Genomic DNA, 72,089 nt, shown 5'->3' with positions numbered 1-72,089 from the left:
AGGGCAGGCCCAAAGTTTATTCAACGTGTTTTTCTCCCTCATGATTCACAAAGTGTTTGGCCCATGTCATTGTGACAGCTTACTAGTTGACTGATGGAAGATACGACGTTTGCTCAAAATAGGACTTTTAAGAATCTGATCCTTGATTTTAAACTCTGCACCTTTTCTTTTACATTTCCAGCTTAACTAGCCTTCATTTAGCTAACTAGCAGGCAGCTCCTTAAGCCAGAATGGCGTCTCCAAATAATTAGTTGGATTATCCACGAACACCCCTTATTTGAATTCTGTTTGGATATTTACCTTATTTTAGTTTAGTTTTCCATCTTGGCACTTCAGTACCCTTGTCTGTATTTTGCTAAAATGATGTTGCTGACGTAGGTAGAAAACACTGGAAATTTATGTGTCCTGCAATTTCTTACATTTTGTTGCTGGAACACTTTGAAATCCTTCAATTTGGTACAGAAACTGTCAACATAGAGGACAAACTGGTGATTTATAGATAGAAATGTGAGTCTAAATTTCTGTGCTGCCAAGCTTCTCATTTTAAAAGCACAGTGAATTACAGGAGAAGTAAATCCACAAAACTGGAATGCTTCTCTTCATTTCTGAAAGTATGAGTGATAAGCAATGATCCTTTTCAATGAATGATTTTTGTTTATCTCATTGATCATTTGCACTGATAAATGTCTCATCCAAGTTCCTAGTCATGTCTTTAAAAAAAAAAAAAAAGAAATAATTACAGTAATCTTTTTTGGGTAGTGAATACTCAATATCTGATCCTTTCTTTTGCCTTTTATGGCAGCCTCTAAAATTATATGTCAATTGGTATTGCAGTTATGGTTTTGGAAACTAGTAGCTCAAAGAAAATAAGAACTTGATTCAAATTGAAATTATTTCAAAAGCTACATTATATAATAAGGCTAGTGATATAAATACCAAATGTAGAAAGGAGAATCATGCCTATGTTCTTTGTGAAACAATAAAAAAAAATTAACTTAGGGTAATGAACAAAAGATCTATAGTTAAAAAGCAGCCATGACAAGATAACATCCCACCCACTCAGCAACAGACTAAAGCCAGTTTTCCACTCAGAAGGTAATTACATGGACCTCCAGAAAAGTAGAAACAGAAATGGCTGCCTCTTTCTCGATAGTGTTGTTACCCCTGGCTCTCTTGGTCCTCATTCAAAATAAATAAATAAGTAAACAAAAGCAAAACAAAGAACGCAGAAGTAGCATAAATTTCTCCATTAAGGCCCAGGCCCATTCTTCCCTCTTCTGCAGTATCTGTCTTGACTTCTGTGACTTATGCTGTCACTTTCTCAACCCCTGCTTCACACTTTAGCAGTAACACCCAGCTCAGCAGTTAACTATGAGATTCCTGTGTTTCTTCTACCCAAATGGTCACTTTGCTAATATTAACAGCTACCACCAAGCGTCCGAACTATATCAGCCTCTAGCCTGAGTCTTTTACATGTGTCAACTCCTTTTATCCCCACACAGTTCTGTTTGTGTCCCCATTTCAGAGACGGAAGTCAGGCTCAGAGAGGCTGGGGCACTTGTTCATACTCCCCACTAGCAAGAAGTAGGGCTAGGACTTGGGTACAGAGTGTATGACCTTAATCCGAATGCTGTACTCTCTCACAAACACCACCACCTAGAATTTCTCTCTTCCCTGAAACCTAAGTTGGTGCTTCCTGGTAGCAGGGAATGACCATATCTGGGTCCCAAGTGTCTAGGGCCTGATAACGAGGAAGTGATTCATTGGATTTAATCAGAGATACTTAACAAATGTGTTCCTCTGACTTAACTTTGGAAGGAAAAACAGTCCATTGGAAACTATGCTGTCATTCTTTGGGACCCTTCGGTTGATCCAAGAAGAGCTTCCTCTGGCCAAAGGGGGGGGGGTGGGGGTAGTGAGTAAGAAGGGCAAAGGACTCTAGAAGGCGGAGATGCCTAACTACAGACCAGTCAGGATGTGTGCTTTGTTGCCGACTGCCTGGGACCAAACGTCATAATATGGGACCTGAAACTTACAATATGTGACGCTTACGACTTAAAATGAGGGATACCGCCTGTTACTAAGAATGAGCAAACAAGTTATTGGCCTGTCAAAGTAGTCAGTCCGCAGCCCGAAAAGGAGTACCCTCATGAAATTCAGTATAAGGGGTAGGTCAGGGATAAAAATACAGTTTCATGTTGATCATAATCTGCACAGCCAAACACCCTAGCTACTCTTCCTTAAACAAACGTTTGTGGCTTTCTTTTATTGTGCTTACCCCTATTAACTTCCTCTGGAATTAATGCTTTATGGAACATGTTTTGAAAAATGCTGTTAAATTTGTAAATGAGAGAGGTTATGAGGATTAGATGAAATAGTATGCCAAGAATGAAAATCAAATTTATTGGGTGCCTGCTGAGAAGACTCTGTGTAACGTGATTTACATGAGTTGTTCGGATGTAACCCCCCCCCCAAAAGCCTATAAAATAGATATTATCCCCATGTTACAGATAAGGAAACTGAGGGGGACATTTCACTCTCAAAGAGGACTGTGTGCTCCCCACTGCATATCATTTAATTTGTACTTTTCAATTACTGTTAAACTTTGGCATTATCACCCCTGTGTTTACAGTTCATGAAATTAAGCCTTCAAGAGGTTAAATATCTTATTCAATATCACAGATCAACCAAAGAGCCAGGATTCAAACCAAGTTCTGTCTAATGCTGACATCTGTGTTCTTAGCCAAATGATTTAAATCCTTAAAATTAATTTAACATGAAGAACGTAAATCATTCAGTGAACATTCCTAGTGTAACAAAAGGTGTGATCATGACCAAAGGCTATATAGAAAGGAATGAAAATTAGCTCTGCGGTGATATCCAACTGCCTACTTGACATCTCTATTTATATCTAAGCAACGTGTCCAAAGCTGGATTTTTTTTTTAAGTGTATTTATTTTGAGAGAGAGAGAGAGAGAGAGAGGGCCAGCAGGGGAGGGGCAGAGAGAGGAGGGAGAGAGAGAAAGGGAATCCCAAGCAGGCTCAGTGCTGTCAGTATCGAGCCCGACGGGGGCTCAATCTCACAAACCGTGAGATCCTAACCCGAGCCGAAATGAACAGTCCGACGCTTAACTAACTAAGCCACCAGGTGCCCCGCCAGTGCTGGATTCTTGAAATTTCCCTTCAAATCTGCTCCATTCACAGCTCCCTTCATCCTGGTTGATGGCAAATCCATTCTCCTCCTTTCCCCGGGGGGTGGGAGTGGGGGGAGCACTGGGATCACACCCGTTCTGTTAACAGGGAGAATTTAATATAAGTATTTGCTAACTGGATATAAAGTTGTTAACTGAGTCATTGAAAAGGCAAAAAAGAGGTATGATGGAGGTAGAAAGAGCAGGATGCAGCTGCCATGACTGGGGAATAGAGGAAAGAGGTTGAAAATGTTACCACATAGTAACTCAGACCTTTAAGGATGGGTGGTGACCAGCAGGTGCTGGTGTTCCTGAGATTGAGTTGGGCTAGTCCCGTGGGTACTGGAAGCCGCCGGTGGCTACCAAGGGAGGGACTATGCTGCTATGGGAACAGGAAGCAAACCGGAAGCAGGAAGTCCCTTCTTTCCCCTCCACTCTAGCAGCCTATGGGCAGAATCTAACAGAGCAACTAGGCCAAGCAGATAGTTGGTTTGCAGAGTCTCAACCCCAGCATCACGAGGCCAAGGTGAGAGGGCTGAGTTTGGAACTGGGAGGCAGTAGCTTCATTACTGGCACACCTATTTAACAAGTTAACCAGATCATGCCTTTCTGTACTGGAAATCCTGGCAGGGCTCACCATTTTCCTAAAGTGACCCACAAGGCCCGATGTGAAATGGATCCCAGATCTCTGAACTCACCTCCAGCAACTGTGCTCTGGCCTTCTTGCCTTTCTTCTGACACCCTTGTAATGTCATCATCTGATGGCTTTGATTAAGCTACTCCCTCTACCTCTCTGGAATGTTCCTCCCTGAGATACCTCTATGACTAACTCCCCCACCTTCTTCCAGAATTTGATCATACCTTTTCAAAAAGACTTACCCTGACAAGCCTATTGAATACAGGACTCTGCCCCCACCCCCCACCCTGCACTCCCGATTCTATAACCCCGCTCTGTGTTTTCTTTTTTTCAACAACACTCCTCACTTTCTATCATACTGTGTAAGTTATGTGTATATTATGTTTATTGTTATAGCCTCCTACGTTTTTTTAAACGTTTATTTATTTATTTTGAGAGAGAGAGAAAGAATGCGCGTGTACAGGAGGGGCAGAGAAAGAAAATCCCATGCAGACTCCATGCTGATATCGCAGAACCTCTCTTGGGGCTCGATCCCATGAACCGTGAGATCATGACCTGAGCCAAAATCATGAGTCAGGTGCTCAACGGACTGAGCCACCCCAGGCACCCGTAGCCCATTTCTTGACTGCTATCACATAAACTCCATAAGAGCAAGGACCTTTGTTTCTTTGCTCAGACAGCTCAGTTATCTAGAGCAATGCCTAGCACGTAGTGGGCACACATTAAATATCTATTAATGTGAGAAGATTTCACTTTAGTCAGTCTGTAGAGGTATTCATGGTAACGGGTAACTTTGAACGCTCCAAAAGTAATTCACATGGAATATCCAGTAGACTCGCGGGGACATGTGCGGTTGGTTTACTTTAAAAATATCAAGAATCGTGTTTTTCCTACCCTACTATGCAGATCAGTTTGCTTTCCCTAGGTTAAGTCTTGCAGAAGAAGGACGAAGTCCTGAAATAGAGCAGTTTAATAAGGGAAGGTAACCTAGAAGAAAAATTCTGTCCTGGGTAATCATGGAGTGGTTGCTTCTCAGGCAAGTAATTGAGTTGATCGCTCAGCAGAATGTAGGAACATAAAATAACAATGGCACCATCGAGATATTAAAACCAAGTTAATATTTTTACTTATATATCCCTAATTGCTTTCCCTAAGTCAAAAGGGACTGTTTTAAAGGGACTGTGTTTTTGGCCTGAAAATAGTAGCATTTTAAATAATAAAGTGGTAGGTATGTAGCTGTTTGCTTTTCACTATTTCATTAACCTGAACCAATATGCTTTATGTACTTTTTCTAAGTGCACACTGCATTTCACAATAGAGGAATGAAAAAAATGTCTTTAAAATCCTGTACAGCAAGACTCGCATGAATATAGAGCGACAGAAAACAAACTGAGGGACACCCATAACACTATTGTACTTTGAGACAACCTGATGAATTTCCTTTAAGATTTCAAGCCCCCTCCCCCTTCCACCTCTGTGAGTTCCCGGTGTGAGGTTTTGCTCGGCCCCAGGGAGGGTGGGCCAGGGAATGCTGGGAAGCCCCAGGCAGGAGGTACAAGGCTGTGTGGTAGGAAGGCAGCGGGGAGACAAAGGCTCTGCAGTGTTCTCTCTCAGACAGGACAGGATCAAACTCCCTCTGAGTGATTAGCCTCTGGGGTACCCAACAATAACAGACTCATGCCGGTTCTTAAAACAAAGTAACAGCTTTCACTAAGCCAATAACTTCTGGCCTGTGTGAGCCCTGGGAAACAGCTCTCCTCCCTCTCAGAGGCCTCTGAAAGCCAGGTTGCCCACAACCAAAAGGAATGTGCAAAAGTCTTCCTCGAGCCTGCAGAATAAGCAATAGATGATTCCACAAGGCAGATGGGACGCCCCTGGACAACCCTGGATATGTATGCATTTGAAAGCAATTCCAAAGGAGGAGATCTGCAGAGAGGAGAGCTGATAACTTGTTGACTGAGCAGTGACAAAGCACGGACAGGAAGGGAGAGGCCCTGTTCAGCCTGAAGGCAAAATAAACTGACGATGATGGCCTGGAAGACAGGACAGAGAGAAGTCAGAATGGGCACACTGGGAGCTGTCTCAGCAGGCCTGCGCGGAGGACCTCGTCACAAATTTACATGAGATAAAGACCCTCCATTTCTCTATGTAACAGGAGAAATGAATGAGAGCCATAAAAGTGCTGCACATAATCCCTCTGTGTCACTCACTCTAACATAGCATGTAAGTATCACACAAGGATGTCAGCCTTGGGGGAAAAGAAATCCAAGGAGCATTCTCTTCCCCCACTTGGGAACTCCGTGGTTTTCTGAAGCATTTTGCTTCACCAACTAAAGTTAATAATTTCCTCTGTATCTCCCTAGAATCTTGGAACCCCTCACACCATCTTTCCTTCCCCCATATCTTTTAAGATATGTTAGGAAGAGGTCACATGGAATGACCCCAGGAGGTAAAATTATAAAGATAAGCTGGCTTTTATTGTCCTCTCTAACCTCCTCCTTTCTTCTGTGCTCTGTCCTCCCGACTAAGGCAGTCACACGCAAACACACACACACACACCCCTCTTCTTTTTTGCTCCATTTGGCCTTCTTGCTTCCAAGGAAAAGTTACCTCCTTGAAATAAGGAAGGAAGGAAAGGTTTATCTCAGCACATTTTTTTTTTCTTTTTTGGAAATTTTAAAGACATTAGAGATAAGTGTATATCTGTTCCATTTCAAGTTGGAAAAACATGTTTGGAAGAAAATCTGCTGAGACAATGAGTAAGCCGGTAGCTTCCTCCTTTCCAACAGGCTCCAACCATACCTTCCTAATGGTAAATATATATTGTAAACTTGATAGCTTTCAGGGAAGAATTTTTTCCCAACAGAAATGTTCCTTGGCAGCAGAGAGAGTGGTCCTGGGAGCCATTGCATCTGTGATTTTGGTTCCAAAACTGCTTCAGGCTCTACCTCAAGAGCTAATGGGCTGTAAACCATTAGCATACCCATTATCCTCAAAATGCATAAAGTCCCCACTGCATAAAGTCCATTTGGGATGCTTTTGTTTTTGAAATATCTCCTACCCTGAATGCGATCTTCTCAATTCTTGATTTAAAGCTATACCCCTTTCTTCAAATTTCAATTCAAAATGTATCTTTTTATGAAATTTGATCACTGCACCTGCTTAGTTAACAGTTTTGGGAGGGAAAACTGGTCACCTATAATGTTCTCTGGGAATTACACACCGCTATCGCCCGTTGAAGGGATAGTTCAAGTTTGTATCACATGATTCTTCTTTGGAGAACATGGAAAACAGCAGTCAGTGGAAAACACTGCCCCAACACCCATTGGTTCACTGGCTGGCAAAAATCAGTCAGGATGACTCTCACTGTCTCTTGAATCAGAACTAAAAGGCACAGAAACAGAGACTTCAGTGAAGTATGTCCCTAAATTTTAATTCTATTCTTTTCGTTTCCCAGTAAAGTTTGGTGGAGTTTTATTTAGTTTCTGTGATGTGAATAATGAAACAATGGCTACGTTTTAACCTTTCCAAATATAAAGTTTATATTAAAATGTGACGGCTGAGCTGCTCACCTCCTCCTCTCCAGAACTGCAGGTTCAGATGCGCATGACCCATTGGAAGTAGACATGTTTCCCCAGGTGAGATTTGGGCTAAAAGTTGGCAAATGGGAAACAAACCGGGGGCTATGGTATTGGACCATGTCTAAGCAATGGACGCCAGGCCAGTGAAAGATGAGGCCAATAATATCAAGATAATTAGAGCTGAAATAAAGCACACAGACCCTGAAAGATGGAGCAATGACATTTGTGACCCTTGGGAGACCCAGAACTGATCCCGTTTCTTACATTCGCCTAGCCCCAGTTCACAAGACAACCAATTATGCTTTAATCCCTATATTTGCAAGCTTGCCTTATAGGCATTTTTTGTGTGGGGTACAGAACCAAAAGCTTTCTGTTTCTTAAAGTCAAACTGGGTTTAATTTAAGATGCCAGTAAGATGCCTGGGTGGCCCAGTCGGTTAAGCAGCCGACTTCAGCTCAGGTCATGATCTCACGGTCAGTGAGTTCAAACCCCGCGTCGGGCTCTGTGCTGACAGCTGTGTTTCAGATTCTGTATCTCCCTCTCTCTGACCCTCCCCCGTTCATTCTCTGTCTCTCTCTGTCTCAAAAATAAATAAACATTAAAAAAAATTTTAAAAAAAAGATGCCAATAAGAGGTGATCTGGCCTTCAAATTATTGCAGCAACAAAGTTGAAATCCACTGCCTTTTGAATGAAGTCATTTTGGGTTTTTGCTGACCTTCATTATCCATGCATATTGCCCCAAAATACTATACTTTCAAGTATTAGATTTTAAAATGATATGACATATTTAATGAATGATAGCTTTGTTGTATGGTATTGTTTTTTTTTTTCTTCTTCTTTCTGATGCCCTACAAACATTTAGTGTACTTCAGGCAGATAATGTGCTAATAGATGTGTGTGAACTTGAACTGTGCACTCATTGTATGTATGATAGCATTCTTGAATGAGAGAAAAAAGGTTATGATCTAATTTTTCAACATTTAATAAACGGAGGCAAATGATACTTTCACTGATTTGCCACTCTAACACTAAACTGTGGAATAATGAAAACTTAGTCATTCATTATAATTTTTTTAAATACTCCAGAAAAAAACCTAGAGAAATGTTTGGGGATCTTTCAGAAAATGAAATATATAATCAGTGGAAAGGCCAAAATTTAAACTCAGCTATCCTTACAATAAATCTAATAACATTTTCAACAGGACACAAACAATCTTTATTTTAAACCAGGGCAAACTTGGTCCAGAGATGTTGTCTTGCCTGCTTTATAATACGGTATCTTTAATAGCCACTTACAAAGAATTCTTCTAACAGATATCCAATATGCAATGCCAAGAGGCCAAGGGTTGATCTACAGATATCAAAGCAATGTCGCTGTCGAAGTTTCACTGGGCTCCTGGCCTGGGGAGAGAGGTCACCAAGCCAGTCATCAAGATTTAGAACAAACAGGGAACAATTCACCTTTCCCCTTAACTGTTGTCCTTCTTCCTTTTCTTTGAGGTCTTCTCTGAGGATAATATGCTTTGTGTATAATTCTAGCTGACTAGAAGGAGGCAGTTTCTTTCTTTATACATTTTTGTGTGTCTGTCTTACTTCTGGCATCAAACATCCTACACCCTGGCCATAGACACACTTGTTTTTTCGATTCTGCATTTTCTTCTAAATGTTTCAATATCCATAGCATGTAATAACTGTTTCCCTTTATATCTACTAAAATATACAAATTAATAAGTATTTTCCAAATAAATATTTAAGTTCGGTAAACAAAGGTTTTGAAATTGGGCTGTCTGAGGACGACTTTATCAGGACAGTAGGGTTAAACCAAGATGCAAGATAATGTGCCTATATTCAAACCTTGACCCTACCATTTATTTGACTTGACATTGGGCAGGTTATCAACTTTAAGCCTTGGTTTCCCTGTCTGTGAAATGGGGATCAAAATAATACCTGCATCACAAGATTATTATGAAGGGTGAATAAATATATACCTGTCAATAATATAGAATAGTGTTTGGCAAAAAGTAGGAGTACATGAAATGTTTAGCAATTATTATGCTACTAGAATTTAATGGAAAAGCTGCTAACACTGAAACAAACAAAAGGGATATCACTTTGTTCAGTTCTCTTTCTTTAACTCTTGCCCCAATAATTTGGTTTGACTTTTGGATGAACTAAGTGAATATAGCTTCCTGCTACTGAGAAGCAAACTGACTAGAATTCCTCCCTATGCCAAGGACATGTTTTTGTTGCTCTGCACTACGTGTAGCCTTACTAGACAAAATAGGTTCTGCTATCTAATTATTAGCAGAAAGAATAACTTAAAATTAAGTATACTAAAACCCAAATTATCAGCTTTAAAGATATTCTCTGCCACTTAATTGGCTTTTTTTTTGTAAACAAATTTTTTTTATTTATTTTTTAGAGAGAGAGAGAGACAGAGACAGAGCGTGAGCAGGGGAGAGGTAGAGAGAGGGAGACACAGAATCCACAGCAGGCTCCCGGCTCCGAGCTGTCAGCACGGAGCCCGATGCGGGGCTCCAACTCACGAACCATGAGATCATGACCTGAGCTGAAGTCGGACGTCTAACCGACTGAGCCACTCAGGCACCCTAATTGGCTTTTATCCAAAAATTTTATATGAGGTCAAATCATTCAATTACCCAAAGGTATGGTTTTTCAATTAGTTAATCATGGAGGCCCCACACATATCTAAATTGATTCAAGTTTGACACGTGCATATGTGTCACAGATTTTTGTCCCCATTAGTGGTAGCTGGTAATTATTCCCATTTTGGATTTTTTGCATCTAAAATGTATTGTGCTAAAATGATATGGCTTATAACTCATCTCAATTGCTACTTTTCATTAAAATGTTGGGACTTCCTATAGATATTTCTTTGCTGTGGAGTGATAATAATCCACTTTGGCCTGTTTTGGGGGTAGGCTCATTATTTTCCTTATCCGTGTCCCTCCCCAGTCGACCGTCACATCATATGTTTCTCCTCTCAATTGTCACCATAGAATGTTCTTGCCAGAGATTACAGCCCTGTATTTTCTACAGGTCCGTTTGAGAGAAATAATATTACTCTAAAGGTTCTAAATGTTATTCTTAGATCTAGCTAGATTATCAGAACAATATACCAGAACTGCTTTTCCACTGTAATGCCAGCAGACCTCTCTGAGGAAGGGAGGTTTTGAATTACACTCTTTGGAAGCAATAACACTCTTTGTGTATCAGTGAAGATCTTGTCTATTATATCCATTATATCCAGGAAAAGACAAAGAGGGAAAAAAAAAGCACTTCTGATTGTAATGTAATTATGTCCCCTCGGTCCCCTGTGAGGTCACCAATTTATTGTAGACATGTTAATCATTTAGGGTCAGTCAAAACTCAGGGTTTGGGGCTCCAGGTAAGGACACCAGTAAAAATCTTTCCCTGTAAAAATTATGTTGTTGTTGTTGTTGTTGTTGTTGTTTCCTGTCAATCCCAATTTAATTTATCTAAAACATTTCCTAAAGCTCAGCTGTCTTCCAAGTACCATCTAATGGTTTTCTCTGTTTGGTTTCTTTGGCTTATCACAAGTACTGATAACTTCTTGTGTACATTAACTAATAGGCCTCTTTCAAAGTAGGCTGACATTTAGCTTAGTGTTAAATGGTTTTTAATGAGCTCTCCACCATCCCCCTCCATCCTGCTTTTCTGCAAACAAAGTCCATTTTCTCTATAATATGGAGGACTAATGGTACGGTGCATTCCAACGAATGTGAACCAAGTCTGGATCTTAACTGGGTAACTTCAAACCAAATTACTGTCTTGAAGACAAAACATTCTCATGGTTGACTACATTACTTTTACTCTGTAGCCAGACATTTAGCAACCCATAGACGTAGCCTCTGGTCAAAGTATTTAGTCCAAACGCTGCAAAGAGTGTGACCACTATTTGAGAAATGTCATCTTCGGGACGATTCCATCGCAAAGTCTGTTTACTTGGAGTGTTAAGTAAATTTTATTAAAGATTTGCAAATGGTGATGATATTTATCATCCTAAATTTTCTCAACGAATGCCCCAATTCTCTTATTCACACTTTCAGCTTCCCCTCAGGGAAAATATCTCTGTACCTGAATAAGTGAGGTAAGAGAGTAGCAGTCATTGGGTCAAGTTGGAGAGTTTGAACTCTAGGCAATCATGAATTATTCATGTTTTGTTATGTCTTGGTGTGTGTGTGTGTGTGTGTGTGTGTGTGTGTGTGTACATGTCTTTCTTCAAAATTTGGCTGGATGTGTATTGTTCCTGTTTCGGCTCTTTATGTTAAACCAAAGCACCTAATACTTGGTGGCCCTTTGCTCCCCTTGGTCTCTTGGTTTCTCAGCCAACACAGGCCTACAGCAAGACCATAAAAACCAAAGATGCTGGGGCACCTGGGTGGCTCAGTCAGGTGAGCAGACATCTGACTCTTGATTTCAGCTCAGGTCATGATCCAGGGTTGTGGGATCGAGCCCCGGGTCAGGCTCTGCCTTGAGAGTGGAGCCTGCTTAAGATTCTCTCTCTCGCTCACTCTCTTCCTCGCTCTTTCCCTCCCTCTGCCCCTCTCAACGCTCATGCTCACACAAGATCTCTCCCTCTCTCTCTGAAAAACAAAACTAAACGAAACAAACAAACAAACCAACAAACCGAAGATGCCATCTCTTCTCTATGTTCCATGGTGTCTCCTTCTCTACTGCCACTTTTTTCTGGATTTCCAAAAAATGTCCTAGTTTACTGCACGCCTGTTTCGAGGGAGGGGCACAATGTGAATAAAAATAATGTACCATATATAGTATCTTTGGAGAAAATCGCATAAATATTTTATAGGCCATACAGTAAATAATGTATATGTTTAGAAAGGCAAAGTAAATATTTTATAGACTGCAGAGTAACTGTTAAGGTCGAAATGAAATCACTGTGTTTGGAGAAATACAGTATGCCCTAAATTGTACCACACAATTATACTGTAGCTTAGTGCTGTATACTTCATAAATCACTGCATTCTCTGCATTACCTGGGGGTTCAAGGGTCCCAGCGGCCCCAGTGGGCTCCTCCCTTCTTTCCCTACTGCTTTGAAAGACCCCACTCCCACCTCACCACTCAAGGCCCTGCTTTGAACTATGGCAGTGATCAATATGTGCTCCTTGCTAAATTGAACCAGGGCATGCCAATGAACTCACCCACATCCCCTAATTTTCACGGGGAGGGTGGTGAGAAAACTGATCAGGAACGGACGGAGCAAACACCGAATGAATTCCAGATGTAACCTGAGCCTCTGCATATTTTTTCAGGTGGCCCAGGACACATCGTCTTGGTTTCCTGAAACACATTCCTTGTGGGTCTTGATTGGCCAGTCCAGGGTTCAGTTATGCATCAATGCCCTCAAGACGCTTAAATATTATAATATTTACCAGATTGTGTGCAAAGGACACAGGTGTGTTCTGAAAGATGGATAATATAAATATCAAAATATTCAGAGGAAGGGCAAGACAGTGTCAGGCAGCTCTTCTTCCAGCTAATTGAGGCAAAACGGAAGTCAAGAATAATGTGGTAATCTAAGTACGTATAATAACAATGTTTCTATAATCAGTTACCTGAAGAGCGGAAGCGGAGGCTGTCCCTGTTTTGTTTTTTAAACGGCTGCAGTAGTAATAAGGCCTTTGAGGGAGAAGCACTCCAAATACCTAACAGGAACGAAAACAAATAAACAAAAAAGAAACCTGTAGGCTTAAGCATTGTATTTAGAGCTCTTTGATTCGTCAGTCAAACAATAAGTAAAGGAAACCTACGATGACAGAACATTGAAGCCAGAACACGAGGAGGGGAAGGAGACGTGCAATAGAAACCACAGCACATTAACACTGTTCAACAATATTGAAGGGATTTCACGGAAGTGGGGAGGAGCTAAAAGCACAAGATGGCAAAATGTAACGATGGTAATTCAGGCAGAGAGTGACCTGGGAGCTTGCTTTAGTGGTAGATGCCTGAGCCTTTCTGTCCAGAATTCTAATTGATGAGGTTTATGGAGCCAGGGAATGAGCGTTTGGGGCGAGCTTTACAGGTGATCTAGATGCAGGTAGATTTTGAGGCACACTGTGAGACGCCTTTGATGAGGATAGCAAAGGGTGAGCGCAAGGAGTGACAGATGGAGGGGGACAAAGGGTGTGTGAATCAGAGCGGGACCAGCTAAACATTCCGCCCCACCCTGCATGTCCTCTATTGCAAATACGTGGCGCCAAAACTCGCCATCATTGTCTGTAATGAACATCATGCATCTTTAAGAAGGTTAAATTTAGTTCAGTATTAGCAAGAGCAAAAGAGCGAGGTGGAAACAATTAACTTCCATAAAACGATCCCCTAACACACGGTACTTCCTCCTCTGAGTCGCATCTTCCTTTAGAAGCAAGTTGTTTGCCTCTTAATACTCTATTCTTACCAACACATGACGGGCTTATTGTCAAGTAGGCTTCTCTTTGACTCTGAATAGAAGAGCACTTTGAGAACAAAGCAAAGACACTTGCTCTCTTTAGTGGCATGGGGCTTGCAAGAAGATACATCCACACCATGAGAAAAGGGGAAAACAAAATACTGAAGAAGTATGGAGTAAGGATGCTCTGGTTACCAATTGCTGTATAATAGACCGCCAACACCTTAGTGACTTAAAACCAGAACCATTTAGTTATATTTCATGATTGTATGGGTCAGGAATTTGGGTTGGGCTCAGGTAGATGATTCTTCTTGGTCCACCTGTGATCAGTGGTAGTTACTCGGTGGTATTCAGCTGGACGATGGGCTGCTCTAATGAGTCCAAAATGGCGTTAGTCTCAAATCCGGTTCTTTAGAGGAAAGAATTGGAAGGTTGGACTTGAGTTTCAATTGGAGCATCTAACCATAGCCCCTCCAGTGTGGCAACAGGATATTTGAACTTCCTTGTAGCACTCGGGGCTTCCAGAGAGTACTTCAGGAAACAGAAAGAAGAAACTGCCTGTTTCGTAAGGCATGGGACCGGAAACCAGCACAGTATCCCTTCTATCCTACTCTGTTGATCAAGGCACTCACAAGCCTGCCAGATTCAAGTGGAGAGGACAGACCCCACTTGTCTACGAGAGGAGTGTCAAGGAATTTGCACCCAGACATCTTAAATCTACCACAGAGAATGTTGAAGAAATGCATGCGAATATTTCTTTCTTTGCTAGCACATCAAGGGTGGCTGCACATGTGATCATTACTTCCTTTTCCCCCCGCTCCCCACTGTGAAGAAGTCTTCAAAGGATAGTGAAACTAACAGAATTAGGATGCATGTGATTCACTCTCTGGCCTTGCTGACACTGTATGGTGTTTTCTAAAGTAAAGATAGGAAGTTTGGCTCTGTAGAGTGACCAATTGGTATACTTTATTTTGTAGTATATCATAAGCATTATGTTGCTAATAGCAACTAAAAGTGTTTTTTCAAGTAATTTACTTATTTTTATTTTTTATTTTCACAATTATTATTATTTTTTTTTTACTTTAGAAAGAGCATGTACGAGTAGGGGAGAGAAACAGAGGGAGGGAGAGAGAATCTTAAGGAGATACTATGCTCGGTGTGGAGCCCAAAGCAGGGTTCAATCCCTGAACCCTGGGATCATGATCTCAGTCAAAACCACAAGTCAGACGCTCAACTGGCTGAGCCACCCAGGTGCCCCATAATTTGCTTATTTTTAAAACCAGAGTTGGGTTTAATGGCACTCTCACTCACATGTGGAGTTACATGTAGTTCCTAGAAGTCTCTTCAAGTATGGGATAAGCCTATGGGAATGTTCCAAGCAGTAGAAATCACCAGGCATTACGGGTGGTAAGGAAAGAATTCCTTGAAGATGTAACTTTGTACCCGAGACCCAACAGATGAGTGGAGGTTAACTGTGCTGTGTTAAGAGTATTTCAGGCAGAGGGAATAGGTGTAAAGGTCTTGAGACTGAAACAGGATTATCTTAAACAGCCTGAAGGAAGATCAAAACCAAGGAGAGCTAAGGGTACTGGGATGGCTCAGTCAGTGGAGCATGTGACTCGATTTCAGGGTTGTGATTTCAAGCCCCATGTTGGGTATGGAGCCTACTTAAATTTTTTTTTTTTTTTTTTTTTTTTTTTTTTTTTTTTTTTTTTTTTAAAAAGGACCAAGGAGAACTAATCAAGTTAGGCAGTGACTTGGAGCCACTTGGAATCACTGGGGTAGGGACTGAATACCCAAACCCAAAATATAACAAAAACACAAGACATTGAGTTTGGTAATTAATAAAGACAATCCTCTCCAATGAAGTCTTATCAGATTTGCAAACAGTTGGCAGAACTGGCTGGGTTTAGTCTAATTTTCCTTCATGTCTCCTGTGTACCTTTCAGTGACCTTCGTGAACACTGAGAAACAGCTAACACCCAGGAAGTAGATCAAGGGAAAACAAGATCTTGAGACCATTAACAAAAAGATAAGCCGGTTTTCAGTTCCTTTTGATTTCTAATTAATTTCATCGTGGAGTTGTAAAATTTTTTCTTCAGGAATATTTCATTTTATTACATTTCTCCTTATTTCAGAGAAGATGGAACTGGGTACGCCAGAAAAGTTAAGTGACTGCATCCCATGGCCAGTGAAGAAGCAGGGGCTAGAAGAGACTCATCGTTGCCTGATACTTCTAGACTATTTCGCCCCACAACAGATCGCTAGATGAGAGAATGAACTTTTCCTGAAATACACTTTTCAATTTTAGACAGATGCAAAAAGAAATCAACTTCTGTCGCAAAGCATTACAGATTGCGTTCTTCAGGAAGCAGATTCTGACACACAAATTAGCATTTATTAAGGAGTGCATTTAGGGTCGATGCCTGAATGGGGAATGGGACAGAAGCAGATCCGCAGAGATAGAAGTTGTCAGGCAGTCGCAAGACCTTAGCCAACCTTGCAAGGTGCTATACGACAGGAATGGTCCTTCAGAGTTGTCCTGTGTTGGGTCCAGAGAGCAGGACTTTATATCCCCGCATCAACCTATTGTTGTGTTTCAGCGGCACCACAAAAGAAGCAAGTGGCTTTCTTCAGAAGATACAATTCCCAAACATGGCTGTCAGCTGAGTGTTGGCAACCGAATCTGCCCTGCGACTGGGGTATAAATCCTTTCCCTAGGGGGGCAGGTATATCTGAGTAGCACATCACATGGTGCAGGGCTGAAGTACCACCACTCACCACCTCCACTGCGACTCCCTCCACCAAGTCAACGTTGATTGGGTCCTTCCTTGACTATTGTAATAGTCCTCTGGGTCATCTCTCTGTTTCAAACTTTGTTCTGCTACAGCACATTGGCTCTATCATAGACAGAGTCCATGCTACTCCATTGCTAGAAAATCTTTAATGAAGTTGCTTCTCATATATAGTGAAATTCAAATCCTTTGCTATCGCCAATTAGGTCCTACCTGATTTGGCCCCTCATCCGTAATTATTTTCTTTCATGTATTTATTTTTTTAATACCTTTTTATTTTGAGAGAGAGAGAGAGACAGAGAGAGAACAAGTGTGCACTTATGGGGGGGGGGAGGGGCAGAGCCCGATGCAGGACTCGATCCCACTAATCCTGGGATCATGACCTGAGCTGACCATTAAGAGTTGGATGCTTACCCGAATGAGCCACCCCGGCACCCCTTAATTTATTTTCTCTTTTAAAAACACAATTTACAGATTTAGAAATCTAATGAAGACAGAAAATGTTTCTTCACGGCAGAAACTCTCTTACATACTTTTGCAGTGGCCTCTCACCCACCCCCCAGGCCTATGGCAGAGGTAACCATTGTGTTCCTATTTTAAAAGTCTTGCAACAATTTCAACAACAATAAACAGACTTGATTAAGGATGTCTAATTTTTCTAGTAACAAACTGGATGATTTCCCTCTCCCAGAAGGCAAGGAGGGAAGGCAAATCATCAATATTCAGAACTACTTTCCCAATGAACACATATTAAACCTCTGTCACCCCTCAAGCCAGTATTTCGCATAAGGTGACATAATAATCATAATTAGCATTTTGCAACGGTTACAAAAGATTCAGGTTTCATTTCCTGGTGTGAGCATGTATGCTTACATTTGTGCATAATGCGCATCTTCTGGTTTGAGTTTGCTTTGCTCATAGGAACGTAAATGTGAAAGAATTGAATGTGTTCCTTTAATGAGAATCATGCTGCCGCAAATAAACAAAATGGATGCCACTGCCCTTGATTTTGAGCAATAAGAATAACTTTGGAGAGAATTACGCTCATGCCGGCGCAAAAATAATGGTTTTAAATAGGTGCAGATGTTTAAGGGGTTTGTTGTTGTGGTTCCCGTTGGTGATTCCCCAGCATGCACTAAAATGTATTATTTCATACAACTCATTTTGGCATAGGTATTTCCCTCTAGCTTTTGACTTTTTTTTTTTTTTTTTTTTTTTTTTTTTTTTTTTTTTTATGGGATAGGTTACAACTTAAAACCAAGTAAGAGATTTCAAATGCTTCAATCTTATTCTCTGGATGCTTTTCCACATGCCAAATCTTCTTAAAATAACTTTGATTGCAACCAAGGGTATGCATTAAGGCAAGCTTACTGGCGCTCAGCCAAAGATTCCCCAAGTAGCTTGGACCCGTTGGGAAGAAGAAGCTAGAAGGGGAAGATGATAGGACAGCTAGTGGTGGTGTTGAATTCTTGGTGCCCCAGCACCGTATTTGGAAAGTCACTGACCTTGCAGTAAGATAGAATAGGGGATGTTTTTGTGTCGCCATCTACAAATTGGAAGACGGCAGGCGATTCTTCCTGGCAGATGGTATCGGAACTTACTCCGTACTCCATTCGTTCCAATGACTGTTCAATTTGATGGCCCTTTCATGGGGAATTCTGGGACATTAAAAAGCATCTTATTACTGATAGGCAAAGTGGTTCCAAATCCATAGAGGAAACAAATCACGTTTACCTATTTCAAATGTAAACTCATGTGAGAAATTAAATTTGTTGTGTTTGAATATTCAAACAGTTCCCACCAATACACAGTTCAAACTGGCACTTGATAAAAACATGTTTGCAATGATCAAAGCCGCTAATGAACTCCTGAAACCGTCACTCAGGGAAGAATTACATACTCGGTTTCTTCTTAGGAGCATAATGGGACTTGGCATGTTATTCAGTATTGTCCAATGACATCGTCCTGAAAACACAAAAGCCTAATGTAATGAATATGCTAATATTTAAATGTAGTTACCATACAAGTTGAGTGCACAGCCATTAACCCAGCGACACTGAGGTCTCGTGTCAAATTTGTATTCAACTGGAGAATGTTCAGATAGAGTTTGGGCATGAATATCTGGAGGACAATACAAAAACCAAAGCCTACAGATTAAAAATGATGGAGTTTTACATTGTTTTTACTTTCATTTCACGAGGTTCCTGAAGTAGTATTTAAATGTTAAGCATTCTTAGAAAGTTTTAGAGTTCTCATACAAAATATATAAGAAAAATTATACAATATTATTTGGATATATTTCATGCCATATAGAGTATCATGTAACTTTTGCTACAGACCCGTCCCAAAGCTTAGTGGCTTGGCCATTTTACCAGTCACCGTACTACTGTGGGTAGTCTTTTTCTGGTGGGTGGGTCTTTTTCTGGTTCAGGCCAGACTCCTAATCTCTTCTGGGTTCACTCATGTATCTGCGGTCATTTGTCGGTTTGTCTGGGGCTGGCTGGTGTCAGATGACCTCACTCACAAGTCTGATAGTTGTGTTGCAATGTGTCAGCTGGGACGATGAAGTATCTTGGCTGTCTGATTCTGTTCATAGGATAAGCTGGGCCAGGCCTATTCATATGATGACACTGGCTGGGGTTTCAAAAGCCAGTATGAAAATAGACTTTAAGTCCCATTGGCTGAAATATTTGTGGGTAAGCCCAAAGAAATTGTGGGTGGGACCATACAAAATTAGGGATATAAGAACAAGTGAAAAGATTGAGGACCATTATTTTATTAATCTGCCGCATATAAAAAAGTGTGAATTCAATGTTGGTAAAATATTGGGGAACCTAGAATTGAAAAACCGAAGCACTAAGTCCAGGAGCTGATGCCTTGGAACGATGGAGCTGCCTCTAAGGGTGAGGTTTCTTTGAATAACGCCATAATGTTTTCTCATATCATCCTATATGGTTAGAGGTTCCATCCTTCCCTATTCCAAGCTATTCCTTTCCCTGGAAAGAAAGAGCTCCTCTAGAATAACACTGTTGGCATCTCTGCAGACCCTCACTTACTGCTTCTCATGGGAGGAGGAGCAAACTGTCTCTGGTGTGGTCAAAAGGAATATACTGAGTAGCTCTTTTGTCTTACTCCTGGAGATGAAACTGGTTGAAGATAGCACATGCTCTTTGCCATGATGTAAAAGCAGAGTCCTGTCCAGTGTGACTGGTAGGTGCGTCTGTTTACTTTTGTAACTTAATATCCAGTATCACCTGCATCCCATATTTATATGCACTTAGATGATACTGTCAACTCCCATTTGCCTTAGCCTTTTGTCTTCTGTCTAACCTGGATCAGAGCTCGGGGCCGTTTCGAATCCAAACACTGGCTGAGGGACGGACATATGAAACTAACCCCGTCCACCTCAGAAAAGTAAGTAACGTATGGAACACAACTTGAAACCTTACTACCTTTCAGTTTCTTGGGTACAAGGTCTGATGTACCTACCACATTAGAACAATCCAGAGCACTTGTGAAAAGTTCTTATTTCTGGGCCCACTCCAGACCTACTGAATTTCTGACAGTAAAGGTCAAGGAATTGATCATCTTCGACAAACACAAGATGGTTATTTATTTTGTTTTATGTTTGCTTATTTATTTTGAGAGAGAGAGCATGTGAGCAAGGGAGGGCCAGAGAGAGAGAATCCCAAGCTCTAACAGCACAGGGCCCTATGTGGGGCTCTATCTCACAATCATGAGATCGTGAGCTGAGCCCAAATCAAGAGTCAGATGCTTAACCAACACAGCCATCCAGGTGCCTGGGTAATTTATTTTAAATTGCTTTTTTTTTTTTTTAATGTTTATTTATTTTTGAGACAGAGAGAGACAGAGCATGAACGGGGGAGGGTCAGAGAGAGGGAGACACAGAATCCGAAACAGGCTCCAGGCTCCGAGCTGTCAGCACAGAGCCCGACGCGGGGCTCGAACTCATGGACCGCGAGATCATGACCTGAGCCGAAGTCGGCCGCTTAACCGACTGAGCCACCCAGGCGCCCCATATTTTAAATTGCTTTTAAATTATATAAGAATAAAAACATAGTATTTTCGAAGTACCACCCCCCTCTTCTCTCCAGTTATCCACATATCACATTTTCTACCTTGTCTTGGTAGAAGACATGTTTCTACCTTGGTTGGCTAACCAAGGTAACCACAATTTTTGCTTTAATATGAATCCTTGCCGACCATTTTTCTTTTATACTACATACCATATGTGTATGACCTAGATAGTATTTGCCAGATCTTTCACTATAGAGTTACATCATCCCCTCCTTTCTATATTCTATTCTTTTGAAGCAAGGCAGGAAGGTCTAAACCACTTGGAGACTGGGCAAGGGAGAGTGGTAACCTCCACCTCTTGGGGGAGGGGGACTATTTACATAAAGTGTTTGCAATTCTTCTGCGAGGAAGATCTGTCTCTTGTCTCCTGTTTATTTATTTATTCAATTACTTATATCAGCACAGACTCCTTTGTATTTCCTTTACACTTTGGGTTATACTCCAGTAATATGTTATTTTATTATTTATACCATATTATTTAATTAAGTTTATTTTATTGCTCAAGCTGTTCTAGCTTGGCCACTGGAAACTCTTTATGTTGGTTCCTTTGTCCCTTTTGACATGCCATCATTATTTGTTTTCTGAGCACTTCCTTATTTTGAGACACCACAAGATGCCCCAGACTCATTTTGTGTTTTCCCTCTTTTGCTTTTGTATTTGACAAATTTCTTTATATATTTCAGACGATTTTTCTCTATGTATTTGAGATGTCTGTTGTGCAAACATTCACAAGTGTTTCTTCCAGTCTCACGTTAGCCACACACTTTTGATATCGATATAATTATGCATATTTTTCTTGAAGGTTTTGTGTGTGTGTGTGTGTGTGTGTGTTTTGTTCAAGAAGATATGCTTTACTCTTTCAAAGAAGTATGCTCGTATTTTCTTCTAGTAGATTTACAGCCATGTTTTCACTTTTACATTTTTAAACCATTCAGAATTTATCCCTGCATGTGATACGCGAAAAAGATACAGCTTTATTTTTTTTCCATGTAGATAATCATCCTACATCACTCCGCATTGTTTGGGATTATTTCTATCATTCACTACAGTCCCAAAGTTGAATCTGTTTGGGGGTTCCCCTTTTTCGTCCATTGATCTATCCATCTGTTCCTTCACCAATACCACACAGTTTCCTTTACTATAGCTTTAAAATACATCTTAATTTGTCTGGGCATGAACTTTCCTATGTAGACCAGTTTTGAGAAACCCAGTAATCTAATGCGGAGATTCTCAATCCCAGCACTAGTGACATTCTGGATCAGATAATTCTCTGTTGTGGGGGCTGTCGTAAGGTGGCTAGCAACATTCCTGGGTTCTAACCACTAGATGACCATGTCACCCTCTCCACCATGTGACAAGCAAAACTGTCTCCAGATGTTGCCAAGTGTGTTCTGTGGGGGGGGGGGGGGTCGGGGGGCAAGTTTGCCCCCGGTTGAGAGCCACTGGTCTATGTGATGAACAAGACTTTCAGGAATCCTGATGTAGATTATTATAGTCCTGGGTATGGTAATTCTGGGTACATGGGAGAATTGCACTTTCCTGTCCCGTTGAAATTAGGCTTGGGTATATGCCTTATTTGGCCAATGACAAGCAGACATGGTATGTGTCCCCACTAAGTGGAATCATTTAAAAGTCAGTGTTGACATTTCCATGTTCCCCTTTCTCCTGCCGTGTAGAGTTCACGCGTCAAGTGTTAAAGTATCTTGCAGTGACTTAGTTGAGCAGAGCCCCCTGCTGTGCCAAGTTGAATATAAAACGTAGGCTAGAAATAAAAGTAACATTTTAAGCTGGTGGAATTTTTGAATTTTTGTTATCATAGCATAATTCAGACTATCCTGACTGGTACACTGAGGTCTGTATAGTTAAAGAAATATAGTGCTGCCTCTGTACTGTGACTTAGTTAGAAAATTATTGATCTCCTCTCTCTGTCTTCTGTGTCTCAATGCTGGGAAGGATTCGTGAGCAAACAAGCACTGTAGGCAAGGAGGGTTGGTAGGAACTTTTGTTCTTCTTTATTAGTGCTTCCAGATACCAACTAAGGAACTGGGAGCTAAGAGCTCTGGTGACCCGAAGAGTGGGTTGTCTTCCAATCTCCATTAGAAGCAAGAGCACGAGATTTCCTGCCTCCATTTGATGGTGGCACTTCTGCAAAGATGCGTCATATCATTGGATATTTTTAACTATTGTATCCCCAGGAAAATCCCAGAAACAATCAAGCATGGTCAAAGAAAAATAGATACATGCCTTCAGAATTTTAGGGGAAAAAAAAAATCAACAGGGAACTGCATTTAAACTTGAGATTCAGTCTGAACTTGGGCTTGCTTTTTACCAGTACTTGCTTTTGTCAGTACTTCTAAAAAACATTTTGTGATTCAGTCATCAGATTTATCAAATTTGAGGCCTTCCTTAGGGCCTGTTATTCTCAAAGTCTAGGAAATGAATCACATTCGCCAAAACAGTACAATCACCTCTTCAGGTTATTTGATGGTGGAGGCTTACTGTATTTCCCCCTGCCCTCTGTAGATCACTTCTTTCATATAGCCATCAAAGGCGTGTATAACACAGCGTCTCTATTTAAGTGTTCTGTGCTCTCTGTAAATCATTCCCAATGCCAGTGGAACAAATTCTAAGGAGTTACTCTGTGGAGAGCTTGGATTATTTAAAGAGCCTCCAGCTCTCCACACACCCTTTGGAGCCATTTCCCTGGAACGGAAACGCGCTCTCTAATTTTCTAAATTGGTAGGTGTGCACCATTACTCACCGAGCAAATTTACTGCCTAAGAAAGTGGAAACAAATGTCATTGGCTCATGCCAGGTACAACTCCGGCAGGTGCACAGATGTCCTGCCCAGCTACATCAACCCATTTCCCTTCTCTTTGGCACCCGTGTGCCAGAGACTCCTTATTTATGTTACAATTGTTTGCAATCCCATTCCGTGGGACCCTGCCAGGCAATGTCATTCTCACTTACAGTGACTTTTGTAAACAAATGAAGTCAGTCCTATAAGGGGAAGGTTAATGGTACTGAAAGTCAATTTCTTGAATGTCAACATTGGCACTTTTGATCGCTAATGTCGAACGGGTCCTTCGTGGATCAAAGCACTGGGAGCCTTTACACTCAGGAGCAAGAGCATTCCTTTGAAGTTGTTTTGTGAACAATACAAAAACAAAAATGATTTTCATAATGGGAAAAAGTCAGGAAACTGTCTTTCCAGCCTCCCCCTCCACCCAATGCAAGAGTGCTTAGCACGCAGTTGGCTCTCAACAACCTCAGTGAAAACACCCAGAGTGCACCATCATCTTTGAATGTGCCAGAACAAAGTCTTGATGGTTTTACAAAGTATCTGCACTGAGAGAGTGAGTAGTCAAATTTCTAGACTTGCTTGTCTGGAGTGTCATACTGTTGTTGAAAATAATCCTTCTGTTGCTCCTCTAGATGACAGCATGGAACATCTTCAATAGGAAGTATGGGAATGTGACTCTGCATACTTTTATTACAGTAATTACAATGATAATTGCAAATTTATGGTATGGTTATTACGTGCCAAGCACTGTATGCTCAACGCTTTCCTGGATCAATTGCTATAGACCCCATGAAAGCAACATACAACACTCTACCCCCAAGAGCTAGAGGCACACACAGTGCGTGGTACATGGAAGTGTTTCAAAAGCACTCGTTGAATGAACAAATGATTACAGACTCCCATTCAAGGTCCGTATGATCATCAATATGCCAATGAGAAAATGAAACCCAAAGGTCACTCTTCTCTAATATCTGTTAGAGGAAGAGTAGGCCTTGAACCCGGGTCATCTGTCCATAAAGCCTATGCTCAGGACCCCTGTGGTGTGCATTTATTTACTCTTTCAACTGGAACCCTAGAAGAACAGAACACTCAAGGAGCGTGGTTTCACAAGGATTCACTGTTTCCTGGTTTCCCGGACTCATTACAGTAATTACAGGGGGGCCAGCGCAAGTCTAATTCCCCTGCCCATTCTGGAAAGAAATATAAGTGCAGGGTAAATAAAGAATGTCATGTCTGAGGAACTAGGATGTGAGGGATCAGAAAATTATAGACAGCTTGTGCAACTTCGATGAGATTTTACTGGTAATATCGCACCAATTATACAGGTCTTTCTTCTCACATAAAGCGCTCATGTAATCGCTGACACAACTGACCTCTTCTTGGAAGATGACAAAGAATTCATTGTAAGGGGCTTTCTTAGACAATTACAACAGGTGAAAACTTCTGCATTCCTTTTTCATTATGCCTTTGGCACTTCTGGGAACAGGAAGGGCTCTGAGTTGCTTACATACCTGACCGGGGCCTTGCAATTTTTGAGCTGGCCAGGGTAGCTACCCTTGGGTGATGCGGTAGAGAATAATGCCTTCATTGTCAAGTGAGCAGGAGCGCCTGAAGCCGCCCTGCTGAAAGGTAAATAAGGAGGGGAGATTCTCTTCACATAAAAACCAACTCTAATGCGCCCTACATTCCTTGGACCATCACATCAAACCACACGTGGCATGAAAAAGTGCAGATTTCAATTTAGGTAATGTACACGCCGTTGAAGGTTAGCAGAGGACGATGACCAGGCCAATTCATCTTCAGTAGATTAATGTCTGGGTGAGGCAGGTATGTCATAAAGCATGGCCAATGCAGGGAGACGCTCAGGGCTTGCCTCCTTTTTTCCCTAATGCACTGCAACGCTGGCCTGTAAGAGAGCTTTGGTACTAGTAGGGCTATTGCTTTTAAACGTTGCCTCTGACCCAGATAATGTCAAAATGTCTGAATGCATGTGATCCTCTTTTTCCAAAAGAGCATCTCTAATGTAATGCAAATGCACATTGTAGGGGAAATTCCAGCTGAGAAAATGAGGCCTTATATTTCTAAAACCATATACATGTCAATAGCCCATTATTCTCCTGTTTTAAATGTAATTGCAGCCCAGCTCTGAATGAATTCCTGAAATAATAAAATACATTGAGTAGCAGTCACTGACTCTTGCAGTTATTTTATGCCTGCTCTTCCTCCCCTCTGTCCCTCCCCAGCCTCCCCCCAGCAAGAAGAGGTTGTGGAGAAGGAGGGGAGGAGAGATAAAAGCAAAAGTCAGATTCCTTGCCTCGAATGTGTTATCGGAACACTATGTGCAAACCAAACATGCCGCATTGCAACATCGGTGCCTCTAAGCCATTTATATAAATGCGTCGCTCATGGTCCAATTTTGCATGACAAATTATTTCCAGGCAATTAAGAATACTTATAATTGTTTTCTTTGGTAGGAACTTCCTTCAATTTCCAATTTTCATTGAAAGCTAATGTTTCCCGTAAAGCCTCAACAGCAATCATTTTGAAAGAAGACTTCAAAATGGCTTTCTTTCTTAGTCAGGGGAGCTGTCCTGCCTCTTCTTGATAAATTTAACAAGTGTATAGTACAACCTTTATCACCAGAACCGCTGAATTTAAAGGGACCATTATGTCTTTCGAATGCCTTCTGATCTCTTCTTCCCTCCTTCCACCTCCTTCCCACCCTCTCCTTTTCTCCCCCAGATTTTCTAAGAAATACCTCTATGGTTAAAGGTAAAATGAATTCATTTTACATCTGGGAGACTCACAGTGATCTTCGTAATGTTTTTCTCTCCTTAGAAGGTAATGGGGAACCATGTCTCATTTTAATAAGTAAAATTCAGATGTCTCAACTTCCTGCAATACAGGTGTGAAACTTACCAAAGATATTTCTAAAAATAGCAAGCGAGACCATTTTTAGAAAACCAAATAGAATATTATATAGTGCATCTTACACATTTTCAGGAATTCTAACTTCTCAGTTACTTTTAACTTTCAAAATATCGGAGTGAAATATGATTCTCTTATCTTAAAAAGTTCTTGAACCCAACTGTTCCTTTACCTGGGAGTTGGGTTAATTTTTCTAAGACGAAGATTGCGCTGGTTCAAATTCTTCTCATAATTGCCTGCGGGAAAACACCTTTAGGTAATCATTGTGATTCTTTGGTCCAAGGCTCTCAAATCTGCTCTCCAATCTTTAATTTCTGAGTTCCACGATAAAGTGTTGTGTAGGCCCCTGAAAGAGTCTATTGACTGTCATTTAGAATGCTTTTTGCTGAATGCAACAAAATACTCAACCAGAAGCTGCTTAAAATAGAAAAATTTATTGTTTCCAGAACAAGAAGGCCAAAGTGATGAAGTTTTGGGGTGATGGTGGGGTGGTCTGGGGCCGAGGAAGAATTCTCGATGACATCTTTGGTGCAAAAGGGTGATTTTATTAAAGCACGGGGACAGGACCCATGGTCGGGAAGGTTGTATTGGGGGCAGGACGGGTAACTCATCATATACCCTCAGGCTGGCAGGGGGTCAGGGATACAGTAAGTCTCTAAGGTATTTTGGAAGCAAGGTTTCCAGGACCCTGAGGGGCTAGCTGTTGATAGCAGCTAGTGGTGGAAATCCCACTTATTACCGTTTAATAAAACCTCGGTCATGAGATCCGTCAGATGTATGTCAGGGGGCCATAAGTTTGGAGTATGATTGCCAGCATATATCTTGGGGCAGCTGAGATCAAAGAAATAGACTTACAGGATCCTTAAGGTTGGGGTAATGTTAAGCCAAGATTCTCTTTTGTCATCATTGAGGCAGCTGAGCTCCTAGAGGGAGGTCACTCTTTCTGTCTCAAGGATTTGTCAGTGGGCAGTAGGCAGTAAGGGAATTTAATTTTTCATTTGCCTTAGTTTCCCACATCACCATGGCAAGCACTTAAACCCCTTTCCTGTTTCTTGGGTAGCCAGGAGTGTCTGAGGAATAGCACACGTATTCTACCTGGGGGTGGGTGCCAGCCCGTATTTTGCCCTCAGCTTGTCCCACGCTTCCTCATCAAAAGGAGGTGATTCCTCAGTTGTGCTCGGCACTTGCTGATCACTGAAGGCCTCCTCTCTTTCCAAGCTTCTGTTCTGCATATCTTCAGTCGTGCGAGCAGGTGCCCCCTGATGATCTCAGAATGACTGCCGATGTACCAATCATTAAAACTTTTGGGAGCCACATCCTAAACAGAAGGGGGATTAGGAATGATGACAGAAAAAAGCTTTCGTCATACTTCTTATATCATCCCGTTGACAAGAACTGGCTTCTATAGCCACCCTTATAACCAATAACTGGCAGAAAGGAAAGGATTATCTATGACTTACTTATTACAGCAGGAGGCACGTCATGGGCCTGAACACACGGCTACCCAAGAAAACGGAGGTGCTCGTAAATAAGAAAGAAAGACAGAATGGTGGACAAACACCTCATAACATCTGTGCCATTAAGGTATAAAAGAGGTAAAGTGCTCTGTCTTCTTCCAAGTAGCCACTGGATTCTTACCATTAAATCTACTGCCCTCTCAGGCAAATGCAAAGACTCTTAGTCAGTTTGTGAAAAGTTGATCATGCATTCTGGTTAACAGGTATTTCAATCTTGAACCAGAATCAACTTTCCACCCCAGAGGGAAAAGAAAAGTGTATCTTATACTTACATTAACTAGGACACTAGTTTGTTTTCTGGACAAGTTTGGCATTGCAAAGCACCAATTGCTTGGAAAATCGAGTTCTGAAGTCGGCTGTGTAGAATGATTATGATATGTTTCAATAGAAATTATCAAAAATTGTGGTCGGTATTGTAGCCCGTCCCCCAAACCCTCTACCTCCCAGGAAATCCCTGGAGTATACTGCTGACTCTCCCCCTGTGCTTACATCTTAATTGTTTCCTGAACAATAGTTATAAGTTAAGCAGCTGTAAGTCTTGGGTCACCTGTATAAGTACTTGGAATTTACCCCCAAACTCTGGTGTTAGGCTCAACAATTTGTGTCCTACAGCAATCAAATCAATCCTGTGCTATAGCTAAAGCTTATTTCTTTGATGTCTCAATGAGATCATCTTTAAGTATTTGAAAGAGATGCAGTGCCCTTCGTGCAATTGTCACTTGGCTTGGAGCCATATGGATTTGCTGCTTCTGATCATGTAATCCACATAATCAAAAGTTTTTCCACCTCAAGAGTCAGCCCATTGCATTTTATTATTCCATGCTGATTGCATCAGTGTAGGAACAATCGATATCATGTGACATCCTCTGCTTCAGTAGCAGCCTTTAGGTGGTCAAAAATATGAACTTTTTCTCTCTTTGTGGGCCTTAGGTATTGTAAATAGTTTTAAAGATGAGGGTTCAAAGGTTTCAGAATACTTACAAGTTCCTTTTTATCATTAAAAAATTTCTTATTGTATAATGGGATGCCTTGATAATCAGTTAGAAGGGTTTGGCTACCCATAATAGGCACCTGAAAACCAGTGGCCCCAACATCTTAGGGGGTCTTGTTCTCTGTCATAAAAGAGGTCTGGCAAGAGCCCAAGACCAATTGCGTCCTCTGGTTCACGGTTACAGGTGGGAATATGACGACAGTGGGGGGCAAGGAGGTGCCACGAAAAGGGAAAGGAGTTGGAGAAGAGGAAAATCCTCATGGGGACAGCAGGGAGGAATAGGGAGATGTTCCCTGGTAGCTAGAGGATGTACAAATATATTAACAAGTATGGTGGAAACTAACCTGTAGTGGAGTCCTCAGGCATTATTTACCAAGGTGTTACCGGGAACCTCAGAGTTTTCATCTCTCTTTAATTTATGTCACAGATTGTAGTCATGTAAATTCCACCTCTTATCTGTTTCTCATCAAGCTGAATTTCTATCAATGTCTGTAACCCTGAGGATAGACAAAACTAAAATTAGCTCCACTGAAGAAGGAAATTTTTGCAGATAAAAACAGTCTCTCTAGGTCTTTAAGTCTATAGTAGTTGATTAGTCCCTGCAGTAGGGAAAATTAAATTTTGTGGTTGAGACCCAGCGTACTTGGATGGTTTAATAATACGATGGCCATCATCCAATGGCTAACAACCAAGAACGAAGGTACACTCTGTGCTTTACTCCCTCATGCAACACCTGAAAATCCTGGGGCGAATCAACCAGCAAATTAAAGCTCAGACAACCCTCACCTGCAAACCATGCACAGTATAAGGAACTCATTTTAATGTTTTTTGGCTGAAGTCATAGGGGATAGGAATACAAAAGAATGGTCATGAAGGAATCCTGGTAAGTTCTTAAATCACCTTAGTGTGTGATGTTTCCCCCTTTCCACTTTCTTGTTACCGTATGTTTAAAAGTTAGTGCTTTTTTTTTTTCCTTTGAATTCCAGGAAGTCCAGGGCCAAGTTGAATAGCAAAAAAAAAAAAAAAAAAAAAAAAAGTCTCCTGAATAGCTGTGTATGTGAAGGATTGGGATCATTTGGAAAGAGCAATGTTTGCAGCTTAACTTTGTGTCTGTGGAGCCCCTCTGATCCTAAGCTGAAACTCGTTGCTATGGACAGTTCAAGAACTCCGTGACTCTAAACAGTGTCAAGTTGATGAGAAAAGCCAAGCAGGAAAAAGTACTACTTGCAAATGGATCTTGGATTTTTTTTTTTTTAAAGGTCAAATCTGAACCTCTTTTACAGGTACTAAAATGTTTAGTTTGGTGAACTGCATTTATATTCCCAAAGAATTCCCAGGAGAAATTTGGGGGTATTTGAATGTAATTTATAATGAGTGTGAGTAGTGGTTAGGGGCAGAGATTGAAAATAAACTAAAACAGGGGCGCCTGGGTGGCTCAGTCGGTTGAGTGTTTGACTTCGGCTCAGATCATGATCTCACGGTTCATGGGTTCGAGCCCCGCATCGGGTTCTGTGCTGACAGCTCGGATGGAGCCGTGGAGTCTGCTTCGGTCTCTGTGTCTCCCTCTCTCTCTGGCCCTCCCCTGCTTGCTCGCTCTCTCTCTCTCTCTCTCTCAAAAATAAATAAAAAACTTAAAAAAAAAAAGAAATTAAAACAACAGAGATGGAGCTACGTGTTAGTTTCCTATCATTGATAAAACAAATTACCATAAATTGAGTGGCTTACCACAACACAAATGTGTTTCCGGACAGTTCTGGAGGTCAGAAGACTAAAATCATCATGTTGGCAAGGCTGCATTTCTATCGGAAGCTTTAGGGTGAATCACGTCCCTTCTTCAGCTTCCAGAAGCTACATTCCTTGATTGGTGGCCCCTGTCACCATCTTCAGAGTACTTCACTCCAATTTCTCCTGCATACCTGTCTTCTCTCTTGATTTTGATGCTCTTGCCTTTTTTTATATGGACACTTGTGATTACACTGAGCCACCTAGGTAATCCAGGACACTATTCTCATCTCAAGATCTTTAATAGCACCTGCAAAATCCTCTTTTTCCACACGAGGTAACATACGCACAGCTTTGGAGATTAGAATGTGCACGTCTTGTGGGGGCCGTTATTCAGACTACCACAGAATGTTTTCAGTTAACCTCCAATTCCATCGTTGATTCTGGGATGTGTGCTATAAATTCCTTCTTAACAGGGGAGGGGGGAGTGTGCAGTCTCTATACCACTGTGAGAAATCTTTTCTAAAACTCCGTTCTGAGATGAGAGAGGTGAGAGTGGTTTTGCTTCCAGTTCAAAAAACTTTAAGAGCTTCCCGTGATGTAAAATAAATGTAAATACATGCTTAGCAAACCATCCATCCAGTTTTTCCCATATGGTCCCAACTCACTTTTCACTATTCTTTCCACTTAAACTCACTCACCCTACGGTGCATTTTCTTTCCCATGAATCTTTACCGAAGCTACTCCCTCAGCCAATTCTTGTAATATGTGAGCAACATCCAATCCATTCTGTAACAGCTATTTCATATCTCACTACCTTCGTAAAGGGTTTCCAGATTGAATTTGGAATTATCATTGTTAAAATAACCAGCAAATGCAAAGGATGTTAGAGCTCAGAGAGATTTCATATACATGATGTCATTTGATTCCAAACTCTAATAATATTAATTGACTTCCTTCATTTCTAGATGAAGAAATTCAGTCTCAAAGAAGTTAGGTGGGGGCGCCTGGGTGGATGTGAAACCCAGAACCTCTGAATCCAGATCCATGTTTGTTTTTAGTATTTTACATACTCTCTCCAGACCATCTCTGTTCTCTCTCCTTGATCTTTCCCTTCTAACTTTGTTTCTCATTTATGGTATTTGTCACAGACTTTTGTATCCTAACTGCTTGTATTTACCTGATCATATCTGCCATTCTGTAGGCTCTGAGATCACATATCTTGCAATTGTGTATTCCACATAAGTCCCAAGAAAAAGAACTAGCAGTTATCGAGTGCCTATTGTATACCAAGAAACGTCCACTTTTTAAGTATTATTTGTACTTCCCAATTTGTGAAAGAGATGTTATTATTTTCATTTATTAAATGAGGACATTGGGGAAAGTGGACGATGGGAACTGAGGAGGGCATCTGTTGGGGTGAGCACTGGGTGTCGTATGGAAACCAATTTGACAATAAACTTCATGTTAAAAAATAAAAATAAATAAATGAGGGCATTGGGAATTAGCAAAATTACACACATTTTCATGAATACACAGCAGGTCAGCATGATTCTCAAGCCATATTCTTTCCATACACCCTGCTACATGCAATAAATTTTTGTTGAAACGAAAACAAATACCACTGTAGTAGAACTATTGTGAAATGGGTTTCCCTTAGGGAAATGGTAAGGTAAGTGTGGAATTTGCCTTGAGGTCAAGCTCCAGGAGTACAATCTGGATGCCAAAAACCATGGGAAGAAGGAGAAGGGAGAGAGTTTGTGAGGCCACCTTACATTTGGAGGCCATCGACATACCCTCCCCTATCAGAAAACCGACACTTGAAACCAAAGCTTGCTTGAGAGGTATGATTTCAGCCTTTGGTAAATAAAAAGCACCTTACACTCAGTTAGCCAGGAGAAGTGATTTAAGTTTTATTTCTGGATAATGATTGAGGAACACTTTGGTATGTGATTCACTGCCAAGTGGACACCGTTGGTTTCACACAGCTGTAGTTAGGGATGACAAGAGCTATTTACTGGGAAAATGATAATGCAGTTGGATGTTGTACCGAACCCAAGGGCGAGATAATTTCTGTTATGCTGCATCACAGCCCTGCAGTTAGAGTCTTTCTGGTCAGCCTGTTGATAGAGCTTATGTGGTTCTTGCTAATTCACAGGATTCAGTTACAGAAAAAGAAAGTTTACCTTTATTTCAAATTAAATCAAATGGGGCAAAGATTCAGACCCAGTCAATTGGCATTTTCCAGATTCATGGTTTATTTTTCAAGCATATAGAATGTGTTTTTCCCTTTGGACTTGTTTAACTAAAATGTTTACACTCTTGACTCAGTAATCTCACTCTTGGGAATGTGCACTAAGGAAATGATTTAAAATAAGAAAAGAAGCAATAGGCACATTTTTGCGACATTATTTGTAATCATGAAACATTGGAAAAAACCTAAATGTCCAGCAATCAATGAATGCCTCACAAATTATGGCACATCCTCTTAAGGGAAACATTATGCTGCAATCAAATCATAATTATGAAGGCCATTCACTAAAACAAATAGACAAACCATGTTGCAATATGGGAAATGTTTATGATGTACAAGTAAGTGAAAAAGTGGAATGCAAGACTAGTTAAGGTGTCCCATTTTATGATTTGGGATGCAATTTACATATCCTTGTCAGCTCCTTCCTGCCAGTAGTGTCATAAAGGCCAGGCTGGTCTACCAAGTCCTCAACCCTTCCCCATTATAGGACCCGAGATTCCCAAACGCTTTCCAGTGACTGAAAGATGGGAGCAGACTGCTGCCTGGGCCTGGGGGTTCCTGGCTCCAGAATACAATGATGTCTTTTCTGGCCATGTCCAAAAGAAAGTAGCTAAGGGCAAGTCTTCCGCTCCAGTAGGTGTCAGAGGGGCCAAGGTGTTGTTTGCTTTCCAGCAACACTCGACAATGGAGATTCCCCAGCAACATGGAGAAATCCCTGGGTCTCTATGTTCTGTTGATTACCTTACTTACTTATCCCCGCAGGAAACAATGATGCCTAGAGTGGTGGTGTTATAAAAATGTATAGTGTAAATTCTATCATGAGCCAATGTTGGTGGAGAAAAGGGTTACAGTGGAATTGTTGCAATGCCCATTGGAAACTATGTAGCCCAATCGTCACCAGTAGGGCATTCAAGCTATGGGAACCAGTGCTGCTTCTGGGCAGAGCTGATTGGAAATTGCAAGGACCAGGGAATCTAGGTGGAAGAGAGGTGAACACTGTTCTCAGGATATAGCTGCATTTCCCCTGCTCTGTTCCCGACTGTGAAGGCCACGTTACAGCCTTGTTCTAATCATAGCACGTTCTTCAGTGGAAGACAAATACCTGATGTCATGTTCTCAAGAGACTGCATTCATTAGCAGCCTATGCCCGAAGTATACAAGTCCATGGTACAGTTACTTCTTTGTTCACCCGGACACACAGTCCCCTCCTGTGGAACAAGACTGGGACAGAATCAGTTCCTCACTGATATAGAACCAATGTGTCCTCTTCTGTCTCGATCTTTGCTTAGGCCAGGCGTAGTCTCTCAGGTTCACCTCTGTGATACTTTCATTTGTTTTTACCCTCGTGAAAATGAGATATTAGGAATTGTCAGCCTTTAGGCTTGCCGGGGCCAACTTAACGCACCTGACATGACTTCATTCTTCCAAGTCTCAGGAGACACTTGTTAATTTATCTGTTTCTCATATCCCACTCCCAAATCTCTGATCATCACAGGCAGATTGCTTCTCTCACTTCTCAAAATTTTCATACAGAAGAAAGACTTGATTTGGATTAGTTGAAAAGTTCCTCTTACTCCCTTTGTTCAAGGAAAAGAGAAACCCGGAAGATAGGCCTTGGTTGCTTCAAAATAACCCCTGCCTGTGTGGTGTGCTATCAACTGAATCTTGAGTGTAGGGGGAGGCAGAGAAAAAAAGAAAGGTGGAAAAAAGGAAGGAGATGAAAAAGGAAAAAGGAGAAAGAAATGAGAGATGAGAAGAAATAGAAGGAAATGGCAGAAAGGGGAGGAGGACGTCTCTTTTGCAAAAATTATCACTATAAAAAAGTACTATGGGTATGAAAAAAGGGTATGGAGAGGATATAGAAAAAGGAAGTTGGTAGATGTGTTAGAACCTTGGGATGGATCTTATTTTTTCTTGTTAATATTTGTTTTACTTTGGTATTATTTGTCTAATGGGGTCGGAAAGCAATGCTTGGTGAAATAAATTTAAATTCATTTGCCATAGTGCTTAAAATAGTACCCTGGAAAGTTTTGACTGAGAGAATGAAGACCTGTATTCCAGCCCAGCTCTGCCATTTAATTATGCAGCAGACAAGTCACTTAATCTGTCTGTGTCCAACCTCATTACCGAATTTGATTATCTCTAAAAGAAATTGTTAGAACATTTTCATCAGTGACTGCTATGATATTCGTGATGTCTGTTTATGACTTTAAGTGAACAGAAGAATAGGCAGCAAACTTGGTCAGCATATCACTAGACCTGTTGAAATAAAGATGTAACCAGGGCACCACGGTGGCATGGTCAGTTGAGCATCTGACTCTTGATTTCGTCTCAGGTCATGATCCTGGGGTCGTGGGACTCAGCCATGCATTGGGCTCCATGCTGAGCACAGAACCTGCTTAAGATTCTCTCTCTCTCTCCATCTGCAACCCCCCTCTTAAAAAAAGGGGGGGGGGATGTAACCACAACCAAAAATTTAGTTATCCCAAGATACAGAAAGAGCAAAAAGATTTTCAAAGAGATGCAAAGTGGGAGTTTGGTACGTACAGAATAAATGACCAAGAAGACAATAAATGGTACACAATCAAAGCCTGGAGAAACAGAGAAAGCACTGGTTTCAATACCCCATCCAATGTTTAAATGACTTCTGTAGGACCCTTATCATATAGTTATGTTGAACAGTGATTTATAAAGATTGCCCTGTGGAGAATTAAGTGCCTCCAATTCACTCCAGAAGCCACTGCAAGGGAGCAAGAGTGGAGGAGAAAAAAGGAGAAATAGGAGGCAAGGAAAAAGGGGCCTCTAGTATCCACATTATGAACTACTCCAAGGAAGGAAAAAGGAAATCCATCAACTAGAAGAATTCCATATTTAGTCTTATTATCTATAGGAATTCTGCACCCTCACCAAGAAACCCCAAAAGTGTCTGAAACAAAAAGACAGTTCCATTAGTGTAGAATAGTTTTGAAACCCCTTGTCTGTCTTATGCTTGTGTATCTTCACTACTCGTTTATACCCCGTATTAAATTACTGCATCATAAAACAGAACAGACTACTCCAATGTGATCCATTAGAAAACAATAGTGGCCCTACAGACAATACCCTTCAATACTTAACTCACAGTGAGTTCTCATTAGTTTGCTTGTTTGACAGTCACAAAACATGTCTTCCTAGCCGTGTATAACCCAGTTATTGAATTAAACTGTCCCTTGGAAAGAGGTGTAAATTTGGGGGAAGCAAGCCTGAAAGGAGCCTCAACTATGACCCTCAGCAGGAACGCCCCCTGGTGGCTGGAGAACAGGAATCATATTCCTGAAAGAAGCTGTGGCGCACAGCATATACTACAGTCTACCCCTTGCATCACGAGGGTCCCTTTGTTTCCTATAATAAATTCACTCCAGGGGGTGCCTGGGTGGCTTAGTCAGTTGAACTTCAGACTCTCGATTTCAGCTGAGGTCACGATCTCACAGTCGTGGGATCAAACCCCATGTAGGGCTCCATGCACTCAGCCTGAAGCCTGCCTTGGATTCTTTCTCCCCCCACCACCCCCCCGCCTCTCTCTAAATAAATAAATAAACATGAAAAATAAATACACAAGTACATAAATACGTAAATCCACTCCATCAGGATCAGCCCTTCCAGGCTTTTAGTTGGTGTCTCTTCCCAGGGAAACTTATAAGAAAAAAGATAGTGAACAGCTGGGCCTGATCCTTACCTTCTTCTGTCCTCCAGCTACAGGGGATGAGAGCCTCTTTATATGTTGCCAAAGCCCCCTGTTTTTCACATTTAGCCTTAATCGATGATTAATCAGTCACACACAGACTTTTATCATACTTCCCCCAATGCATCGATTGTCCCAAGAAATTACCATCTAATTTCATAGTTCTTGTAAGAACTACCTCTCCCCATCCCATCCCCACACACCTAGTGTTAAATGCCAGTATTGTGGCACCAGCCCATGCATTTCCTTTCTCCCCCACACACACCCCAGTTCAGCACTGGAGAAAGTTTTTAAAATTTGTACCATACCCCAGGGGCTATTAATACTGCACTTATCATAGTGATAGGGTCCTCGTTGCTAGCCAGAGAAACACAGACCCAACTACAAATCTCACTCAGAATCTGCCTCTGAAAACCAGTCCTGCCACCAACTGTGAGACATTGGCCTCCTAGGAGACAGAATCAATGATGGAGGTTCGCATACAAGAGATTTATTGAGGAATGCTCTTGGTAACAATGACTGTATGGAAGTCGGGTAAACAGCACCGGGCACAGAGACGAGTTGAACCACGATGCAGTTTCCACTAAGATTTTCGCCGAATCCATAAGGCATGTTGAATTGGGAACGGTCCTCCAGAGATGTCTCAAATGGAGACAATTTTATTTTATTTTTTTTAAATTTTTTTTCAACGTTTTTTATTTATTTTTGGGACAGAGAGAGACAGAGCATGAACGGGGGAGGGGCAGAGAGAGAGGGAGACACAGAATCGGAAACAGGCTCCAGGCTCCGAGCCATCAGCCCAGAGCCTGACGCGGGGCTCGAACTCAGCCCAGAGCCTGACGCGGGGCTCGAACTCACGGACCGCGAGATCGTGACCTGGCTGAAGTCGGACGCTCAACCGACTGCGCCACCCAGGCGCCCCGCAAATGGAGACAATTTTAGCCCCACGTGAGCAGTCATTGGATGCGGGCTTCCCCAGGAGAGACAGCAAAACATTTAACAGACCCCCACCCCCACCCCCCTAGCATAAAGCAAAGCCTAGGGAATTGCCCAGCTGTGAGACATTAGCCATAACTCCCCGAAGCTCAGGGAACCAGTGGCTCCATTCTTATGGAAGAAATCCAGGTAGAATATGAAAGTAGCTATTACCACATCCATCTCATACTTGCATTTTTCTACAAGGGTCCCACGAATGACCGAAGTCACTGGGCATCTCGTTCTGTTGAAAAGTCAGAGCTAGAAACTTCTGTCACGTGAAACCTGATTTCTGCCTCTAGTACGTGTTCAGTAATGCCCATCTGTATTCTGCAAAATATGTTATCATCTTAAAATGTCCTTTCTCTCCCCTCTTTAGCCAACGCTTCATACTTCTTTGTTTTACACTTCCACGTTTGCTGCGAGAAATACTTTCGCTAGTATCTCTACTAATGAAAACAATTAAAATAATAACATTAATACAGTATAAAATTCAAGAATTTCCTGTGGTTACCTTTAAGTAGAGAGGAAGTTTAAATTTCTCCTCCAATATTTAATGAAACACATGTGCGTGTGCAAACATATGCATGCAAAGATTTTCCCCCCAGTGTTCCTAATGATATGCTGTAATTATTGAAATAAATCAGCTGTCTTAAAAGGGAGATCCAGTCATGAACTGAAATTCTCAGAAAAGAATTGCAAAATTATAATTTCAACAATTGTCCCTGCATGAAGGCTAATTTACTAAATTATGTGTAGGAAATAATGAGCAAGTTGGAAATTAAAATACTAAAATTTCGGAAAACAACCAATATCTTTGTTGGATGCCTTTTTATTCCTGGTTCTCTACATAAAGGAAACACTAAAAACAAATAAAAATGCAGTAATATACGTGGTAAGATAGAAGTGGTCAAGTGTAAAAGTTGAAAGACCATCAAACAGAAGTATAGTAGCCATCTATTTTATCTGACCGCCCAAAGCACCTTGGTGGGACCATCCTCCCCCTCTCTCAGTCCATATAGACTGAGAGTTGGTAGAGTTGAAGCCATCTTGTGGCTCTAGAAGTTTGTGGCCACAAACCCCAGGCTTGGTCAAAGCATCCACTCCTCCTAATCATATGACAGGTTCAAGGATGGGCACTTGACTCTAGTCAGACTATTGAAAAAGTCATTCTAGAACAAACTCCTGACTGTCTTTGGAAATCTGAGTCTAGCTCTGCCTGAAGTTAGGCTAACGATAAGTCAGTGAAAGAGGGTTCTCTTGATGACAATGCCACAATTGGTTTGTGAACACCCATGCCACAAATTGTGCTTCTTTTGTCTTCCAGCGGTAGAATTGACACGTCATCCAAAAGAATAATAATTTCTATGCTTTTCTCTGCATGCATTTCTCAAACTCTCAACCACATCTGGAGGCTCCTTCACAAAGGTAGTTTGCATATTGGTTGGAATGATGTCTACTACGTGACTCCAACTTAAGATGTACTTGTTCTGAATAAAGAATCTTCTCAGCCTCTTACGAATGTATCCAGAGTAATTAGATACACCCTGATTCATCCAAATGTTATCCAAAGGCTAAATATCTGTAGCTTTAATTGTAAAAGCTCATTAACTTTAAATACAGCTAACGTTATTGAGGGGGAAAAAAAATCTCAGTAGAAGTATTCTAGTAGATTGTCTAGTAAGACTAAAAGGGAAGAATGTGTATATCCTAAGCCAATTAATCTTGACGTTGTCTGCATCATTCCACTTACTTTGGAACTGAATCTAAGTACTTCAAAAAGAAAACATATGCAGGCATGCTGGCTGATTTCTACCCTCTTACAAGATACTCAACAGCCTTTAGTATTTTAAATAATCTCTCTGGGTAACCAAATAGTAGATGAGGGGAAATGTCTCTTTATAAATTTTTTCCAGCTAATAAATGAAGGAAAAAAATGATACAATTAGAATATTACCATTTTGCAACCCATAGTGAATAAGTGCTTCTGATTTAGTGATTCTAGATGTTGATTATAAATAGATCCTTGCATCACTAACAACCAGAAAGAAGCACTCAACACTGCTTAGAGTAGTCTTGCTGAAAAATATGAACCTGAATCTGACCAAGCCTCTAGATCAGGGTTTCTCAACCTCAGTATGACATTTTGGGCCAGATCATTCTTTGTTGTGTGTGGGTGGGGGGAGCGGGGAGGTTCCCCACAATGTTCTCCTACATTCTCAGATGTTTAGCAGCATTTCTGGTTTCTACTTATTACACTCCAGGATCATCCCTGGGTTATGAAATCCAAACATCTCTGAAGACACTGCCAAATATCCCCTGGAGAGGGGAACAAAATCACCCCCTGTTGAGAATCACTATTCTCGATCCGACAACCCAAGTTACAGGAAATACATAAGATAACCAGACACTGAGAAATTGTAACAGACAAATGGCTTTTCCGGTGGCTTGCAATGGAAAAAAATAGAAATGGAAGGAAAATCCATAGATTTAAAAGTGATTTAAGAGCTATATCAACTAACTTCAGTGTGTAGACCTTATTTGATTTTGACTGAAACACTAAAACAATAGAGGAAAATAGTAAAAAGCAAACAAATAATTTGAATACTTACACTTTTTAAGAGTTATTGTTAATATTTAGGTGTACAGATACTTCAATTCTTTTTTTTCTTTTTAAAGAGTTCTTAGTGGGGTGCCTGGGTAGCTCAGTCAGTTAAGTGGCTGACTCTTGATTTCCGCTCAGGTCACGATCTCATTATTTGGGGAGTTTGAGCCCCACGTCAGGCTCTGCACTGACAACTTGGAGCCTCTATGGTACATGTATTCTCTCTCTCTCTTTCTCTCTCTCTGTCTCTTCCCCACTTATGCTCTTTTTCTCTCAAAATAAATAAATAAACTTAAAAAAAAAAAAAGAGTTCTTAACTTGTAGAGATACATCTAGAAATAGTCAAAGATGGAAGAAGATGATGTCTAGGGTTTGCTTCAAAATAATATACAAGTGGGGCAAAGTGGGATACGAGGGAAACAATGACACAGATTAGCCATTAGCAGATCATTTTAAAACCTGGGTGGTGGACAATTGAGAGATCTTTATACACCTCTGCTTATATTTGTACAAATTAAAAAACTCCATAATAAAAGGAAAAAACTAAAGTGAACTATTTCTAGGAAACATGGTTTCTTTGGAGAAAGAACTATACAGAATATTATAAGAACAAGAAAATACATATGTACCTAATATTCATAGACCTGGGGGGGAGGGACACAGCTCTAGAAATATATATTTTTTTAATCATTAAGGCCAGCATTTTTAGGCTTTTTTGTTTGTTTTGGTTTTTTGGGTTTTTTTTTTTAAGAATACCCTCCTTGTTTTTGTTTTTGTTTTTTTATTTTTGTTTTAATGTTTATTTATTTTTGTGTGTGTGAGAAAGGGATAGAGTATGCGTGGGGTAGGGGAAGAGCCAGAGAAGGAGACACAGAATCAGAAACAGACTGCTGTCTCTGAGGGGTCAGGACAGAGCCCGACGCAGGGCTCCAACTCGGAACGGTGAGAGCACGACCCGAGCCAAAGTTGGATACTCAACCGACAGAGCCACCCAGGCTTCCCTAGAATACCCTCCTTGTAAGGACCCTTTGGTGGTAAAAAAAAAAAAAAAAAAAAAAAAAAAATATTAAAGATCATAAACTAGTTTAACCAGATAGCCATTAGGGCCAAATACATTTTAAGTTCCTCACAATGAGGTTGTGTTAAGACCACTGTCTAATTAATTGAGCTAAAAATATTTGCTCATCAAATTTCTGTTTCTCCTGCCCAAATTCACAAAATAATTTTTAATTTTTTTTTAATTTTCTCCATTCATACGCTTTCTTTGCCCCGCCACAAAGGTAAATCAGCATCAACTGAATTGCTGCTTTAAGCTCCTAATGGTTCTTTTTGCCTGCAGACTCTTCCCTCACCAGCTACACATGCACATGGTTATCTTTATAAAGAACATACGTGACCGTATCACCTCTTTACCAAGGCACCTCAATGTCATCCAGATTCAGGCACATTACTTCCTTAAATATTTATTTATCTTTGAGAGAGAGAGCACGCACACATGAATGAGGGAGGGTCAGAGAGAGGAAAGGCAGGCTCTATGTTCTCAGAGCAGAGCCTGATGTGGGACTCCAGTTCATGAACTGTGAGACCACGACCTGAGCTGAAACCAAGAGTGGGACGCTTCACCCACTGAGCCACCCAGGTGCCCCATCACCCACGTTACTTCTTAAATCCTTACTTTGGCCGTCATGGCTCTCTATGAGCTAGAGGTTGGATATGTCTAATCATTACTCACTATGTTAAGTCTGACAGCCTCACAACACATTCACAGATGAACCCTATGCTCCAAGGGGTCCCCTTTCCTTGAATCTGCCCTTTAATTTCTTCTCTACTTACATTTATTCATTCTATAACTATATTGCACATATCTCCCACTTTTATCTTTTGCATTCATACACATGTTGCAATGCGTGACCGATCACCAAGTACTCTACAAATCATTACCCTTTTTGACCAGTTGGGGTTAGTCTCTCTCCCACTTTCCCATTCCTCTTCACTTGTGCCACTACTGGTCAGAATTTCAGTCACTTTGGATTAAATTATATCTGTCCAGCTTCACCACTGCCCTGGAATTTCCAACGAGACAGAAACCCATATTTTATCTCACGTTTATGGCTAAGACACCGGGTTGCATACAAGCTGCACAAAATGTTTGTGTAATGAAGTATAGTGCTTTTCTTGACTACATAAAATAACTGTCACCCAAAGTAGAATGCATACAAAAAGATCACATAATTCATAACTGTCATTCTGAAATAAATTGAGCAGAAATCCTTACAAGATGATCAAATCATCAGAGGAGAGAAAAAGCACATATGATGAGTTAGAAGTTCTGGATGAGGTTTGGTTCCTAAATCATGTCATTCTCACCTTTCAAACAATACTCACCCCAGAAAGGGCTGGAACAGAACTACCACTAGCATATTCCCTTCTCAATAGCACTGACCATCTTTGTCTTAGTCTAGTTTCTCTAGAAAACAGAAGTTGAAGGAAGACCTAAGATAATGCTTAATTGACAATTAAAATATATGGGGCAGGAGAGGAAGTGAGGAAAAAGAAGTGAGGCAGAGAAGCTTAAGGGTAAATAGAAGACAACTGTGCCCCACAAACAGTCCCAGTTGGTCAGTTGGCTAGTTGAAAATCTCTGGATAGCCTATTGAGCTCTAGAATACATAGAATGAGATGAGAGAAAGTATTTCTGCCTCTTCTTTCCCATATGCTATGCCCACTGGTCAAACTTTGTCCCCAGTTATGTCATCCGGCTATTTCCACAGCTTATGGGAAAGCCATATTCAGTTAAAAATAATAACAACAATAACATGCATATCCATGGAGTTGTGATTCTTCATTTGAGTCTAGAAGTGGTGAGGTGAGCTAATATTTAAAATATTATGATTCTTGGGGCATCTGGGTGGCTCAGCCAATTAAGCATCCAAATCTTGATTTCAGCTCAGGTCATGATCTCACAATCTTGAGACCGAGCCCCTCATTAGGCTCTGTGCTGACAATCAGGAGCCTGCTTGGGATTCTCACTCTCTCTCTCTCTCTCTCTTTCTCTCCCTCCCCAACTTGTGTTCATGCATACACACACACTCTCTCTCAAAATAAATGAAATAAATTCTTAAAAATTTAAAATAAGATAAAATGATTGTCAATAAGATGAGCAACTCCTCCTACACTGGAGAAGATATCTGAGAGGCCTAAGTCCAGGGAAAGTGTGGAGGGGCAGTCCTCAATTCTAACAGTCAAAAATTCTCCTAAGTTTCCAGAGATAATGAGAACAGCAATCTCTCTGCTGAGTCAGTCAAGACTGAGTTGAGGATCTGCAATTTATAACCAATTTCAGGAAATTCCCCCAACCCCTGTCCCAGAGTGAGACAACCATTAATCTATTTTCTGTGTGTATAGGCTTGCCTATTCTGGACATTTCATAAAAATGGAATTAAAACGTGTGGTCTTTGGTGAGTGGTGTATTTTACTGAGCATAATGTCTTCAAGTTTCATCTATGTTGTGCGACATGTTAGTACTTCATTTCCCTTTATTGCTGAGTGATATTGCATTGTATCAATATACCACATTTTATTTATCCATAAGCTTGTTGGCATTGGGAGGTTTCCACTTTTTGGCTATTGTGAATAGTGCTGTTATGAACATTCATGTACAAGTTCTTGTGTGAACCTATGTTGACCTATGTATATACTAAGTATATACTTGGTCATAGGGTAGCAACTTATTATTGAGGAACTACCATGCTGTTTTTTCAAAGCTGCTGCACCATTTCACATTTCAACACCTATGTGTAAGGTTTCAATACCTTATTATTTGTTATTATCTGTCCTTTTTATTATAGCCATCTAGTGAATTTTATAACATGAAATCTCATTGCTGTTTCCATTTGCATTTCCCTAATTACTAAAAATATTAAACAGCTTTTCAGGTGTGTATTGGCTATTTGTATATTTTCTTTGGAGAAGTGCCCATTTAGGTTGTTTGCCCATTGTTTTAATTGGGTGAGAGTTCTTTATTTATTCCAGATAGAGGTCTCTTACCAAATATACGATTTTCAAATATTTTCTCCCATTGTGTGAAATTGGGAAATGTAAGTACTCCAACTTTACTCTTTTTTTCCCAATATTGTTTGGCTATTCTAGTTCCCTTCCATATCAATATGAATTTTAGAATCGGTTTTTCAGTTTCTGCAAGAAACACACTAAGGATTTTGATAGCGATGTCGTTACATTTACAGAACAATTAGGAGAGTATGTCACCTTAAAGATTTACGTCTTTCAATCCATGAACATGGGATGCCTTTCTAGTTGGGTCTTCTTGAAAAATTTAAAGAAGATTTTCTAGTTTTCAGAGTATCAATTTGTTTCTAATTCTCGTGTTACGTTTATTTCTAATTCCAAACTATTTTTATTAAAACAAAACCGCTAAATATACACTTTCTTGTTGGTTTTTGTTTTTCCCATATAGTCTAATCTCTGCATATTGGTGTAGCACTAGGTAAAACAATGAACCAGTAGTAGCATATGTAGCCCTCCCCCAAACCCACGAAAGCTGCAGTGAGGAACTGGTGTGATGGAAAAAGCCTGAGCTTTCAAGTTCAATTTCCTATTTTTCTCCCATTTGTAACTGTGTCACCGTGGGTTAGTTATTTAATTTGGGGGTCTTAGTTTTCTTATCAGCAAAATATTAATGGTTAACATTTATAGCATCTTTCTTATATTTTATGCACTCTTCTGGGTGTCCTACACATAGTAACTAATTTATTCTTTCACAACTCAGCGAAGTAGGCGCTAAGATTTATCTGCATGTCATAGCTGAAGACACTGACATTTCAATTGGCTGATTGACTTGTGCAGTCACATGGTAGATTAGCAAAACCACATATCAGACTGACAGTTTGGCTTCTGAGGAAAGGCTCTTAACCGTAATAGTAGAGTAATGCCTTCTTCATTGGTAGCAAAGAACATTAAATGAGAAAAAAATGCTTAATGTCTCTGACACATGGTAGACATTGCATAAAAGTTGTTCTTTATTAGATAATTATTTTTCCAATTAATGATGGGAGGCTGTTGATCTTATTATTGAATAGAACGTTTTACATGAGTAAATTGCCTTTGTTTTAAGACAGCCAAACCAAAAGTGGATTAAAAATGAAACTCATGAAATATAGGCTTTAGGTTCCCTCATTTGCACCAGCCCTTTCCAAGTCCCTGCGCCTGATTTGTAAATTTGCAGTCTTTGAAAAAAAAAAAAAAGTTTCCTCAAACTGTATGAGCCTTTGATCCCACAAAAGCTAGATCTGCTCCTGCGTGTATCTTATCAAGAGAATTAAAGGATAACCCGGAGATTTCTAGTTTGGAAAAGTGAAGGTGGAGTGTCACCTATAACTCAGATAACAATAAAGAAGGAAGAAGAGAAGCAGGAGGAGAAAAAGGAGGAGATGGAGATAAAGATGAGAAGGAGATTTGGGGGAAGAAGCAAGTTCAGTTTTAGATATGTTCAATTATGGGTGTGAGAGGAACAGTCGGATGGAGATGTCCTACTGGAGGGGTTCTGGAACAAAGATAGAGATATGGAAGCCATCAGCAAGGATTAAACTGTTAAAGCCACACTTATGATTTTTATCACCTCAGAAAGGTATGCAGCATTAGGCCAGTAGTGCTCAACTGGAGGCAATTTTGTCCCCTAGATGCCTGGGGATGCTACTGGCATCTAGTGGGCAGAGGCCAGAGATGTTGCGGAACATCCTCCACATGAACAGAACAGTCCTCCACAACAAAGCATTACCTGTTCCAACATGTCAATCATGCAGCTGTTGAAAAACCCTATTAGTTGAAGATCCAGGAGGAGAATGAAGAAAAACTTGTTGAGAAAAGGATGAGAAGATCTAGAGTTTCCGAGGAAGAGGGGGGTCAAGACGCATGCTGAGAAAAGTATACAGAAGTGCAGGAAATAGAAAATTACTCTTATCATTCCCCGCCCCCCTTTTGTGTGTGTGTGTGGGGGGGGGGGTCATCCCCAAAAGGCCATCACACTGTTGTGAGTGGTATCCACTACCTTCCCTCTGTAACTGCCTTGTCAGGGTGATGAGTCTCAGATGAAGTAATGCAACTTAATTATGTCCAGGATAATAAGGGTGTGAATAGCATGCAGATGCTCAACATCTGCTAATCCTAAATTGAATAACTCTTCAAGTTAATGCTTTTTCACGGACCCTGGAAGAGTTGCTGACATATAGAGTCCCAAATGTCTACTCTGCAACGTCGGTTTTGCATCTAGTGTTAGGGTGTGTCTGGATTGGTATCATTCCATGATACTTATGGTTTATATTAGTTGTTTAGTTAGGGAGAAACTGACACTATGCTAATATGCACAGATGATAGCAATGACTATTCACGTGACTTTTGTGAATGAGTAATTTCTGGGGAAAGGTACATATACTCACACAAAATTTATGTCAAATGTCCCTCTTGGTCTATCCCTGAATAGTTCCTTTAAGCCTCTAGTGGTCTGCATTAAGCACTGCCCAAGAATTCACGTGTGGGGTAGAAGAGGGGGAGGGGTGGGGGGCAGAGAATCTTGACACATTCTCTCTGTACATGATAATATTAGTCGTGATCATACCTTACAGTCCTTTTGGTTCACCCCCTTTCTCTGGAATTTCTCAAAATAGCTTGTTAGCATCTTGTCTTCCATATTTGACGCATCCTATTGTCTTTCTTCCAACTGTGATCTTGGATATTCTCAACCACGTTTCTTATTCCCCACAGTATGGACATATCTAGTTGTCTTTGTTTTTTTTTGGTTGGTTTGTTTGTTTTTGTGTTTGTGTTTGTTTTTGTTTTGATTGACTGGTTGGTTGGTTGGTTGGTTTTGTTTTCTGCCCAGCATCCATTATGCTTTATTCTGTTAACACCACCTTGATTTTCTTTTGGGGAATCACCTGTTCACTCCATATGATTTAGGTAGGCCATTCTCTACTCTCCAGAAGTGGATCTTGGACCTAGCCTAGCTAGTTTGTGTATTAAATTTCCCTGGTCCTAGTGATCCTCTGGTCATGGCTAAGCTTGTGGCCCAGGATAGCCCAGAAAGATTCAATTCCAGGGCATTTTCTGAACATTTGAGGAGATGCTCTTTTTCTTCTAGATTTGTTAACTACGAGGATTTTAGTATGAGTATTTTAGCAACTATTTTTCTGGGAAAAGTCTGCTTGGAAATGAAGCTGCCAAAGGACAGCAGATCCATAAGATGAAAGGGAAGAGAAAGGAAAGGTGAGTAACAGAGAAAAAGATAAAGACAAAGTGATAGAGATATATATGGAGAGAAATATGGAATTCTTATGATATAACTTGAGCTCCAAGATCTAGATGGACCTGATATACCCAGATTTTTTTTTACTACACAAATGGTTGAATTTCTACTAACTACATACAAAACCAACTGAACTGAAGGCTTTACTTAATTAATAATTCTTAAAGGCATTGGCAATAGAGCATAAGAAGGAGGGTAGTGGTCCTCATAGAGTTTGCAATCTCGTTAGGAAGGCGATTTTAAACAATAGCACCCAGGGTGCCATGGGTGCACAAAGCACAAGGACTTAGTCTGATAAGGGTAACAGTCTCTCAAGTAAACTCTATAACACTGATTTACACCATTGACTCAGGTTGTGTGTTAGTTACCTATCGTTGTATAAAAAATTATGCTAAAACTCAGCAGCTAAAAAATACAGGTACTTTTGATCCACAGTTACGGTGTGGGTCAGGAATCCACAAGCATCTTAGCTGCATGGTCTCGCTCAGTTTTCTCATGAGGCTGCAATCAAGGGTCATTGCAGGGCTGGGGGTGGGGTGGGGAACAATCATCTCAAGGCTCTACTGGGAAAGGGTCCACCTGCAAGCAGCCTCAGATGATTTGCTTCCAAACTCACTCACCTAAACTTTTCCACGGAGCTACCTCTCAACATAGCAGTTGGTTTCCCCTATTGTGAGCAATCCAAGAGAGAATGAAAGGCAGCCTCTAACACAAAACCCAAAGTCTTTTCAGAACCTAAGCTCAGAAGTCCCATTTAAAAAAAAAATCTGCCATATTCTATTCATTAGAAGCGATCTATTAAGTCACGTTTACACTCAAGGGGAAGGGTTACAGAAGAACGTAAATACCAGGAAACAGGGATCGATGGGGCTATCTTAGAGGTTGCCTACCACAGTTTGGGTTCTTCTAAAAGCAGATCCTGAGACAAGGATCTAGGTGCAAGCAGCTTATTAGAAAACTGATCCCACAAAACACTGTGAGAAAGCAGGGAAATAAGACAAGAGAGGGAAGACAACCAGTAATTGGTTGCCACTGACTGAATTTTTGTGTCTCCCTCAAATTCATATGTTGGAATTGAATCTCTGATGTGACGAGAGTTGGAGGTGGGGTCTTTGGAAGCTGATTAGGTCGTGAGGGCTCTGTTGTCATGAATGGGATTGGTGTTCTTATACAAGAGGAATGAGAGAGATCCGTTGTCCTTTCTGCCATTTGAGGAAGCAGTGATAAGAAGGCTGTCTGTGAAAGGGGAAGAAGGTCCTCACCAGACACTGAATCTGCCAGCACCTTAATCTTCGACCTTCCAGCCTCTAGAACTGTGAAAAATAATTATTTATTGTTTATATGTCCCCCAGTCTATGGCATTTTCCTACAGCAGCCCAGATGGATTAAGGTAATGGTCTTTAATGAGTATATTATATAGTTCTGTGCCACTGACCCCAGCCCACTAGGATCCCTCTGAGAGACTGTGTGGAACACTACCCAGAACTGTTCCACTAGGAGTAAGAAAGTAGGGGGATTTATTCTCCATCTTCTGTCACCTTGCTTCAGGGTTACCCGGAATTGTCTGCGAGGATATGGACAAGCACCAGCAACTCCTGCCGCAGCACCTTAGGTACTACCCGTGTCTATTTGACCTCCTTGATGCTTTCACCCTGCTCACACGGGGCTGGTTGAAATCCAGCTACTTTTGAAATATGAAGACTTTGATTCAATTCATAAACATCCACGATGTACCACCTATATGTATTTGGTCCACTCGATATTTACAAAATGGATCCAAAGAGAACCCAGCTCTGAACACACGTCTACTCTACTGGAGGAGAAAAAGTAGGTACAAAATAGCCATTACGTAAGGAAGTTTAATACTAGCGGTATACATTAACTATCATGGGAGAGAAATGGGAAGTCTTTATGCATGAAGCTTCTATCTGGATTTTGAACAGCAAAAAGATGGTAATGTTTAGATGCCGGAAACAGCCAGAAATATGGTTCGACAAGAGGCAAGTTTGCCAGAGAGGCTAATGGGAGAAGAGTTTGGAAGTTGGGTCCAGATACATTAAGTTCTAAATACCATCCTATGAATTAGATTTCGCTGGCAGTGGAGGATTGATTAAAGGGTTTGAGATAGATGTGACATAGTCATATATTATAAAATAACATCTCATCCTAATGAACATTCACATCTCATATTTACAACGAACAGGATGGAAAATAGGATTTTTAGGGTTTAAAAAAAGTTATGGTTGAAGTGACTCGCTATCGCAATTATTATTGTATATTACATACTATTACTGGTACACTTTTTCTTAAGCACGCCATGTGCTCTAGCTCAGAGGTCAACAGACTTATTCTGAAAGGGTCAGATAGTAAGTATTTGAGGCTTTGTAGGCCATATGGTCTCTCCTGTAATTACTCATCTCTTCTGCTGAAGCCTGAAAGCAGGCACAGACAATGTATAAAAAAAAAAAAAATGGACGTGACTTTGTTCCAATTAAACCTTATTTACAAAAACAAGCAAGATTCGGCCTTCTGGCCATAATTTCCACTAAAAATATTGTTTCTATATTTGGCGCTTAGTGTGTCTTCTCCTACTTACTCCTAAAATCTTATGCCTCCTCTAGAGTGGAGATATACTAAGCCTGCACTCCCCAAACTTGACCCCAAAGTATCCTAAGAGTCCCTTGGGATACTTGCTATCTGTGCAGATGCTCAGAGCTCTCTCCCTGGAAATCCTAATTCATCTAGGAGCCTGGGATGGCTCTCCAGAGTGTGTGCTTTAAAAGCCCTACGTGATTGTCATCATCAAACAAGGTTGGGGAGCCCTGGGTTGACCATCACAGGTGTTCCCTATCTCCCCCAACTTTTTATCACCCTCAGGAGGGGCTAACAATATTGAGATCTTACCATGAATATGGCACAGTACGAAGCAACAAAAGGAGAGATAAGGTGCTGTCTCTGGCCCAAAAGATCTTTGATTCAAGGCATAAGGACCACAGGTGGTACTTTCCCTTAGAGGATTGAAAGAACCAAACTCTTAAAGCACATACTATTTATAGAAACACAGTCACTCAATCTCCTCCCCAGTGAACGTTGCTTTACTTTCTTCTTCAATTAAAGCCAGCCGAGAAAGAATTGGGAGTGATATTTACACTCCCCTTAGGAAAATGGGGGTAAACACACCTAATACTTTTGCCTTCAGAAAAACACTTAACTAACAGAGCCAGGAATTATTGTACACCCTTGGTACCTGGGGCAAGAGACTTGGTGACCCATGTCCAGAAAAAGAAAAAACAAACTTTCTTTAGAGAGTTCCTCCTTCAGACAAAGAAGTACTTTTTCTGACAAGTCAAAAATTAGTATGAAAAAATACATGGGTTTTCTTTAAGACAGATTTCCCATTCCAAAATATTAGGGCCTTCAAGAAAAAGAAGTGAACTTATTTAAGTTATCGGAAAAGAAAAAAAAAAAAGACAGAAGAATTTAAAAATCTATCAACGGTATTTTCAAACGTATTGGCTCAAAGAAAGTCTGGGCAAAGAAGCACTATTGATGAAGTGGTTCTGAGCTTTTTGACCTATAATGTTCTAAATTCCTGGGGAACGATGGTCCTCTGTTTTTGTCTGTGATGCCTCTTTAAGGGTCTTTGGTCCCTACAGTTCCACCTAGTAGCCGCTTGTTTACATAGTCAAAAGAATAGCTCAAGGTCCAGGAGTCCCATCAGAAGACTTTAACATTCAGTTCCGGTGGTTCCCGTCCACACAGTCATCCAGGGACTCACCATCACCTACCTGATAAAATCCAAACTCCATAGTATGGAATGCCAGCCCCCTTCATGATCTCCCCTTCCCAGCTCTTCTGGCCCCATCCATCACTAATCTCCCTGTCTCACCACTATCACATGTCATCGACTGCATAGCAATACCAACTTCTTTGATCATCTTCAACACTCAAGGGTCTCACTGCATGGAGAACCTGCTCCTATACCACGCCTCCTCTCTTCTATGTCTGCCCAGCAAACTCTGACTATGCTTCAAAATCAGCTCAAGATGACCTTCTCTGGGAAGCCATCTCTGACTTAGGAGCATGGTACTCTGTGCCTCCATTGAGCCTCATACCTTCCTCCATCAGAGCATTATCATATCATGTCATTTCCATTCACTATTTCCTTTAAATCTATTTCCAAACAAAACTAAACACTCCTTGAGAACAAGGACTATGCCAGTTCATCTTTCTACCTCCAGTTTTGCTTCAAAATAGAGTACTCAGTGCAGAACTAGTGCCCAATGCATGTCTGAAAATGCCCATGACAGTGAAAGAATGAATGAATCAACAGGGCAAAGACATTTACAGAGAAATAGCTGTCAGAGCTGACCCTGGCTAATTGGATGATGAACATGTAAGCAATTAGCCTATAGTTCCTATAATACCCTACTTAGGAACAAGATTTTTTTTCCAGGCTTTTAATCCATTAAATCTGTCCTTGTACCAAGCAGCTGGCATCACATAAAAACAGGTTTCCCATACTCTCTGATCAGTCACAATCTTAGTCCTGAGCCACTTGTCCTAACCTACTCCATACACTACACCCCATGTGTTTCTGATCTTTCTGGCTTATGACCTCATTGACACAATCTCCTGTTTACAACCTTACTACATTCTTTAGTCCTGAACTTGGTATTCCTGTTCTGGCTATGGCCTGGGTTCTTCTCTTTGACTATAATTTGAATTCTCTCTGCATTCATGGTTCCCCATGAATGGGTACCCCTTAGTATCCAGCCTGCCCCGAGAACTCTTTTGGTTAGAGCTCTTGCTGGACACAGCTGTAATTTTCTGAGTGGAACAGAAATACAAAGAATGACCTCAAATCAGTAGTTGAAACTGACCCCTACTGCAAATATCAGGAAAAAGCGGGAGAAAATGGAGTCAAAACCAATCTCTACATCATGTCAACTGATACATATTATTGCACTATAGAGACACTTGATTTCAACTCATGAAAGATTAAACTCCTGATATTCAAGTCTTTTAAAAAAAAAAAGATGCAGTGATGTGCCTGGGTGGCTCTGTTGGTTAAGCCTCCAACTCTTGATTTCAGCTCAGGTCATGATCCCAGCATCGTGGGATTGAGCCCCGTGTTGGGCTCCATGCTGAGCATGGAGTTTACTTGGCATTTCTCTCTCCCTGTCTCTGTGCCACCCCCCCCCACACGTACTCACTTGCTCTCGCTCGCTCTCTCTCTCTCTCAAAAATAAATATATAAACTTTAAAAAAAGATGCATTGAAACAAGAAAAGAGAAACCTATCTTAGAAAAGTGTAGAGACGAGTGATGAAGGGATGAAGGAAAATGGTCGAAGAAAACCAATTTGATACCACCTGTGGTGGGTATTTAAGGCAAAACTGTCTCGCACCCAATCCTGAGCCTACTTAGAATGGTGTATCGGCTGGCAAGAGTGGAGGGGTTGTGTCTGACAAGTCTTTATGCTAGAAATGAGAAGAAGGGGAGGAAATACCGGTGGTTAAGAGTAAAAATAGGTTGAGTCAGGAAGACCTGGATCTGTTGGGCAGTGAGACCTTAGAGAAATCGCTTAGCCATGCTATTTATTAATTTTGTCGTCTACAACATGAAAATAAATACATTTAACTCACAACTCGTTTTAAGGATTAAATATAATAATTAACGGAGAGTAGTTGGTGCGATATTATTTGAGATTGTGTCTCTATGGTGCTGACGTCTGCTACGTCCTAGGAAAAGATGTAAGCTTAATTCCTATTATTCTGGACAGTGTCCATGTATAGTTTATAGGCTAAGAAAAAAGTCTGACTCTCCAAGGACCATAGCTATTAGGTTATTACTGATGAACCAGAATATGAATTACCTTGTTTGTAGTTTCCTTTTCCTCAAATCATTTTCCCTCCACTTTGCTCAGGTATCATCTCTTAGATACTTGTATACTTTTCATTCAAATCATTGAGGCAAAAACTTGGTGGACATCCTTAATTCCTCTTTCACTCAATATCCAATCCAAGGGTCAGTTCCATCAGTTCCTTCATTGCTACTACCATAGTCCAAGTTGCCTGAATTATGGTAAACGCACCCTAAACGGTCTTGCTGTTGATTCCACTATAGTCTTTTCTGGAAAAAAGGAGGCAAAGTGAATCGTTCAAAACATTTTTCAGACCCATGTCCTTCCTCTGCCCCAAATCCTTCGTTTGTCTTCCCTTTTCACTCAGAACAAAAGCCAAAGTCGTTTCGATGGCTTATAAGACCCTACGTGATCAGGCACCCTGCTTCCTCTTGTGCCATATCTCCTTCCATTCTCCCTCTCTCTCCAATCTCACTCCACATAAGCTACGCAGATTTTATGTTGATCTTGGAACATGCCAAACACATTCTGGTCTCCTAGAATTTGCTCATGTCTGGAACACCCTTCATCAAGATATCTGTGTGACTTCCCTCCTCATGTTTCTGATGCTTCTACTGAAATACCACCTTATTATCTTAGAGGGCTGCCATCTGAACCTGAGACAAAGGTTTGAAAGTAGGTAGATTTGGGGAAAAATTGATCCCAAGGAATGGAGTCAGGGAGGAAGGAGAGAAAGCTAAACCAAAGGTACATTTGGAAACCGGTCCATGTTGTGGGCAACCAGAGCTCAGTCTGGCTAGGTCCCTCTGGAGATAATGAATACTGTTCTACATAATTGTCTGCCCAGAAGAGAAAGAAGCAAGCAAGTATTTTCTTTTTCTTTCTTTCTTTCTTTCTTTCTTTCTTTCTTTCTTTCTAGAGCACAAGCAGTGGAGAGAGGCAGAGGGAGAGAGTGAGAATCTAAAGCAGAATCTAAAGCTCTGACACAGGGCTAGATCCCAGGATGCTGGGATCATGACCTGAGCCCAAATCAGGAGTTGGATGCTCAGCTGAACCACCCAGGCACCCTTCTACCAGACATCTTTCTAACTGGTCAAGGGTTGTTGAATGGAATATTACTTTCCTTGAGCAAGTGAGCTCATGCACGTTCCAGGATGATCAAGGGGAATAAACTCAGTGGAGCAGAGAAGCCCCTGTACAGGGACTAGAGATGCAACATACAACTAAGTTGAGGTGCTAATTGTTATATGATGCCTAGGTGAACCTGGCTGCTGCAGCAAACGACGATACAAGAAAGGTAACTAAGAAGATATGAGACGGGGCTCGGGAGTAATCTATACTCCCCTAATCACCTTATCCAAAATAGCACCCAACCCCTATGCTGTCTGTCTCCATCTCCTTATTACCACCTCTTGTATTCACTTGCTTATCGGTTTGAAGTTCTACCTTACCAGACTATAAACAGCATGTGGTCAGGGGATTCGTGTATTCTGTTTACTACAGTACTCTCAATTTGTTTGATATATAAAAGCAAATACTGTTAAACTAATAAATGGTTTAGTATCTATAAACTTCATGTCTGTATCTGAGAGAGGGAGGGAGAGAGAGAGACACACACAGAGAGAGAGAGAGATGTCTAAATATCAAATATCAATTTTTACCATTCACTTAACTGCCCATACAACTTTTCTTGCAATCCGGATTATGCATTTGCCCTAAGTAAAGTTTAACCAGGCCTAAGCCCGTGAATGTCAACAGGAAGCTTACTGATGCACTAGATCAGTGATTCTCAAATGCCAGCATGCATCAGAACCAACTGAAGGCCTTATGGAAACAGAGTGCTGCGCCCCATGCCACAGGGCTGGTAGGGACCCGAGAATGTGCATTTCTAACAAGGACTGCTGCCACTGCTGGTCCAGGGACCACATTTTAGGAACCACCACATTAGACTGTTCTTATAGCCTCTTAAAGTGGGCATCTTGCCCATTACATCGCCTGGCCCAGGATTGGTGAGACCCAAGGGAAGAAGCAGGTTTGTTTCATTTAAGCTGCTACAAAGCCCAATGCAGCCCTGCTTTCTGGAGACTTTACAAGGTCACCATTTAACATGGGATTTACTTACTACATTCAGCTAATCCTGATGAAGAGTTCAGGCCTGTTTAAGAGCTCTCTTTACAGTCAGCACTAGGACCATATTTTTTAAATAAACCATATCTTTCTTTAATTGGCATGTCTAAGTGGAAGCAGCAAAACAGGATATGAAGACCAGAGTAACACCAGCGAAAATCTCAAAAATCATGGGGGAAATGCAAAAAGGCAATCCTGATTTGGGAGCAGAGTTCTTTGATGCTTGATAACTTTGGAGGAATCAAACTGACTTCCTTGGAAGAGGGGAAGAAATCGCAAGACGGGTAATTAGCTCTCCATTCGACAGGAAAAGGTAGTTCACTATTGGTAATGGCCGGCTGCTACTATTGCTTTTAATGTCATAGTTCTCAATCAAAACCAGCTGTCAGCTGCACCGATTTCAATGGCTGACTTGGGGACCAAATCAGATGACAGGGACAGAGAGACAGTGTGCCAATAGTGGGTCTTTGCCTTTGCTTTTTATGGTGGCCATTTAGGAGGTGGTAGAGACTCAGAAAATTAAACCTCCTATGATTTGTTCCACCCTCCCACCACCTTAAATACACGTGGCCAGATTATAATAGAGAGTCTCTTTCTGGGTTAGATTTCACTGGAGTGAGTATTTTCTCCACAAATGCCATTTGTGAGCCCATGAATAGAAATTCTCTTATGGCATAAGATTAACAAAGCTAATTAGTAGAGAATATAAAATTAATTTACTAGCTGAATTTAACAGACTAGCTAATCTAGAGAGTTGAATCTCTCTCTAGCCGAGGAAAATTTTATTCCTATTGGTTATGATAAACTTGGGAATTTTCTTCAAAACTTCTCCTAATTCCAAAAACATCTTTGGAGTTTTACGGCACTCTGAAATTCTGGAGAAATTGTGCATCACTTTGTATACTAAGGGTTCAAAATTGTAGTTCTTTACTAAGCCTTTTTAAGTATAAAGGTGGTTATAGTAGTAGGTACATATATAGGGGGATATAAGATATATAGATACTCTACAAAGATGCTTTTGGTATAAAGATGAAATAATCAACCAATGGCCTTTGAGACAAATTTGAACCATTATAAATGGTCCTTGCAAGTCACACCCGAAATCTCTGCAAAATTTTGAAATCATATCTCATTCTCAAAGTTTTGAAAATATCATTACATCTTTAAATAAGCGGAAAGAGCAAATAAAATTGTGTGATGATCCTTTTTAAAATATCTGGAATTCTTTTTTAGCCTTTATCATATGGCAGAATTTCAGAAAATGTAACCTACAACTCTACAAGGCTTATAAAGACATTAAATGTGTCCCTCTCCATTTCCATTTCCTGCCAAAAAATTCTCCTGGGAAACTGAACAATATTGCTTTATTTCACGCGATCAGAGAGTTACCTTAATAGAATTTGCATATGTGGGTTCCGACCCATCCTCAATTCTAGATGCAGATGTGCCATCAGAAACTCTCACTGTGGGGCATCTGGGTGGCTCGGTCGGTTGAGTGCCTGACTTTGGCTCAGGTCATGATCTCGCGTGAGTTCAAGCCCTGCGCTGGGCTCACTGCTATCATCATGGAACCCGCCGTGGATGCTCTGTCCCCTCTCTGCCCCTCACTCGCTCACACTCTATCTCGCAAAAATAAATAAACATTAAAAAAAAAAAAGAAAGAAATGCTCACTGCACACCTGAAATTGCACTGCTCGTGTTCTTCCTTAAATTTTTTTTTTTTCAACGTTTTTTATTTATTTTTGGGACAGAGAGAGACAGAGCATGAACGGGGGAGGGGCAGAGAGAGAGGGAGACACAGAATCGGAAACAGGCTCCAGGCTCCGAGCCATCAGCCCAGAGCCTGACGCGGGGCTCGAACTCACAGACCGCGAGATCGTGACCTGGCTGAAGTCGGACGCTTAACCGACTGCGCCACCCAGGCGCCCCCTTCCTTAAATTTTTTTATAATGTTTATTTATTTTTGAGAGAGAGAGAGAGACAGAGTGCAAGCAGGGGAGGGACCGAGAGAGAGGGAGACACAGAATCCGAAGCAGGCTCTAGGCTGTGAGCTGTCAGCACAGAGCTGGATGCGGGGCTTGAACTCACAAACTGCAAGATCATGACCTGAGCCGAAGTCACTTAACCGACTGAGCCACCCAGGTGCCTTATGTACTGTTCATGTTCTTGTAAGCAGGGAATAAGGGAACAAACCTCCTTAGTTAACCACTCACAAATGACGATCTCGAGTTTAAAGTGCATTTTTTTCAAACGGGAGACATGTTGAAAATTGTGTAAATGGGTTTGGATCATCAAGGTGGCATCCCCAGAGGTACTTCCAAAATTCTGTGATGGGATAGTTTCACTGGGCAGCCTCTAGTAGGTGATCCAGGGTCGAAGAAATGGCCAACAAGCTACAGAATCCCATGTGGACCGTGAAGGCAATAAAACTATGGACTCCAAACACTAACGCAATTCTTTGGTTAAACACACACAAGATCTTTTTCAGGATTAAGCAAAATGCATGGACATTGAGTCTACTTCACTGTAAACCCTCTCATCTCAGCAGCATTAACAGTGAAGTGGTATCTAAGGGCCTATTCAAAGTAACTCCAGAAAATGCTTCTCGTGCAAAAAAAGCAACTCTCAGAGCAGGTAAAGCAGGGCTTTACCATTTCATTGTTGCTGGCTTTGTGCTCACTTTTGCAATAAACAAGAAGCAAAGTACAGATTGAATGCTTCTACTAAGACTCACGTTTTTTCCTTACGGGTTTACAACAAACGAAAATTCAAGGGCGTGTACGTGTGTGCCTGTACGTGTGTGCAATTTACTCATCAGATGCATAAATGGTGGATGGATTCTTTTGCACGTGTACAAGCCAAACGGTTATGCTCGGCTACTCGGCACTGTAACACGTCCTGAGTCCCCTCTGTTGTGACGCACTACAGAGCCCTTATAGTGCCTCCGATTCCACGACAGTGTGGGTCTGGGCCAGAGGACTTCAGCGCAGTTTCCTTCTGTGCCCCCAGTGGTAGCGATGGGGGGACCCTCTGGTGGGCGGATAGTCATCTAATGCAAAGAAGCCTTGGGGAGCAGTTTCAGTGATTAATCTAGGATAAAATTTAGAAGGGCCTTTTGTCTTGACGCCACAGAATCTTCGTGAAGCCAATCAAAATCTTGAGAATGACCTTAGCAATTCACCTTTCTTTGGGGTTCCCCTTCTTCCCAGAGAATTTCCAGGCTGAAAACAATATTTTTGTGGTGTTTATAGATTGGAGATTTTTCAACCATGGATAAAAAGTAAAATTCCTGGAAGCCAAGGAAAATTGGGTGACATCAGGGGGTTTGGAAGCAGAAGCTAGGTGGAAGTCATTTGGAGGAGTAATGAAAAATGATCTGGAAAGCAAGAACACACTAAACCTTATTTCTTTTAAAATAACTACTATTGGTCTTAATGAGTCAATGGGTGCAGGAATGGGGAACAAAGTCATGGAAACTGTGGCTTGGATTTCAGACTCTAGTTTCTGGAGATAACGAAGGCTAAATTTTCTAGATCCGGAGTTTCTCTACAATACGAGAGGTGTCTCTACAATAAAAGAGGTTGAGTGGAAACCTCCAAATTTCTTCCTAGCTCTGAGATTTGATAATTACAACTCAAAGTATTTATAATTCTGTCATTTCAGAGCACCTCCCAGGATTCTATGAGAACCACAAATAAAGGGAGAGAAAACACGTGCTATATCTCATTATTCTTTACTCCATAATCTTATGGTAGGGCCAAGCCTCTAAGAATATATACAAGATCTGCTGTTTCCAAGCCTGACTCATAGGTCAAGATAAGTCTTGCAGACTTAACCTTTTTTTTCTTTTTTCTGTCCCTGCATGGAGTCCCTGCAGCTATGAAAGGTGATGATGGCAGAATCGTGTCACAAGACAAAATACAGTGACAAGATGAAAAGTTTTTTTTTTTCTGCCTTCTTTAAGCCAGATCTCTATTATAAAAATAAACAAGGTTTAAGGTGCTCTAGCCATCCAGGCTGTTTGTACTTAATCTCCTGGCCTGACTACATCATTGAACGACCCTCTGCTTTGCCTTGTCATTAGGAACCTGGTCTCTGAATTCGAATATGAGCTATCTAAAAAGCATTAATAATGAGCAAAATAAGTCACATTCACGGGTCTCATTAGTTGCTTATGCCGATCAACTATGGGCTCTGTTATGTGATTTATATAGTCCTCCCCGCTGGGTGAAAGTTGGTGGGGAAATAAATGGCATTATTTTTGAGCAGTGCAATCATGATACATTGAAATGTGCATATATGGTGTGTATGCATTAACCGAATGAATATTAAATGCTTACCACGTTCAAAGAATACCTGAATCTATTAAGATGTTATATTCTTCGGTGCCTTCTACAAACACCAAGCCCCGATGCGTTTAGGGAGAAAAGAAATGTCTTTTAATATCATTTAATCAGCCAGCCATGGGTCTATCTTAATTCTCAGCAAAGACCTTCTGACAAACTGCTGTTTCATTACTCTCCCGGTACACATAAAGTGGGCTTTTCCCATGAAGCGTACCTAAACCTCCTGGGCCCATGGTATAACTTGTGTTTAAAAGGCCATATGCTATTATTCTGAAACACAAACACATGACATTGCCAACTATGCGGGCGTGCACACACACACACACACACGTGCACAAGAGTCAGCCCCTCACCCTGAACACTTTTACATTATTGGCACTTTGCAGAACTCGTTCTGCTTCTCCACGTTTTCCTTCTGAGCTGCGGCTAATCGAAGCACATTCTTTATGTCTGGCAGCCATGCAACCCAGATGCGCAGCCCCTGGAAGGAATCACCCTGGCGATGTCACCTGGTTCTCACCTTCCCTGGCCTGGTTTCTCCAGCAGATCCCAAAGTGGCGATGCTGTGAATCATGCCAGCTCCATCTACTTTCACACCATTCCCTTGTAAAGGGGAGAAACTCGGGGGCCGTACATGCTTTGAAACTGAGAAGGAACACGTCACAAAAATGGTGAATTTTCACTTCGAAATAATTGAGAAAATGAGCAAGAGTTTTCCATGCCTTCACGCGTAGTAGAATGTTCTATTCATAAATAAGGGGCTGGGCTTACAGACAATAGGCAGATGCATGGTCTGCTCTGGAACAGAGCTGCATTCTTAATCATTCTGCTATACATTGAAATCGCACATGTTTACGTGGAAAAACCCCACCATGGGCTCCCCGTAGACAAAGAACCATTGTTCGCGGTTTGGGCCCCAGAGTCCCCTGGGCTTCTGTGGTTCTAGGCAGAAATGGTAATTCAATCAGTTCAACTACACACAAAATAGGAACTGATTCTGGCAGATTGCTCCATTTCAAACATGTCCAGCCCCTATTTGAAACAATTTTGCTTGATTTTCATGGAGGCTCCATGTTAATAGCTAACATTACTTAGATATAAAAACAAAGCACCGATTTTCTCTCGTAGTTTTGGTATTAAGAGGAAGCAATTCCTCTCCAGTCTTACCAAATCAACTGTCCTACCTCTTCACGGTTGTATAGCTCATGGGCAAAATTTACTCCAAACGTCTTTGAAAGTTCTTTGAAACAATGAAATGAAAGGGGGGTGAAAACAGGGATGCTTCAGAGCAGATTGGTGTGGTAACTGAAGCTCACTTTCTTAAAGCAACATCAGTATTATTCTTATGTGTCCCAGGACACTTGCTCCTATACTTTCCCATGTTGTCGGGCAGGTCAAGTTGTTGCCCAAGACAGTGCAATGTTGGTAAAGACAGTATCTATCCTCGTTTTTCAAAACTCGTCACCATTCAAGTGGATAGTAATATTTACTCAGCACTGAAGATGTATGGTGTAGTGGATACATTCCACAGTGTGGTATGCCTCAACTCTTCTATGTGATTTGGGTAAGATACTGACTATCCTAACGGTGGAAACGGTGTAGATGTCATTAGGTGATTTGACCCTATCAGTCGCCAGCTTAGGGGGCCCAAGCAAGGCATTTAATTTCTCTGGCCATCAGGATCCTTGTCTCTAAAAGAGATTAGCAACTTTCCAATTTCTGGAGCACCCAATTTAATTTAGTGGACAAATCCGATACAGAAAACAGATGAAAGCAATTCAGATATTAGAGTTCATTTTTCTACGTTCAAATTCATACCATGTTGACTAGCCCTCCAATAACCCCTGAGACCAGATAGATGAGAGAACCTCACTCTAGGTGTAATGGAAACTTCAAAGGATGTTCATTCTCTGAAGATTTTATGCAACTGTTTTACTAGCCCTGAATGTCCAACCTCTGGGATTTTTATAAGAGAATAAAACCTTTAATGTTTAAGCCATAGTTAATTTGGATTTTCTTTCCATGCAGCTGAATCTAATTCTAACGAAGCAAGTTGCGCGCCCCCCCACCCCGCACCCACCAAAAAAAGTTGAACTACTATGGTAATGAACGTATTGGCACCAGAGGGAGTAGGCAATTTCCTGTGCAGCCTTATCTTCCCCACAACTCCTGCCACCAACTCTATCACTAAAAGGTCTTACCATATTTGCCACTGACACTCCCTTGTCCAGGGCTTAGAGAAGGAAGGGGGAGATAGAATTGGAAAAAAGAGAAGGAAGAGGGTGAATGCTTACAAAGGAAATGGATCGTATACCATCTAAGTTGGGGGCAGACTGGGAGTTGTACAGGATTGGCATCTTACCCAATGCCCAACTTCTTTACGGCTTTGACTCCAGAAGCCCTGATGACACACTGTCACGTAGCGGGCAGTGTTAGTCACAAAGTGGTAAGACATTACCCGTGCGCAAAGTGAATGCATAAACCGGTGGGGTAGCCATAGACAGAAACAAATAAGTGCTAATATTTTACATCCCCCCAAAAGGGGTTATCCGGTTTCTACTCACATTTTCTGTGACAGGCTCTCATAAGCCCTGCCTCCAACATGTTCCCTTCCATGTGCAGACAGTACTAACCCCCACCACTCTACCCCTTTGCCTTCACAGCGCTTACAACCTTCCGACCTATTTCATAGTTTTGTTTCTCTGTTCACTGACTCCATTCCCTTCACCCCAGAATGGAAGAACCACGAAAGCAAGAAGTCTATTTTGTCCACTGCTTTCTTTCCAGTGCCTAGGATAGTATCTGGCGCATAAGGTTTTCAATAAGTATCTACTGCAAAGATAGGTTTTACGAAGGTTCTTTTTGCTACTGAGCCAAAACATACCATGATTACTTAAATCGATTTTACTTCAACTTACAGCCGGCTTCATTCTGTTGTATTTCACTTCGTAAGAGTGAAAGAAAACTATCTACCTCGAATGCTAATATCTTGACGGTAAAATGGGATGCTAAATGACAATGTCTTTCAATCAGTTCTTCGTAGGCATTCTGAAATCACAGCAAATAACTTTAGCATCTTTTCCACATGACAGCTCATCAATTATGAGAAGACAGTTACCGTATCCAACCCTACCGTATCCTCACCACCAGTCTCTTATTCAGCCTAAAAGTTTGCAGTTCCTTAAAGTACTTCTCATGCGGCTTCATCATCTCTCTTCACCATTCTTGTTATTCCCTTTTAATGGTACCCTAATTTGCCAAAATTCATTTAAGGATGCAGTGCCCAGTTTCTCATGTAATGCCCCGTGTAGATTTTGTGTAGCACAGTGTAGAACAAGTCTCTTGATTCCTTTTTCTAGATACCGTGTTCTTATTTCTTTCTCCTAAGAGATAGTTGCTTCTACTCTTGAGTCATAGTTTTCTCTTTCTTATGTCCTAAATATTATGAAATACTTAGCGTGAATATAAAAATGACATTTACTGGTTGGTCCTGCCCAATCCCTCACCAGATCAGCCAGAAGGAGAAGGAAGCAGCCTGACCCCCGAAGGGCAGAAAAGAACAAGCCTCGGGGAAGCAGGAAATGACTAGCCAGCCCAGAAAGGGCTCCTGGTGGGAAGGAGGAAACTTCGTCTGCTGCATGAAGTATAATCTTATGCAAATTATTAGGTCTTCTACGAACACATCTTCCAGTAAGTAACTAGGCTGCTCGTTCAATACTGACAAGTGTTTAAGGCTATTTCTCCAGGACACCAAAACATCTGGAAGAAGAGAGGTAAAAATCACCCAGATGTTTGAGGAATGATAGGGATGAGGTGGGCGCTCACTGCAGCTGGCAGAGCAGTTCTGTTCTGGCACTTCCACAAGACTTCACTGAACTCCTTAAGTTTCTCTAGCATATCAGCTACACGCGCGCGCACACGCGCACACGCACACACACACGCACACATACATCTACATACCTGTAAAATTGTGAAGGACTTCTATAGCTCTTCTAAGGGAAGGAAAAGGACACACACACACACGCACGCACACACACACACACAGATCTGCATACCTGTAAGATTTGAAGGATTTCCACAGCTTTTCTAAGGGAAGGAAAAGGATTGAGATTGTTATCTTCAAGGTCTGACATCAATGACTACTGACACCTGAAAGTTGAAATGGAATTTAGATTTTAATTTTTCAGTGTCTTTGAACCTCCGAAACTTTTTTTCTTTTTTTGCCTTATACCAGCAACATGTTGGTTCGATGGTGACACCCATAGAATGCCTGTTTCTAGAACGTTTAATTTGTACTCTGTCCATTGCCTCATCTACGGCTACCTGATCTCTGAGGTTCTCTTGTGCTCCAGGATTCTGGGAGCCCATGATAACAGAATTGTGACCTCATGACATGGCAGTTATTGCTTTTTACCAAAATCTAACATCTTAAGGTAGTTCTTAGAGTGAAATATTAAGTGAAATATTAAAATTATGTGCCTCCATGGCATTCCCATTAGTGGAAGGACTAAGGGGAAAAAAACTATAGAGAATTATATATGGGTCTGTTTCCATAAATATACTTTCCTGCCAAAAATTATATAGATCCCCTTCACTTTAGTTTACACTCTGAGCTATAATTGATTTTCCAATGGAAAAAAGACATATCACAGTGGCTAACTGAATGGGAATTCAGTCTTCTTTCTTTCTTTCTTTGGCCATGAAAAATCCCACTGTGATAATTAAGGAAATTTCTAATGCCACTGAGGAATGGGAAACTAAAAGAGCATATTACACAATATAGAAATTTATAGCACCACCTATTGGTTTCAAAATAAATATTGAATTTTTTTCTACTTGTCCTAATTACAAAGAATAGTATAAAGAGACACTATGATTATTTTGAGTCATATGAAGATTAATTTTCTTTTACTTCCCAATGAATGGAAAATTTTTAAACAAACTCATAGTCAAGGCTCGTGCAAATTAAAGCTTTCCTGTACAAAAGAAGTAAGATAGAATTGAGATTTTTGTTTGTGCATTACTTGTGCCGAGTTGTATTAATTTTTTAAGCCATGCTCTGAGTATTATTTTTAAACTGTCAAAGTGTGTTGGGCTGCATTTTCTCTGCTGGCTAACTAGAACAGAGGGGTTAAATATCTCCAGCTTTTAGTTTCACCTGTCAGGTCTTTCCCTAAAAGCTAGAGGAGATGCTGAAAATCTCTGAGTAAAATAAATTCTCAAAGCATTGGCTACCCCGGACTCTCATCCAGATGATCTTCATTACTCAGTCCAGCTTCTGTAACAACGAGGGGGCCTTTACGGTAATCTCAGAAATGCTTCCTTTCCCCTTGGCTTTAGCATGTACTGTCTGCATCCTTTTCCAGAATGCATGATCCTTGCTAGGAACAGGGGTCGAAAGAACCACTCTGTGCCTTTCCCAAACATTAGGAAGCATATGGACAACACTCTATGGGAACACTCAGTCCCACCCTTAGGGACGACTGAGCATCTAAAACGATCACTGTCACAGCTTATAAGCATATTTCTCTCTGTGACCCTATTTCTTTCACAGATTATTTTTAAAATCAGATTTCTCTTTTTCAGGCTTGAAGTGAAGTAAAGTGATACCTTACAGGTATCAAACATGACATCCTGCCCCTAATATTTGCAGTGGGCAAAAGATCTGGAAAACAACTTCATACAGAGCGTCTCTGGCTAGAATTAAAGGAAAAACAAGGCCATTTAGACTGCCCATTAAACACGGGTTTTAAATAGTTTCTCCCCATCTAACCAAATATTCACTTCTCCAAAATTTCAGCAGGCATTAAAATATGAAAAATGACTTTAATGTGAAAGCAGAGGGAAAGAAACCAAACAACACAAAAATAACACCAGATTTTAAGATGAGTCCATCAGACGAAAATAGACACCTTATCTTCAGGGAAGGAATTATTAGGCTGAAGTATATCAAATTACATTTCGGTAAAAGTCAAAATTGTCAAATCATCTAAATTTCACACGATTCAATCTAGTATTAAGTGAAGGGGGGGGAAACAATTCAAAGATGTTTGGAAACAAAAATGAAAGGGAGGAAAAGAGCCAACAACGTGTCACGTAATTCGGATACGACAAGTTGGTATTTTAGGCTTTCTTAACGAAGGCTGTCAGCGCGGCTCCACTCAGCTCCCGCTCCCTCTAGCACTATGTTACCGCTCTTTTCTTAGCGCCCTCATTCCAATGCATTGCTTTTCACTCGGCTTGTAACAGGTAGTTTCAACTCTCCCACATATGGGGGCCCTTGGGTGGCTCAGTCAGTTGAACCTCCGACTCTTGATTCCGGCTCAGGTCATGGTCTCAGGGTTCTGGGGATCGAGGCCGCGCTGGGCTCTGGGCTGACAGCACAGAGCCTGCCTGGGGTTCTCTTTGTCCCCCTCTCTCTCTCTGCCCCTCCCAGGCGCTCTTCCTCTCTCTCTCTTGCAAAATAAATAAACAAGAAGAAGAAGAAGAAGAAGAAGAAGAAGAAGAAGAAGAAATTAAACTTTCCCACATTCGAAACCCCCCGCCTCTACGGTCACAAAATTCAAACTGGGATCCGTGACATTGGGGGGATTTTGGAAAATTGTTACTTTGCCTTGTTTTTGAAATTTCACCAAGGACGGGCACAGCCCCGGCTCGACTGGACTCAGAATCCTTCCATACCCATCTCATTTCATACTCCTCCACAGGCTTCATGCTAGGCAGCCTTCACACCCTCCCTGCGGGTCCTACTCACAGAGCAAGCCATAATAACAAGCTTCCATACCCTGGCTGGCTTTTTGGCTCAATGGGACAGTTCTGTTGCCAAATCCTGTTTCAAGAGCTTCACGGGTTTATCCTTACATGCACCTCAGTGACGTCCCGTATTTCGTCTCTTCCGAGCTCAGGTTCATTTTCTGTGCCCTCTTACTGCTGTTCGGGTGACAAAATGTCTACATCTGGAGGGAAAGAAACCCCTACTGTATTTTTGCCTTTTCCTCTGGAAAATGTCATCCTGTTGTACATGCGGGGGGAGAAGCATGTTAGTAAGAAGAGAAGGAAATGAGGGGGTCAGCTGGGGCTGTTAGAGACAGTCCAGATGAAATTTAAAGAGGGAACTGTGGGGACGGTTTTGAGAAAACTGGGAGAGCTGAGCTTTGAAACCTACAGCCCGTAATCTGGACTCGGCTGAAACATACCAAAAAGCTTAGCTCAGACCTGCAAGGTTCACTTCTCCTAAACATAAAACAAGGAAACGTGGAAGGTTTGCTCTTTCTCTTTAACACAGCGCATTAACAACCTGCTTTCGGGAACACAAATCTTTTTATGGAGTAAGAACTAGCTCTTTAAAAACGGGAAATATGTGTGGGGATGGTGTTTATTTACGCACACATAAATGCACACATGCAATGATTATTAATATTTGCATACACATACCCGTATGGAAATAATTGTCTCTGAAAGTGGTTTAAATCGAGAAACAATTGGCAGACAAAGAAAAGGAAACCTGGGACTGGTCCAGTCGACAAAACCATCCCACAGGACAGCGTTCCCAACAATGGGAAGACCGATAGAATAAGAATCCCCATAAAAATAACATGGGGGTGGAGGGAGTGGAGGGAGTCGAGGGATCTTTAGTGTTTTTATGGATTCGTACAAAAAGTTTTAGAACTTAAACTCTTTCCAAATCAACTTTTATTTATGTGGGCAAAGCTAGATTGACAGCCTCAAATGAAGGGTAGGTAAGTGGGTGTCAGAGTCTTGGCAACTCGTGATAGCTGGTGGAGGGAGAAAGGGAGAGAAAGAGAGCCCTCCCTTCTGAAAAGATATCCCCACCGTGAACATGCCAGTGTCCACTACAGAGCATGTGTTTTGTTCTGCCTGTGCAGGATTCGGGTTGATTTTTATTCCTACACAACACATGCCATGGAATATTTACATGTTTGGGTACATCAACAAAGAGGAAAAAACAAAACAAAACAAAACAAAAAGCCTCACACCACACACACACACACACACACACACACACACACAAAATGGGATTGCCCTCCTTTGTTTTGCATTTTCTGTAACCCAGATTGCGGTAATTATCTCCCTGGCTTTACAAGCCTTTTCTTTCATTCTAAAGGCAGTTTTTGGAATCGTGTTACACTTAACTCAGTTTAACAAATAAGAGTAGTCTGGCAAAATGGCACCATGTGCTTTCCACAAATATTTGTGGTATAGGCAAGCTCTCAATGTTTTTATTATGCCCAAGGTTCTTTGGTTTTAAAGCAAGTGGAATAATGTAAAGCACGGATTTGGGAGCTGGGTGTGGGTTGGATGCACTTTGCAGATCCTTCTGTGCCAGACAGCGAACGAGGAAAAAAGATACATTTTAAAAATAACTAGGGGAATAAAAAGAGGGAAAAAGGTTTGCAGGCATTCAGCAGAGCACAGTTTACCCTGGCGTGAGCTACAGGCTAATGATGGAATAATAACATTTGGAGCTCGCGGCCCCGAGAGGCTGACAACGCGCGCCTGTAGCCTGTGCGCTTCACACGTTTGCCCGGCTGTGTAGTCAGGACAAAGAATTGTGGAGCAGAGGCGAAGTGGGGAAGGGGTGAAAGAGAGAGTCTGCACTCAAGTTTGCAGTCATATAAATATACATACGCTGGGCTGCAGATGTTCCTCATTGGCGAAGGCTGGCACGTAATTACGCTATGCGCTTCATAATATTTTAATGAGCTTTTTCTCCAAATAGCAACGAAAATGAACAATAAGAAGCTCTCAGGGAGGGAAAGTTGGTGTTGTTTTTGTCCCTGGGAAAAAAAAAAAAACATTCTCATAATAGGTTATATTAGAACGGCAGAAAAAACACTGGTCTGGGTTTAATAAAACTGAATTGAGTCTAAAATATGGTTCTTGAAGCTAGTTTCCTCCCCCCCCTTCATCTTTAGCAGTTCATTCAGGCTAAAGAAATAACAAAACAGTGGTTATAGCGTAATTCTGGTTGATTGTTTCTCTCTCTCCCCTTTCTCTCTCCCTCTCTTCCTCTTTTTAGGGGAAAAAAATCTTAAGTGGAACTGTTGCAACAATGCTGTTAATATATTGTGCCAATTAAAGTCTCGAAATAAATAACAAACCACTTAATATGTGTTGTAAATGTGCTGATTTAAGCATTGTTATGCAGAGATTACATCTCTTCGGGGGATGGATGGCTGGGTCCTCAACAGAGGTTTTCTGTGTGTGTGTGTGTGTGTGTGTGTGTGTTCCCAATTATTCTTTTTTATTCTTCTATAGGGTAAATTCCAGATAAAGAATAAAGAGCCAAAGTTTGTCATCTGCAGTAATGCAGCCAGGTTTAAGCATTGCTAGCCCTACAAAGAAAATAATTATTTGGGGCCATATTCAGTATTTCATTTAAAAAAAAAACAACTCTACAGCAAAATTGGAGTACGTACCTTATTTTGAGATGTAATCCTTTGGATGGGTTCTTTGCATGCAACTTTTTTTTTATTTGACAGTGAGCTGAATGAGACAGTTTAGGACGTGAACATGTGGCTAGTAAAATTTTAATAATCGTAAAAACATAATACCCTCTGAATGTTGTTATTTGGGAAAGGAAAACAAAATTTCTACATATAAAATATTGAGTATGCAAGTATGGGACACAGATACTGTGGATCTACTTTTCTAATTTGTGGATTAGAGATCAATGATTATTATTCAGAAGGACCATTTCTCTGGTAAAAATCCTATCATTTGACTGAGTTGGATGTTTTCATTACTGACCGAATAACCCTTACCCTCTCCCTCTTTTGATAAAGCTATTGTGGTATATGCCTAGATGCACGATGAAAGTAAATCCTCATTTCAGGGGATCCAGCAGACTACCGGGCTTAAATAACTCAAATTTGTTTTCACTTTTTGCATCTTGACATTAAGAAATAACAAAAATAGTGGACCCCAGGGATACATTCCTATGAAGTGACTTTCAGAAAAGTTCCTGAAATATCATTTAAAGACAACTTAATTGCCCCCTATCTCCGTCCGTCCTTGGGATGTAAAATGTTGATAAGGAAGACGAGATCGGAGGTGCTACAGAATTTGCCATGCCCTCCAAATCAGACTTTAAATGAAATTGAATTATGATGAGTGCAGTGTTAGTGTCAAGTTTATTCTAATTTTTTATTTTTATTTTTATAAGTGGATACTGTGTACATGACAGTTTTGTTAACTTAATTGGCCAGAATATGTTAACAATCTGAAAATCACTTGCTGCTATCCTGGATAAATGCTCTGTGTGTAGTAGATCTTTATATATATAATATATATTTATATTCATATTATATATATATATATATATATATATATTGAGTTTACAAAGGAGTTTTCTGTGTACATAGATGAACTTATGTGAAAGGTAAAAAAAATGGGCATGTGTGGCTTTTGATGAATTCTGTTTCTAATAAGTAGCCTAAAGGTTTCGGCATTTTTTTTTTTAAAGTAAAGCAGATTAGAGGCACCCGGGCAGCTCAGTCAGTTAAGCATCCAACTCTTGATTTCGGCTCAGGTCATTATCTCACAGTTTGCGTGTTCAAGCCCTGAGTTGGGCTCCACGCTGGTAGTGTGGGGCCTGCTTGGCATCTCTTCTCTCACTCTCTCTCTCTGCCCCTCCCCTGCACTCTCTCTCTCTCTCTCTCTCTCAAAAATGAATAAACTTAAGAAAATAAAGCAGATTCGTAATAATGAGTTAAATTACATGTGGGCAGAGGCAATTAAATAAGATGCAGTGTAGCTGTGTGCTTAAAAGCAGGCACTCAGGGGCGCCTGGGTGGCTCAGTCGGTTGTGCGTCCAACTTCGACTCAGGTCATGATCTCGCAGTTCGTGAGTTTGAGCCCCGCGTCGGGCTCTGTGCTGACAGCTCGGAGCCTGGAGCCTGTTTCGGATTCTGTGTCTCCCTCTCTGTCTGCCCCTCCCCTGCTCACTCTCTGTCTGTCTCTCTCTCAAAAATAAATAAACATTAAAAAATTTTTTTTAAATAAATAAATAAAAGCATGCACTCAGTAGCTGGGTTACATGGAATCAAATCCTAGCTCTGCCACGTACTAGCTATGCCCTTGAGCAAGCTAATTAACTGCATCATGCTTCAGTTTATCCATCTGAAAAATGGAGATCACGACACCTTCCGCATCGTCTTGCTATAAGGACAATACGAGTTAATAAGAGCAAAATGCTGAAGACAGAACCTGGCACCTAGTAAGTACTGAAAACGTATTTGCTATCACCATCATCATCATCATCATTGCTGCTGCTATTAAATGAATGAATCCGAGATGCTGCTATTAAATCTCTGTGCTTCTCAGCTGAACCAAGAATTAGAAGTCCTGGGTCTCAGGTCGGGCTCCAACATTGACTGGCTTCATGTTCTTCGCTTAGCCTGCCCCACTCTTCTATCTACTTTAGCTTAAAATGAGGGAAAGTTGGAAGATGATTTATGAATCTAGTCACGTGTTAGGACGTCAACCTCTTCAAATAATTCAAAAGTTCTCCAAGGAAGCCCAGTGATGGTGCACAGACAAAAAAGTGACGTTAGAGGAGCTCAAGTCTAGGGCAGGGGATTGGGAAAGGCTGTCTCAATACATCGTGCCCGAGAGGATTTTACCTCCTACGTGTAGCACTACTAGGTCCTATGTCCAGACAGGGTGCCACGGTGTGAAATATGGGGGCCACCATGGACAGCTGCGATCGCTCTGGTGTAAGGCTGTGTTCAGGGTCCTTAGTCTCAGCTCCTAACTCTCTCAGGAGAATAACCATTACTTAAAATTCTGCAGTTCCAAATCTGCTATGTGACAGACCACAGGCTTGTCTTCAAGGATATATGGCTTCCTCTCTCTGGACAGTCAGGCTTCTTGGCTCTCGAGAGTATTTTAATCCCTTCCATAAAATTAAATGAGTATCCAAAAACAACAACAGGCAGAGGTGCACGGAGCTTCCTCTTGGGAGCTGAGGGTGCATCTTCTGTTTCAGTGGGTCACTCCCGTCCCGACCACGGTCAACGGCACCATTCTGAACAGAGTGCTACTCAGCTATAGTTTGTGGGGGAAATAAAATACCCGAGCACTACAAAGTTTCCCTGGACACCAGGACCAAAGGTTTTTATTGAGGAGTGAGCATTGAAA

The sequence above is a fragment of the Panthera tigris genome, chromosome D4 (genome assembly GCF_018350195.1).
Source record: "Panthera tigris isolate Pti1 chromosome D4, P.tigris_Pti1_mat1.1, whole genome shotgun sequence".
In the NCBI taxonomy this organism is placed as follows: Eukaryota; Metazoa; Chordata; class Mammalia; order Carnivora; family Felidae; genus Panthera; species Panthera tigris.
Note: the sequence above shows the minus strand (reverse complement) of the source record.